This window comes from Eptatretus burgeri, chromosome 1, assembly GCF_056783735.1.
Source record: "Eptatretus burgeri isolate ZD-2024b chromosome 1, Ebu_testis_v1, whole genome shotgun sequence".
Taxonomy (NCBI): domain Eukaryota; kingdom Metazoa; phylum Chordata; class Myxini; order Myxiniformes; family Myxinidae; genus Eptatretus; species Eptatretus burgeri.
In genome coordinates, this window is record NC_140961.1 from 34,865,412 (window position 1) to 34,937,500 (window position 72,089).

A 72,089-nucleotide genomic window follows, 5' to 3' on the forward strand; every position below is an offset into this window, starting at 1 on the left:
TATATAGTTCAGGTTCAGGTTCATGCTGCTTCAGTTAAACTGTTTAACACTCAGACCGCCAGCCTTGCTCACATACATCGAACTGCCGCAGCAGTCAATTTGACCGCTGATGAAAGAAGCTGGTCATGATATGAAGTAAAGCAAGAAATCAATTGTCAAACAAACATCAAACAAGTAATCAATTGTATTGCTTGCAATGATGAGATTACTTGAAACACAAACTCTTTGCACATCACACAACTGTCCACCATTTTGTTCTTACAGCTGGCAGCAAGCTGTGTACTTCTTAACCAACTGTCCAGTGCACTTGCCTCATGAGCTTCTTAGACATTGCACAGATGTCCACCGTTTTGGTCTTGCATTTGGTGACTTGTCATTGTTGCGCTTTTCTGGAGGCCCATCCTCCAAACTACTCAACTGCTGCCGTTCTCGTGGTGGTGACTCCGATGAGTTCCCCTGTCAGAGCTCGTCAATAAGTTGCACAATGAAGTCTCATCGGATGGTGTGTTTCCCAGTCACCGACTTTAACAGTACCCACGCATTTATGGCAGCCAGGTCCAGAATGTCATACAACACATGAACTCGCTATCTGCCAGATCCTACTTTGACAGCATACTTCCTGGCCATCTGCTCAACAATGTCCACTCTGTACTTTGTTGAATTATAGAAAGCAACAGTCTCAGGAAGCTCCTTGGGGTTATCTTACACTTTTATCGTTCGGTGAAGGGTGCTGAGCAACAAAACATTCTTGTTTATCTTACCCTGGTAAACAGTTAGGGTAGTGTCACCATGCTTCAGTACAGTAGTCGTGTTGAGCTGTGCCATAGAGTTCTTCACCGAGGAGGGAACTTCTCTCCATACACGATTCATTTTGCCCACTATGCTTGGGGTCTTTGATTTCAACTTCTCTGCCAACTTTAGAGAGGTGAAAAAGTTGCCTGTGGAAACAAGTCTTCCCTTATTTTAAGAATCCAAAAGATGTAGCACCTCATTTTCAGACACTGTCTGGCCTGCAGGAGGGTGCTTATCTTTGCCCAGGTATGGAAACCCATTCAGCAGATACTTCGAATATACATCAACTGCTAACCAAAAGTTTATTTCGAATTTGTGTGGCTTCTTGGCCATGTATTGGGTGAATCGACACCTTGTCTTGGGTAACAGTTGCTCATCCATGGTGATGTTTTCCCCAGGCTCACACAGCAGAGGATGCAACAATCCATAAAATGATTCCAGACTTCGAACACCAGCACAAATTTGTCTCCCTGCAAATGCTCAGACCTTGTTGACCTTTGGTTAAATCACAAGAATCTCATTATATCACAAAATCTGTTTCTTGACATGGTGTTACAAAAGAATGGTGGGCCCCAGGTGACAAACCATAGAGGTAACAGGCCATAGACTATCCACTTCAAGTCCTTTTGCACAGTACATCCCGCAGGCATACAGCACAGCAACAAATGCATCCAGTTCAGCCAGAAACATCGACCATTCATCATCATCGAGTTTCCTCCTGGCCTCAGTCTGTGCATTTCTGTGTGTGTCGTAGTATAGGTTCATCAATGATGACATAATGAACGACAGTATTGTACTTGTACTTCGAATCATAAGAATAACATACATGATAAGTGAATGGACAAATCACACTGTGTAGGGATTTGAATCTGGGAGAACAGCCTCATAAGGTTCATAACAGAACACCAACCATTAACCAAGCACATCATCTCATTTGTTTATTTGTTACAATCTCCATTACTCAGAGAACATCCGATCAGATCTGATGTTCAGCCTCCATGGCCTTGAAAAGTAGATTTAGACGAGGTGAGTACTATAGATGGCAGGTGGTAAACGTTCCTCATCACAACACAGGTTTATAAAGGTTTTTGTACTTTAAGAGGGAATGAAATTATGAAGGACACAGTAAGAGGGTGAAATAAAATCAAGGGGATTTTTACGAACAAACGAAAATCTCATGGAGTACAAACTTGGCAAATGGAATAATCCACAAGTTTGTGTGATTGGCAAGCACCAGGAGAGATTTAAAAAGAGAATGAAGAGGTAATGATTGGAGGTAAATTGGATTAAAGATTCCATTTAAGATAACTGTGCCCATCAGGAAGGTATACTCTTACATCGATGTGACATTTTCTGTGAATATTAGTTTTTGTATCATTTCACAAAGTTTACACGTTTGTGTTATTGCATCAAATACCTTGAAATAATTATAAACATTACCTGTGATTATGCTGAAAATGAAAGATCCATTTCCTCCTGTTTCTTCCTCTGTGTTTCCAATAAATAAAACCTGAATGTCGAGTTTTCCAAGAATATTATGTTTTGCTGTGAGTGGAGGTTTATAATAATAATAATAATAATCTTACGACAGCACAGCTATGACGTATGTACTGTATGGACGTATGTATGTACTGTACAGACGTATGTATGTAGGTATGTATGTATGTATGTACTGTCGGACATATGTATCTATGTATGTTTTGACTTTATGTATCTACGTATGAATCCAAGCCTGTACCATACTCGCACATGGATGTATGTGTATGTATGTATTGTTGCGAATCTGGAAACCATTATCGCACTCATCATTCAGGTCCTTCAGCTCAGTTATCTCAATAAGTACATGTTCTATAGATAGATCGCCTTCCATTGTTTAATGGGTAGAAATCGATTAAATGCGCTGTGATTCATTTTAATAGTTAGCGTTCGATCACAACACAAAGGGAAACAATCCTCCCCACTCCTCTGCAAAGAGGAAGAAGAACCCTCCCGTCTTGTGATTCAAGGATGTGAACAACTCCCTCCCACCCGCGCTTGTGCAGGGGGGGGGGGCAGCGCACGAGGGCACGAGTCACCTGGGGAGCGGGGGAGGGGGCTGAGAGGAATAAGGAGACTGATTTTAGTTCGTCTCTCTCGGCTGGAGTTGGTTCAAAGGGTTGTGCTGATGCTGGTGCTGGTTCGGAGGGTGTGAGGGGATCCGCCAGAGCTCAGAAAGGATCGCGGCTCGTGCTGGTTCTGAGTTGTTCTGGTTCGGCCTTCGTTCTGCTTCGTGGTCTGGTTCAGCTGGCTCTCCTCAGGGAAGTGACGCATCAGGTCGGGAAGGATCGGCGTCTCGTCTCGCCAGCACGTGGTCCGGAACGCGAGGGGATCCGCCATAGCTCGGAAAAGATCGCGGCTCACGGTGATTGGATCCAGCTCGCCATCGCTGTGGTGTATATACTTGCTTTCATGATATTGCATGCATGTATGGATGATGGATGTGCGTGCGTGCGTGCGTGCGTGTATGTATGCATTGTATGTACTGTATGTGTGTGTATGTATGTCACCATTTATCTTTCCCACTCCCCACATGCTGCTCTGCCTGGTAACAGCTTGTCATTGGCTGACCCACAAAGCTTTTGGGAAAGGGGAGGTCTGATGTGCCTCTCACTTTGAGATGATTGTTCACTTCCTGCCACTTAAGCGAGCTCGCACATAGAGGTCTGTGGCCAAATCCGTGTTTGGGATGTGAGAAAAGGCTCAAGTCCAGAATATAAAGATGAAAGGACAAGTACTTAAGTCATAATGCATACCTATGAACATAAATATCCATCAACACAAATACAGCCCATCCTTAAGAGCAAAACAGAATACTATGAGACACTAGACGATCCGTGAACCTGTTGGGTTCCCGTTGTGACAGCGATTGAAAAAAAAAAAATCATCTCAAGAAAAATAAAAAAAAATAAAAATCAAGATAGCTACAGCGAACTATTCCGCTGAGGTTGTTTGCATTGATCAAATAATCCTGAAGAGTACTTAACTGAATCGGGAATTGATTTTTGAAATAATTTTTTTCGTTGCCCGATTTTAACGAAACTTGATACTGCACACCGCAGGAGAATGGTGAGCAAGGTGGGCCAAAATTTTTTGCGCTATCGTGTACCGTTTTGGCTGTATTTCAGGAACATACATAAAATATGAGAGTTTTCGACATATATACGAGCAAATGCTACCTGTCGCTTTGCCGATGGGAATACGAACAGGGGAGGGGGCAAAAAAGAGGAGGTGGGGGAGAAAAGTGGTTGAGAGAGAGTAAGATGGTGGAGGGGAAAAGAGAGAGGAGAGAGGGGGAGCGAGAGTGAGAAGGGGTGAAGAAAGGGAAGGCAGCGTGAGGTGAGAGGAAGGAAAGGCAGACGTGCGGTGCAGGGTTAATTACGATTCAATCTGTCTCATCAAAATTATTCTGCATAGAATAACAGTGAAGATGTAAACAAAATAATGTCTGTAATCCATTTTCTACCGGTCATACTATAGATACCGCCCAGAGACAAACACCGCCCGGACATGTCCGAAGACATAACCCGCTGGACGCATTTGGAGCCAAGCCGTCTGGAGACAAACTCACGTCCAGACATAAACATCGCCCGGACATGTCTGGAGATAAATACCGCCTGGACACGTCCAGAGCCAAACACACACAGCCTGGACAGGCCCGGAGACAAATACCATGCAGACATAATCACCAACCGGACACATCTGGAGACAGAGAGATAGATATATAGTGTAGGAGGGCGCTGCACTGTATTAGGAGGGGCGGAGCAAGGATGGGACAGATAGAGAGAGGTCGGGAGAAGGGAGTTAGCAGAGAGAAAATGTTATGCTTTACGAACGAATGCACGCGCACACACACTTATTATTATAGATGCAGTAGATTCCAGTGAAGAATGGAAATGAAAGAGTGAGCTATATCCTGTGTCAAATCGGACAGGAGCAGGGACCCATGGATATTCCACATTATGTAAAATGCAACTTCAGGACCTCAACTCTCCCCCCTCTAACTCTCCCCTCCCCTTCTCTCCTGTTTCCCCCTCCCCTCCTTTCTTTCCCCCTGCACCTCCACTCTCCCCCCACTACCCCTTCCACCCTTGCCTCCACCCCCTTCTCCCCTCACTTTATTCCCAAGCCTGGTGTTGGTTGTGGATGGCTTAAGATCTTAGAGTCTTGAGTTTGAGCACCTTTTGTGCCATATAAATAACACCAGGTGGGTTGACTCAGCCTGTCATCCTTCCAAGGTCGGCAAAATGAGTACCAGCTTACTTGTCACAGGGGAACTGCATCAGCAACACAGACACATTTCCAGAAAATGATGCAACCAGTCGGCAGAGGCTGCATACGAAACAGCTGTCCCCTCCCTCCCCTCGTGCTGTTCCCCACTTCCTCTGTCCCTCACCCACCTCTCCTCCCTCCCAGCAACTGCTATTAAAATGAGTTTTCCCTTTCTAAATATCAATATCCACATGATTTTCTTCACATTTTTTGCAACTGAGTCTTAAGTCATCTTAGCCACGATGATAAATTTCATTACAAAATATATATATATATCTTCTTCTTCTTCTTTCGGCTGCTCCCGTTCGGGGTCGCCACAGCGGATCATCCATATGATCCGCATAGTGATTTGGCACATGTTTTACGCCGGATGCCCTTCCTGACGCAACCCTGGTCGCCTCTTACGACACAGGGATATGGTACACCTATTTTAACCGGGGTATACACCGGCCCAGTATACTGGTACTCATTTCGCCGACCTCGGAAGGATGACAGGCTGAGTCAACCCCCTGGTGTATTAATTCAGTGGCCCAACGGGGCTTGAACTCAGGACCTTTAGGTCCCAAGCCGCTGCCCTAACCACTGCGCCAACACCAGGCTCACAAAATATATATATATATATATATATATATATATATATATATATATATATATATATATATATATATATATATATATATATATATATATATATATATATATATATCGAATTTGAGTTAAGACAAAGCCGTGAGAGTCAGAAAGCATGATGCCTTACAAAAGAGGCCGATTAAATCTCAGACTGAAACAGAGTATTGAAATATGGCGTTCGAGCAAATAATATAGCCATGAAGAAAATTTGAAAATTTACCTCAGGAGTCATCGTTCAATGAAGCACACGTTTAACGACAACGTTCTTGGTTGATCTCCCATCCTTCAGGAATACTTTGACATTTCCCTTCACCTTTCCTCGGCGAGGACCCACATACAGTTGTCCACGCTGAAATAACGGTTAAAAAAAACGGAGAAAAGAAAGTCGAAGAAATTATTATGCGTAATCTTCCAAACACAATTTTATTTATTCACGAACACGGAAGTATAAGATCAAGATGGCGATGTTTATTTTATGCTTAAAAATACATCGTTCTTTGTCTTTACTAAATGTTTGAGATTAAAAAATAAATCATTTCAAGAGAGAAAAAAAGATAGCTCCAGCGAACTATACCGCTGAGGTTGTTTGCATTGATCAAATTCTCCCGAAGAGTACTTGACTGAATCGGGAATTGATTTTTTAAATAATTTTTTTCGTTGCCTGATTTGAACGAAACTTGATACAGTACACCGCAGGAGAATGGTCAGTAAGGTGGGCCGAAAAATTTTGCGCTATCGTGTACCGTTTTGGCTCTATTTCGGGAACATACACGATGAGAGTTTGTAATATACAGATAGATAGAGAGATATAGATAGATAGATAACGAGGTTAAACCTATGTGTTGGTGCTTCATTCTCCAAGGGGATTCGCAACTGTCACAATACATCCAAACACACATACAAAGTCACACACACATACATACCATAAAAATACATACAAACACACACAAATACATACACACCATAAAAATACATACAAACACACACACACATACATACAAACACACACACACACACACACACACACATACATACATACCATATTACATACAAACACGCACTCAGACCACACAAATACATACACACACACACATACATACATACATACCATAAAAATACATACAAACACACACACACACACATACATACATACAAACACAAACACACAAACACACACACACACATACCATAAAATACATACAAACACACACACACACACACACACACATACCATAAAATACATACAAACACACACACACACACACACATACATACACACACATACATACATACCATAAAAATACATACAAACACACACACACACACATACATACCATAAAAATACATACAAACACACACACACATACATACCATAAAAATACATACAAACACACACTCAAACCACACAAATACATACACACACATACATACCATAAAAATACATACAAACACACAAATAAACAATCATATATGCACACATACATGCATATCTAATAAACAAACATTTTATCTGTACAAACAAAATTTTAAAATGCATTTCAATAAAATAGACATTATCAAAGCCTTTCAACTTGCATTCCTCAGGATAAAAGTGCAAGCAGATGATGAAGAAGCACCAAACTCTCATTTATAAAGTTGCAATGTCATGTCCTCAACGTTGATTGGTTGAGAGAAAGAAAGGACGGGATTACCTGATTGGTGGAACCACAGAGCATCATGAATAAGGAGTGGCAGAAATGAACAATCATGAATAATGAACAGGCGGAAATGATTCACCAAAGTACCGGCGAAAACATAATGCTAATAAGCTGAGGGCGAGTTGAAGGGGTGGTGGTTTTCATGATGACTCAACGTTGACTGTGGTACAGTTATCACATAGTCAAGCCATCATATTGTTACGGTTCTAGGAACCGTATGCATACAAACATATAGTTGTCCCGAAGTCAGTTATTCCATGAAGTATGTGTGCAGATAGAACCCCTCCTTGTGTGGAGTGGGATAGCAAAAGGGGTGCGTTGCGATGTTTTATTAGTTAGATTAATAAACCTTTATATCCCATCCACAACGACCCTCTGCCTGCTCGCACCTTCATCTCGCTTGCAACTCTCGCATGGGCTGAACAACCGCGTGTTCACCGACTCACCTAACCGGCGACTTGCCTTCCGAGGCAGAATCTTTGCAGTAGTTCTTTTTGGCAAGTCCACATGTGTGGAGTGGGTGGGCTTCCTGGTATGGCCGAAACCCCGCCCAAAAAGGGCGGACCCATGGAAGCCCCGTCCAACAAGGCGGAAAGTGACGTCAGCTTCACCAAGGCCCCTCCCCGCTGAGGGAGATCTATAAATTACGAAGTGCGCTGAGAGAGTTTGTTTTTGAGGGAGCGTTGGAGTGGAGGGAGCATTGGAGTAAAGAGCGTTGGAGTAAAGAACGTTGGAGTGAGGAGCGTTGGAGTGAGGAGCGTTGGAGTGAGACGCGTTGGAGTGAGACAGTTCGTCAGCTGGTCGCGAAAGAAAGGAGGAAGCCCTGATCCCCCCCTCGGACTCCGCTCTACTCGACCCGGGCTCCTTCGCCGACACGGTCTCCACGTGGGCGGCTGTGGACTGAGCCGCACAACCATTGACAGGTGCCGCAGCACAGAGCATTCCTTTCCCCGAAACTCAGGTACCGAGAACTGCGACCTCAACTCCCTCCCTCCCTGGCTGAAAAAGTCCTTTGCCATTCAACTGGGTTTATTTTGTCCGAGTGTGTGTCTGAGTGTGTGGCGCCAGTCCATTAAGTAGAAACTGTATAAGTTATTCGAACCTTGTAAATCTTGCCTGTGTTATTCTCGTAACAAGTCTGCTCTGTGTCTGCTTTATAAGTTTCTGTAAAATTGTCGTACTACATCTCTCTCATCTTCCCCTGCATAACATCCCAATAAACCTGTTACCTGCACCAAAATAACTTTCCTCGCTTTATTGTAAATAAATTATTGTAGAAATGTTCCCAGTTCGTTTTTATCTTTTCCTCCATTGGTCCAGCATGGTTCGGATCTAAGTTTAGCTGGGTCTTATCCCCGATAATCTGTTCATTCTAGCTGGTACGTCCTTGGTAGTTATGCTCGACTGCATCCGATCCGGAGTTGGTAGTTGGTACTCTACCGTAGTTGGTAGAGTGATCCGGTTTGGGCAAGGCGTACCGAGGGCATGGTTCCCCGGTAGACGACACCGCGTGGTTAATTAGGTAAATTGGTTCGAGACAAAAAGACCCTACTCTACGTGGTGGAGGTATTGGCGTCCACAGTCGGCTAAGCGACCCGCCGCATCACGTTATATCCGGATCGATGGCCTACAATTCCGGGGAGTTTTGTCGGCCATCGATGTCTGTATGGCCTACAATCGATGTAACTTTCTCCACCTAGTGGTCGTTCTCGCCACCGGACCTCCGGCCCACAACAATATTCAAAATAGATATGCAGTTCGGACAAATTATTTCTGCCTGCAAATAATGGGATTGGATGACCCGTTGAATGTGGCCTCCATTGCATGAAACTGAGCTAAACTGTGTCCTCCACTCAGGGTTTTAAACCAGCCAATACGACATTGTACTGCACACTGAGGATTCTTCAGTAAATGGGAACCAATTGCAGAGGCACAGGGAATAGTTGTCGTACTATGTACATTCTTATAAGCCCGAGTTAGTTGTCTCTGTACGGTTGACTGACTCCGTCTGATCCCCAAAGGGGCTTGTAGTTCAATACGATCCTCCAATCTCACAGATGTGTGGTCCACATACCCAGCATCACACTGGCACTGAAATTCGTAAGTAATCTTACTTTTATGAGAGGCGGGCAGAACATCTTTTTGGACTGACAGAAGCAACCGGCGGGTGGTGAAAATCACTCGTGGTTGAACAGCATAGTAAGAATGGGACACTGTCTGTTTGATCTGGTTTTCAAACCGTTGAGACACTTTGCCTTTCCAAGATAGACGTAGGTATACAGGTCATTAACCACGTCCGATTACCGGATTCTTTGGTGGGTTCAGGAATTTGTATGTATCTATATGTATATATGTATATATATATATATATATATATATATATATATATATATATATATATATATATATATGTATGTATATGAAGCCTGGTGTGTTGGCGCAGTGTTTCGGGCAGCGGCTTGGGATCCAAAAGGTCCTGAGTTCAAGCCCTGTTGGGCCACTGAATTAATACACCAGGGGGTTGACTCAGCCTGTCATCCTTCCGAGGTCGGCAAAATGAGTACCAGTGTACTGGGCCGGTGTATACCCCGGTTAAAATAGGTGTACCATATCCCTGTGTCGTAAGAGGCCACCAGGGTTGTGTCAGGAAGGGCATCCGGCGTAAAACATATGCCAAATCACTATGCGGATCATACGGATGATCCGCTGTGGAGCCCCCTAATGGGAGCAGCCGAAAGAAGAAAAAGAGATGTATGTATATATATATATATATATATATATATATATATATATATATATATATATATATATATATATATATATATATTGTTGTGAGCTGGGGGGTCAGGTGAGAAGACCACTGGGGGGGGGGGGAAGCTATGTCGATTCCCACCAGACTCCCCAGAATTGTAGGCCGTCGCACACGGATAATTCCACGACGCGGCGGGTCGCTTAACCGACTGTGGACGCTAATAACTCAACCGCATGACCTAGGGTCCTCCCGTCTATGGGTTAATCAGGTTACCTCATTAATCACGTGATTTAATTACCGGGGAAGCACACCCACAAGAATATGCCTTGTCCAAACTGGATCACTCTACCGGATCGGATGCAGTCGAGCGATACTGCCAAGGACGTACCGGCTAAAAGGAACGGATCGTTGGGAACAAAGTCCTGGCTAAACTTGGATTCGGACCATGCTGGATCAATGGAAGAAAAGACAAAAACGTGCAGGGAACATTCCTTATGATAATTATTTATTTACAAGCAGGCGAGGAAAGATATGTGGCACAGTGAAGATTTATTGGGGTGTGTTGTGCAGAGATTGAAAGAAGCATGTTGTTCGTCTTTTGGCTGCTGCCGTTAGGGGTCGCCACAGCAGATCATCCGTTATGATCCGCATCTGATTTGGCACAGGTTTTACGCCGGATGCCCTTCCTCACGCAACCCTGGTCGCCTCTTACGACACAGGGATAAGGGTTGGGTTTCACCATGATTCCAGGCTACCATACACCCTCTCATAGCACGGCCCAGCGCAGAGCTCCCGTCCTCAAGCGATCCTCCAACCCAAGCCTCCGAGTAGCCGGATTACAGGCGCACGCCATGACGCCCGAGATTGAAAGAAGCATGTAGTGCGACAATAAACAGGCAACTTACAAAAGGGGACACAGAGCAGACTTAACACGGAAATAATAACAATAACAATGATAACAATCTTCTACAGTCTTACTTCAAGAGCAGGTTGCGGGTCACCAAACATGTTCTGAAAATTTCTTAATATGATTATATGTGCATTAAATAGTTCGATGCAAACTATTGTGGTGCCTCACTGTTGGGAAAATTAATGAAATTTAACTCCGAAGTTGTTAGTTCTCGAGGCTGTTGAAAAAAACAGCCGTGTGCCCATATATGGATGGTGACGTCACGTTCTCCAAAACAAAGCGGAAGCTCACTCACTCATTGAAGAAGTGCCAGTTCAGCGGGCTGTTCTTTCGCTTTTTTTTGAGCTTGCAACATTCTATATTATCCTTTTTTATTTTGAATTCTTGTAGAACAAACTTATTTGGATATTTGTACATCATGCCTCGTACGTGTGTCGTCATGTTTTGCGAAAATGGCTGGAAAACGGGTAATCGCTCCCACCGATTCCCGAAGGAATCAAACATTTGCCGGCAGTGGATAAGATTTGTCCAAACAAAACGGGCGAATTTTCCCCCAAAGAAAACGGGTAAAGAGGACCCTTTGGATAGACTTATCGTTTGTGGTGACCATTTCACAGCCGAGGATTACGAAGGCAACGCAATGAGTGAGCTCGGTTTCAAAACAACTGCTCAAGTGAGACTGAAGCGTGACGCTGTGCCCACCATTCAGCCTTCTCCTCCTCAGCTGGCTCCTGCTTCATCTTCTCACACTGTGTCACCTCTCAAGCGAGGAAACTCTCCTCAGCATACTGACAAGGTGGTTGGGAAGAAGTGACGACGTGCTGTGGAAGCTCACATGTGCCAGGGTGAGTGCTGACCAATGGACAGTCTGATATGTTCCAAATTATATTTCAATTCAATTCCGATGGCACTGATATTTGATGTGTAAAGGTTTGCACATGTTTCTTGAGCAGTTGGTGAGAGATGAATGTAGACCAGTGAGTGGTGTGGGTAAAGAGAGCCTCGTTGAGGATACAGAAGAGAATGCTCCTCACACACCCGACACTGGGCACTGTGCTGTGAGCACTCGGTGCTCCATCATCACTCTAAAACTTTTTTTTTATATCAAGTCACAGACGAATCAAACTTTACATTATTTTATGCATCGAACAAGGAAATGAAAATCTACAAACCAATCTGTCTGGTGGAGTCTGTCAGTGTGAACTGCCGGACAGTCAGTCCTGCCACTTGTACACCAAATAGGCCGTTTTCTGGAACTTGTAAGTAGCTCAAATTTATATGGCTCAGGGCCAGAAACTCCATAGTATAAATTCCCATCATCCTCCGACTCGTCCTCAGCGATATCGGAATGAAAACACTCAATTTCATCGCCGCTGAAATCACTCTCTGATTCGCATCTCGCCATTGTTCACACGCTGTTTCCGAATGTTCGCGAAGTTTTCGGAGAACGTGACGTCATAGCATCTTCGGTAACTTCCGGACTGTTTTTCGATCGCTGACAAAAGTTTTGACTTAAAAGTTAATTGTAGCATATTTTGAGTTTCAAATGTAAGAAAATAATTGCCCAACGATTATTAATGGGATTACAACGTTCGAATCATGTGAAGTCATCAGCAACCCAGCAACCAGCCCGGCATCGCTAGAAGACTCAAAGAGCCCCCCGGGCAGCGCCACGTAGCCCATGCTATGTAGTGTATAATGAAGGTGAAATGAGAATATAATTGAAGGTTAAATCAATATATAGTGAACTTCCCATTATTCTCAACCAGTGTTACGAGTGTCAGGGATCTGCAGAACCTTCTCATGTAATCTATATATAATGGAATGAGTGTATGTGATTATGAATGTATGTACGTGTATGTATGTATCCTGAGTTCAAATCCCCCTCGGCTGTTGAATTAATACCAGGTGGGGTTGACTGCCTGTCATCCTTCCGAGGTCGGCAAAATTAGTGCCAGCTTGGTGGTATCCTGTGTCGGAGTGGCGACCCATCCAGGATTGTGCCCAATCGTCAAGGAGACTGCTTACGCAGCACCAATGCACAACATAGAGTATGGTCCCATATATGTATGTATGTATGTATGTATGTATGTATGTATGTAGATCTGCTCTTCACCCATTGGTTGGACAGCTGACCTGTCATCACCCACAATTGTAACCTGAAATAGTTAATGTAAAGTGCCCAGAGGACCCCAAAGACGCTGAAGACCTAAAAGACCCTGATAACCCAAAAGATGCCGAAGATCCAAAATACCCCAAAGACTGAAAAGATCCAAAATACTTAAAATAAGACTCAAAATACCCCAACGACCGAAAAGACCCTGAAGACCCAAAAGACCCTGAAGACCTGAAAAACCCCGAAGACCGTTAAATACCCAAAATATCCCGAAGACCAAAAAATACCCCAAAGACCCAGAAGACTCAAAAGACTGAAAATACCACGAATACCCAAAAGACCTAAAATACCCTAAAGACCCACAAGACCCTGATGATCCAAAAGACCTCGAGGAACCAAAACACTCAAAAGACCCTGAGTATCGAAAAGACCCCAAGGGCCCTGAAGACATAAAATACCCAAAGGACCCAGAGGACTCAAAAGACCCCAAGGATCCAAAAGATTCAGAGGACATAAAAGACCAAGGGCATCCAAAAGATCCAGAGGGCCCAAAATACCTCGAGAACCCAAAATACCTCGAGGGCCCAAAAGACAGACACAACGGAACTATCACGGACTTATGGAAATTCTGCATAATGTAAAATGTGACTTCAGGTCCCTAACCCACCCCACATCCACACATAAATCCCATGTCCTTAACCGCCTTCACAACTCTGACCTCTCTCTGCCACCTTACCACCACACCCAACCTCTGTGCTCCCCTCCCCCTTTCTTTAAATCATCAAACCCCCTCCCAACACAATGTCCTCAACTCGCCCCCCCCCTCCACATCGCTCATCCCCCAACCTCCTCAAAAGCCTCAAACCCCTCAATCCCAACTCTGTACCCTCTCTGCCCTCCCTCCCCCAAGCCAACTCTGTGATCCCCTCCCCATTTCTTCTTGAAGTCCTCAATTGCCCTGAACCCCAAGTACTCAACCCCCCCCCCCTTCCAACCCCAATTCCTTAATTCCCCCACCCCTTCCCAATGTCTCACTCTCCCTCTTCCAACTCCATACACCCTTCCCCTCAATTCTCTGTCCTCCCCTCCCCATTTATTCCCATTCTTCACAATGCTACACAAAGATACACAAGGAAATGTTGTGCATGAGAAGGCCATTTGGCCTATCATGCCTGCTTTGTTCCTGTCCCCGTTTGGTTTGTTAAGAACAATGTTAAAAGTAAATAAAGACGGAACGTTAAATTCACAATCACATCCACCTTTCTTCCCTTATTCTTACTTTAATTCACGGCGGTGTTTGTCGCGCTACTCCTCCTACAGTTGTGGGCCGATTACATCCAGACTTGCTACATATGATCAGCATGATCCCAATTGGTGTCAGGGTGTTTTTGTCTTTTTTTGCCCATACATAGTTGCCTATACACCGCTCAAATAAAGGTATGCGTCAGAAGAACGTGTTGCATGCTTGGAACAAGATCGCACGAAGGGGGGTACGATGCAAGCTCGTGATTAATGGTAAATGGAGTGAACTTCATGGACATAAAATGGCGAAAAGGGTCTTGTCCCGTCTCAGTACTTGAAGACATCACTGATGGATAAAAGCAAATGGAGAAGAGAAAACGTACGAAGGAAAGCAAAGACGTTGGGCTTTTCTGTCCCCCCCCCCCCGCAAAATGAACATTTAGCTCAATAACCCTGATGGATCCCAAGGTTCAAATCCCATCTGCAACATTGTGTTGATTTGTCCTTTATCAACCAATGTTTATGTTATACATTCATGTAAAAATAACTGATGACTCCCTCATGTCCTTGTCAAAAATTAAATATTTGTTTAAACACTTCATGAGTTGTCAAATGTTTAAAACAATGGAGACGTACATACTATGCACATTCAGATGTGTTATTTTTTGTGTGTTTTCATTGTTAGTACGTTCTTAGTTCACAGTACATGTCCTGCTGTACCTGCTGATGTTGGGATAATCATGCCGTGCAGGTGTAATGGACTGTAGACCCTTTCATCGTGTTTGGATTTCTCCACGTGTGACCTTCATGAAGACCTTCCTTGGTGCCAGAGCGTGTGATCACAAGTTCCTTTATCCTGACATTACCATTTATTTCCCTGTTTTGGCCAAAAGCGGTCCAACAAGTCATACAAGGAACCAAGCTTAGCACGAACATTCGTAATAGAGTCAGACTGGCTGAGAAGATGACGTGTCGGGATAACAATGTGATTGTAACTTCTCTCTCTCTCCCCCTCATTCTCAGCACCCAAGTTGTGGTTGAAATGGGAGGAAAGAGCTTTGTGTGGATTTCTGAACCACCGTGCACATGATTGGGTAACACACCTGTTTATTTCCATCTTCATTGTAAAATGGCTCCCTCTTCACCACACCCTGTCTCGTTCATCTGGTTACAGTGACACCTCCTCCTTGTTTACTCTTTCACTTCCCTATCAAAGTCCTCGGGGTGAAAACACCAGCTGGTGCTTCAGTGCCTGAATTTCTGCCCCCATCTGGTGATCAGAGCTTATTACAAACTATAGTCCTTCACGCCAGGTCTTGCTGCAAATGTGAACCAAAAACATTGGATGGAAGAAAATCCACGGAGAGAGTTGCTTCTGCTCACAGCACATCGAGGTCGGACTGAAATAACCCGAAGAGTGATTTCACAAACAACCATGTGAGCACGACCCTGACCTCTCTTTAAGGATGAGTGACTTGCTGTCATCAATTTGTATTGGTCAGTTTTTATTTTTTTTTTAACAATAACTTATTACAACTGTTAAAAAGGGGATTTGTGTTCTTGGGGTGATGCTGGGGCTGACAGGATGGCCTAGAGGTATGCACACTTGCCTCTTAGCTCTCCAGCCTGGGTTCAATTTATAATTAGAGAAAGGTGATGCTTGTATCAGGGGAGATGTGGAATTACAAAGCTCGTTTGTGAATGAATTACATCTCTGTGCCAAGTCATGTGATCTTTTCATTGAAATTGGGATTTGAAATAACAATCACATACAATCCTTTAAAAATGGATGTCTGGTTTTCCCCTCACAAAGCACCACGTTCTGTTATAAAGGATCAAATTCTTCATCTTCAGGATGTGCTTTCACATCCAGGCTTCATCTCTTTCTGTGATTCGTTTACTTAAACTTTACATTTGTTGAAAATACCTTTGCGTCCGACTAATCCATCAAATCTGTCCCATTGTTTCTGCTCTGTTAATGTGATCATACCTGCCAAGGTCAAATCACCTGGTCAAGGCCAAAGTAGAATCGAAAGAATAACTTTTCTAAGTTTTATTTTTGTACAAAAAACCCTCCATTGAAAGATCTCACCCAAATCTACCACATTCCAAACACCATCAGGTTAATTATGGTTTTTATGATCCCAAATCAAAACCCACACCTCATGCCAAGCCATAAACAGAGTAACGTGATCATCGTGACCAGCAGGTGAGCTCAATAAGTATTGTGATCGTACCAGAGTGATTCCTCATTTACTCTTTAACAAAGTAAATATCTACAATGATGTTTCACATCAGAACACTGGACATGTTTCAAACTTAAAACGTTGTGAGGATGAAAATTCAAGGATTTCAAGTGACGGCAGTCGTGGGGTCAAAACTGTCTCACTTACTAAATCATGATGTTCAGTTTCACATAAAGAGTTGTATATACAATAAGTTTACCAATTTAGTGAAGTTTCTTCAGTAGAGTTTCTTTACTTTGTAAAAGCTCATGTTTTAAATATTCTCCTTTTGTATCTCAAGATGAAATCTTTGTTTTCACAAACCATCTGTGACAATGAGAAGAAACAAAACCTTCAGATACATTCTTGCTGTTGACGAAGTTAAGAGAACTGTTGTTGGTTTCTCATACAGCTGATGAAACTGTTATGAAGGATGAAATGGTAACAGAGAACATGGAAACAAGGAATAAAACACCATGGGAGGGAAAATGGTAAGTGGAGATACCTGTAAAAGGAATGACAAATATCTGATATAGGACACTAGTACAGCAAAGAAAGGAAGGGGAAATTACAGGAGGCGACACTAACAGAACAAATAGAAACCCGAAGAGTGAACGAGCCAATGAGGACCCAGCTAGACTAGGTGTGCAGTGATATGTAGGAGGCTTGGAAACCCGTCCCCCGAAGGCTAAAGTCGGAATGGAAATACACAAGAAGGACGGAGCCGGTTGAGGTCACAGGTTGTGGAGCCGTCCAACCACAGAACTTGCCCAGCTGGGGAGGAGAAGATAAGAGGTGGGTGAGAGGGCAGAGGTGGGGAGAAAGAAAAAATATAAACAAAATAAAGAGGATTATTAAACTTATTAAACATTACCAACTTAGTAAACAGGTATTTTTCTTCAACTTTTACACAAGAACAGTCATGAGAATTGCCAACAGCTGAGAGTGTCTGTCGAGGAGGTGAGGGAGGGCTTTTACAGAAGATCCAAGTTGGAGTGGAGGAAGTAAAGGAACAGCTAGGTAATCTAAGAGAAGATAAGGCTCCGGGTCCAGATAATATGCAACTGAGAGAGTATTGATGGAGGTGGCTGAGCAGGTAAGCAAGATGTTAACGGATATTTTCAATCGCTCATTGGAGTCAAGACAGGTACCGGAGGATTGGAGAGGAGCGAATGTAACACCATTATTGAAGAAAGGATCTAGAGAAGAATTGGGAAACTATAGACCTGTTAGTTTGACTTCAGTTGTGAGGAAGGTGTTGGAGACATTAATTAAGGACCAGATGAGGAACCATTTAAACAAATACAAACTAATTAAAGGTAGTCATCATGGGTTTACCAAATGTAGTTCCTGTTTAACAAATATTTTAGAGTTCTATGAGGCAGTGTCTGATTGGGTGGATGAGGGAAAGGCAGTGGACAGAGTATATCTAGACTTTAAGAAGGCATTTGATAAGGTGCCACATCGAAGGTTGTTAGCCAAAGTGAGGGCTTGTGGAGTGGCTGGTCAGGTCGCTAATTGGATTGCAAACTGGCTTAGTGATAGGAAGCAAAGAGTGGCTGTGAGTGGGAGGATGTCTTGCTGGGAGGATGTAAGTAGCGGGGTACCTCAGGGATCAGTACTCAGACCATTACTATTCATTTTTTACATCAATGATTTGGATAATGGAGTAAAGAGTAAGCCTTCCAAATTTGCTGATGACACAAAACTTGTAGGTAAGGTGGATACCAGAGGGGGTGGTGATCAGATTCAGGAAAGTATTGATACTTGTACAGATTGGGCAAAAGATTGGCAGATGGCATTTAACCTGAGCAAGTGGAAGGTGTTGGGGATGGGAAAGAACAATGAAAATAGAGATTACAGGATGCAAGAGATAATTTGGGAGCATGTCACACAGGAGAAGGATCTGGGGATGGTAATAGATATGGGAGGTAAGCAGGCAGCACAGTGCCAGGCAGCTATAGTTCAAGCAAATATGGTTTTAGGTTGTATTCGGAGGGGAATCATTTATAAATCAAAATAGGTGTTGACATTGTATAGGAATTTAGTGAGGGCCACATCGAGAATATTGTGTGCAGTTCTGGTCACCACAATTCCGGAAGGACATAAATGTCATAGAGAGGGTTCAGCACAGGGCTACGAGATTGATTCCGGGCCGAGCTAGACTCAGCTATGAGGAGCGGTTGAAGGAGAGACGGGGCTTTATTCACTGGAAAGGAGGCGGTTGGTTACGAGGAGATATGACAGATGTTTAAGATAATGAAAGGTAGAAATAAAATAAGTGCAGATGAATTATTCAACAGAGTAGACAGTGACAGAACCAGGGGTCATAGCCTCAGAGTAAAGAAGAGGGGAGTTAAGACGGTAGTAAGGTAGGGGACTCACTCAGAGAGTAGTGAACTCATGGACTGCTCTCCCTGGAAAGGTACTGGCAGCAGAAAATGTAGATAAGTCTAAATTAGAATTAGATCAGTACCTGGAAATTATGGAGATGGAGGGGTATGGGGATGTTGATCGGACTTTTAGGTCGTTTGAGCATTAATGCGTGATTATGTGCATGCGTACGGAGTGCTGTTGGTGGGGGTCTTGTTAAGGGGGGGTCGTGTGGTTGATGTTGTGTGTTTTTTTAACAAAGCCCATGCCCTCTCCCCTGAGGAGGGGGGAAAAAATACAAAAACTTCAAAAACCACAAAAAAACTTCACAAACTACAAAAAAAAAAAAATACAAAAACTACAAAAAAAATCAACAAAAAAAAACAAAAAAAACAACAAAAAAAATTCATTAATTAAAAACATTTATTTGCATTTTCTTCCTTGGATCTTGTGGAGATGGGTTAGTGTGGTGTTCACACAGGCATGATGGCCTGAATGGCCTCCACCTGCATTGGATTTCCTTGTTTCCTTGATACTGTGAAGTTTTAGGTGGAAATCTAAAAAATAATGATTATCTTATGACATGATGGAAGAGATGTAAAACACAGGATGAGAACCTGGAATCAGTCAGCATAATGAATGGATAAAACATGCAGAACACCGTTCACGTCATCCATATGTGTTATGTCATCATTAGGAAGTTAATGATTCGTACTGCAGGATATGGTGAAGAGGTAGCACACTTGCTTTTGAGTTATCTTGCCTTGGTTTAATTCTGGGCCCAACTATAAACTGCTGCATTCATGATTTTCAGGGAGGGAATTGCATTACAAGGTGCACCATCCTTCAGAGGGGCATTCAACTGGGTGTTCCATCTGCTAGAATTAGTTGGTGGACATTAAAGATTGTATTTGGAGGAAGAGTGAGCGAATTGTCACTGCCAACTTGGTTTTCACAATCCCCCCTGCAACCCTCCCTCATATGGCTATCAAAGATCACATGGTATCCTTTGTTAATGTAGGCCTCTGTGTTGATATCAAAACCTAATAATTTGTTTTGTGGATTGTGGATCAAATACCAGAATGGTTAACCACCTCATGAGACTTCTTTTGGATTTAACTGCTGCAAAACCTTTTGAAGCTTCACTTGGTGAATCTAAAACAGATTAGGTGAAAGTAGGTCAGGTATGGGAGCATGCGCTGGAGCAGTGTGCTGCTGCATCCACTTTCCGCCGGTACTCCAAGGGCCTCCATCTGGCCATCCCCCGGGCAGATGCCTGGCCCATCCCCATCTCCTTGAGATGCTGATCGACCTGCTGCAACCATGAGGTTGCCCGTTGGCCTCCTCCACTCATGAGACTCCCTTGCTGAGAGAATCTGGTGAGCAGGATCAGCATCAGGAAAATGAGCCACATGACCAAACAGCCACAGCTGACGCTCACGGACTATAAGGTAATAAACCTCATCTGAGTCTCTCTCAGAAACTGCTCGTTGTACACAAAGTCTGACCAGTGACAGCCAAGGATTGTCCAAAGAGACCTGATACCGAAGAAGTTAAGTCCCTCTCTCTCAGATCCCTGGTCAGAGTCCAAGTCTCACATCTGTCGAGCAAGACTAGAAGCGCCAAGGATCTGAAGACTCTGACTTTCACCCTCCTGCATAGGGGCCGAAAACGCCACACCCCATGATCCAGTGAATCCATGACTCCTCAGGCCCGACCCAGATATCTATTGACCTCTGGCTTACAAGATGCAGAAACATGAATATCACTGCCAAGGTAAGTGAATCTCTCCATGACCTCAACATCCTCACCTCAAACAGCTACAGACAAGATATCAGCATCCAAGATGTCATCAAAAACCTGGATCTTGGTTTTGACCCAGGAAACCCATAATCCCAGCGGCTCCGACTCTTCATTCAGCACCACGAGGACCCCCAAAAAGACATGCAGCATCTCCCAAAGATGACTGAATCATCTGCAAAATCAAGGTCAGAGAGCTTGACATTCCCAAACGATGCACCGCAACTTGATCTCTCCTACATCATTCCCAGAATCCAGTCCATACAAGCACTGACCAGTGTGTCAATCTCCTTTGCCACATCACCAGCTTTGGAATACCAAATGCACCGATGAGTCTGTGGGTGCTGAAACCATGAACCAGCCACCCAAAGTCAATGAACTTAGTGTGATGCTGGTTCCCATTTCTAGACCCATTGGGAACAACACATGTCCCATAATCATCCCTATCAGTGCCAGTCAATGCATTGAAATCCCCCAAGACGAGAAGAGTATCTTGCCTGGGGCACCGATGAACCACAGACTGAAGCCACAGCATAGAATGCTTCCTTCATAGTGAGGTCACTGGCCTCAGTCGGAGCATATACAGAGATCAGGGAAATGACACCCTTGGAGTGATGGATCCTCAGTCTCATAATACGCTCGTTGACTGGTGTTACCTCAATTATCATCGAGGTCAGCTTATTGGACACAGCTACAGCAATCCTTGGGTATCGTAACCGTCAGAGCGACCAGATCAGTAGTATATTTAACCACCTGTCATGATCTCGCCGCAATCTGGTCTCCGGACCTCAGAGAGTGCTGCCATACTGATGTCCAAACGCTTGAGCTCAGATGATAACAGAGACAGGTGATCACCCTCTCTTAGAGATGGGGCATTCCTAGCACCCACCCGAAGGGTCCGCCTCAGGTTAACCCGAGGAGACCGCCGACTGGTAGACGACACCTCAGAACCAACCTAACACACACCACCCGCAACCCAGGTAGGTTACCCTGTGATTTTCCTCCTATCATCAAAGAATGTGGGTCCCGAAAGCTTTTCCCGAATCCCATCATCTGGCGAGCTACCCTGCGAAGGGCCGCTGCACAGGTGGTACTCCCACGGAGTGGGTTTTCAGTTTTCCTTGCCTTTTTTGTGTGTTTTAAGGAATGACATGTTTTACTGTGACCGGACAGCAAATCCTGCCACCAACTTCCATGTCTGAGGTACCCAACTGCAGGAAGACGTCCACAGACACAGTTGGGCACCAGATATGGATAGCCATTAACTAACAAGGAGCTCCTCCACCTTCTGACAGGTTTTGTTTTTAATCCTGTTGGGTGTCCATATCCATACACCATCCTCACAAGGAAGCTTGGTGGGGGGAGACGGTTTGGTCACCAGCAACCCGACCATGAAATGAGTTAGTACAGGTTTACATGATACCTGCAGCAAGTCACAGATCTGATTTGGCCTGACCTGACAACAATATAAAAGGCGAATAAGACAATATATATATATATATATATATATATATATATATATATATATATATATTGTTACGTTTGAGGGGGGGTATGCATTCAAAGGGTAATTAGGATGTTTAATTAGGTATGCCATGCTGTTCGAGTTTACCAGGATCTCGATGTAATAAGTAGCAATTCAGTGGTGATAAGTTGTCTAGTAAATGTTCATTTCTTCAAGGGGGAAATGATAATTGTCACGTAATTAGATAGGGACACGGGATAGGGTAAGTGTGTCTGCGTAAACCCCATTTGGTATTCTCTGGAGGCTGGCTGTGACGTCACAGGACAGTGCTGCGGATGGCTCCGCCCCGTGATCACGATTGGCGGAAGGCGACGGCGGTGGGCTCGATTGGAAGTGACGAGGACCAAGGATAAAAAGGTTCTGTTCGGGGTCGAAAAGGAAGAGGAAGAAGATCGGGACAAAAAGATCGTGTTTTTTTGGTGGGGAGGCTGTTGCGTGGAGAGCGTACTTGTTGTTGTGCTGATTTGATCGTGTTCTTCATCGTGTCTTGGAGCCTTGCTGAGCCTCGTGCCTCACCTTGGTTGGCTCTGGGGTTCTGCTGACTCGGAGTACGGGGTCGAACGGCGGGCGGACCTGCCTCCCTCTCCTGCTCGCAATTTGGCGACAGAACTGGTTCCCTGGCGGCTGTGAGCGGACTTGGGCCAGGACCAGGAGGTCGACAGCACCACGGTTTCTCCTGCCCCCCCCCCCCCTGACGAGAGCAAGGCCAGCTCGTCCGACGCCGATCCAGGGACAGTTGCGTCCACATCACGGTCCAGCCTGACCACCAGAAATAGCTACGTTTTGTGTGTGTATGTGTGTGTGTGTGAACTTGGCACCTTAGAGGGTTTGAGATCTGTATATTCATTGGCATTGTCTGCGTTTTCCCCACGCCCGATCCCACACCATCCCGTCGAATCGCCCCGGATCCCTCTTCTTGCCGAGTCTTGTTATTTCTGGTTAATAATAAAACAAATAAACATCATCAACTCATTGAAAAGCGACTCGTGCCACCTTCCTCGTCCCGTTTGCGGTAGAGCGATTAGAACCGCCATGTTTGGGTTATAAATAAATAAACCGCCTCCATCGTTTCGGCTCATTCTACGTTGGTGGGACTGTTCAAGTCCCGTGGACGTCACAATATATATATATATATATATATATATATATATATATATATATATATATATATATATATATATATATATATATATATATATATATATATATATATATATATATATAGTGTCCTTTGCATATTTGAGTGAGTAGTGTAAATACAGTAATTGGAGCAGGTTTTCATGCACTGTATGTAATGTGTAGCGAGGTTTGTATACCTGCAAACTCTCGGTCGAGGTGCCGTCATAAACAGCCACATAGTCGTAAGGACAAGATGCAGTTCTGAATTCCACATTCATGGAGCTTAAGGATGGGAAACAGAAAGTGAAATTATATGATGTCTTTGATAATTAACTGTTTGAATGATGAATTTTCCATTATGCAACATGAAAATATGGTATTTTTTTCAGGAAAACTGAATAAAACGTCTGTATTGTTTATAAGGCTACCATAGGGGGCAACCACAGGAATGAACACTTAGGTTGAACAAGGAATAGAATAGGAACAAACAATACAGATTGTTAAACAATGACGTAGGCCACAATCGTGGCCAACAGTACTCAAACAGTTGATAAATCGATTTGATATCACATAGTTGATGTTACTAAAATAAAATAGATTGATGGTGAGGTTGTAATAGAGTGAAAGGGATGGGAAACGAGAGGTGGTGTTGAGAAGGAAAGAATATCCCCTGCATGGAGGAGTAGGAATATCCCTTACAGTCATTTATAAGTTGAAATCATAATGTTAAGGTATAAAATTGTGCAATGAACAAGAAAATTCACAAACTAAAAAACGGGACATTTCAGCCATATATAGGACATCCTCAGGTCAAACTGAGGGCAGGTGTAGTGTAACTTGGGACTCAGCACAGCATAACATTCCCTGATGTAGTGCAGGGTTTGATGGTGGTTGCTTGATTGTTTTTTTTTTTTTTAAAGAAAAAACTTATCTGGAAAATGAATTATGAATATTTTTTTCACAACATGCTGAACAAGGTTCTGCACATTCCAAGCTGCTGGGCCTTTCATATTACCATGGTACATTGGCTGAACATCAGTGTCGTGATAAAAGCAGTTTAATGAAATTATATTGGTCTGAACTCTTTTCAAAATGATGAACTGAAAGGGGGAAGAAATCGTCTTTATTTTGCAATCAGATATGATATTGTTGCGGATTTCGCGCCCGCCGGCGTGCGGACGGCCACGTAACTCGAATCGCGGCACGTCGCCCACCGGACGGACAATCCAGTCGTGACCCTCTCGGACTAACGCCGGGAACCAGTCACGGGTGGACCTTTCGGTCTCACCGCGATCGAGCCAATCAGCCCCCGCGTGGGATAGGGTTGCTCGCCAAATTCGACCTACCTAAGTACCCACGCGGAGGGTAGACCAGGCGATCGCACCTCGCCGCAGGTCGACTTCGGACACGGGCCACTTAAGCGACCCGTTCCGTACTATCAGAATAACCGAGCGGTGTTATCGTCGACCTCGACGGTTCGATTAATTATCGGGCGTATTCAGCCCACTACCAACCCTTTACGTGAAGCAAGATGAGGATTCAATGGGAGAAATGACGAAGCGAAGCGGGAAACAGTTCAACACAGAGCACATTTATTCGCGGCACACGGGAAACACACATATTCAATTCCACCAAAAGCACACAAAAAAAGAAAAACACAATTCCATTTACACAAAAAGCAAATGTAAAAGCGAAGACAATGCAGAGCTAATACCGACTACCGAGCACACGGCAACACTTATACAATTCTACTTCACAGACGGCGCCGACAACACATACCCAAAACCAAGGAAAGAATACCCTCAAGGATGAGGCGGGCCTGAGGCCGAGACCGGGTCGCGCTTACCCGTCTGGTGATGAGACGCGGAGCGGCGATGGCGCCTCAACTCCTCGGGCCTCGCGGACAGTGTCTGGCAGGGGGTGGGAAAGGGGCCCCCTTGGTCGCACTATCTCAGCGCGGGGGGAAACAGGAGGGGGTTGCTGATGCTCGGGGTATAGAGGATCTTTATTATCCTTGGTGTGCGTCTCCACCTCGGCCAGGTCGCGCTGTCGGCCTCCCTCGGGTGCAGCTCCCTGCACGACGCGAGCACCCCCTCATCTGGTGTCGCCGCCTTTCCACAGCTCGACCCCTCCGTTCCGACTCCAACGCACACGACGAGCAGCTCCACCGCCCGCGAAGTCTTGACCCTCTGCTTCCGACTCTCCTACTCTCCGCCTCTGGACTCTCCGACTCTCGACACGGTCCTTTTATCCCCCCGTAGCTTCGCCTTTGACCCCCTCCCTTTGACCTTTCACCTCGCTCCCCATTGGCCCGAGAAAAAGTGGGCGTGAAGGCTTTTTGATCCATAAATTTGCATATATCGATCGTCCTGGAGGCGGGGCCAAATCGCCCCTCGCTCACCGATTGGACGGCAAAAAGTGGGCGTGTGTCGTTTTTGATCCGTTTTTGAAGCACAAAATCCGTGATTTTGTACACGCTGTTCGACGCGCGCCCTGCACGAGTCCAACACCGGTACCCACAGCGGGGCAAGAACGGTGGCGATGCTACGGTTGCGAGGTGTGACGGGAAGGTCGTGGCGGTTGTGGTGAAGCGGCGTTGTGGTTGGTGGTTGATGTTGTGGTTGTGGTGGTAATCATGGCGGTTGGTCCAAAATAAAGATAGTAAAAGAAAAACGGCTATCCTGAAGAGTCGCAGCACGCATAAATGACATGTATTCCCACTAGACAACGGGTTTGGGCCTAACTACACATATACTTGCCGAGATACCTCACCTAAGGGACCTGAATGGTGGTTTGCGAATTTGGTAACCACAACAATATTTTCTCAGCACAATGACGAAGTGCAGGTATGACTAGAGAGTTCATTGAACCCATACAGTCTGGAGAAATAAGGAAATGGGTCTACAAGCAGCAAATTTGATTGCTCATGATGATGTAAAATGCTGCAATATTTTGTCCAAGAACAAAAGGGTTTTAAAAGTGCTAAGAAGGCGATTTGTGTTCTCCAGTGTTTCAATGTATGGTTTAATCGAAATTAAATAAAGATTTTAAAGGTTGTAGAAAATAAATAAATTCTAGAAGTTTACCGCCAATGATGTCCCCTACAACACTTTATTAGTCTCCTACTGGTTTCACCGGAGGGGACTCTAGGTTTGCTCTCCATCTGTCCATCCATCCATCCATCCATCCCACCTGTGGTTTTTCAGACTTTTTTCCCCCCATACCTACCCTTTAACATATGCAAGTGAAACTTGGTACATGGCTTTGTTATGATAAGTTACCAAACAAGTTCGAGTTTTAGGGAGTTTCATCAGTTTTTCACAGAGTTATGCCCTTTTTGGACTTAGAAAATATCACACTGAGAAGGGACAGGGATTGTAATGCAATTATCGTTCTTGTTTAACATGTCCAAGTACTGCTAAACTGGAGGGTTTTTAAAGTGCAAAAAAGGCAATTTGTGTTACACATTGTTTGATTGTATAATTCAATTGAAATAAAATAAAAACTTTAAAGGTTGTAGAAAAAAAAAAAACATACTGGAAGTTTACAGCCGTTGATGCAATGTCTTTTTCACCACCTTATTATTTAACATGTTACATTGGTTATTTGTACCTGATGTAAATGACATCCTTACAAACAGTAAGTTTCCTGTTTGGCATTATTACCCTCGCCGAAGGATTCAGAGAGGGTATTGCATTTGGGTCCGTTTGTTACTTGGCAAAATATTTTCTATTTTTTTTGACATGTTGATTGCCTGTTTGTGTGTGTGTGTGTGTGTGTGTTTGTGTGCGTGTGTGTTTGTTTGTTTGTCTGTCCACTCACCTCCAGCCCAAATCGCTCAACTGATCGTTCTGAAATTTTCAGAGATTAATGTCACCGACCCTGCAACAGTCCCGCATTGAAGTTTTGTAAAATTTGGTCAACCAAAAAGGTCTACATTGGCCAATTTGAGCCAGCTTTTCTAAATTCCTCAAATCCATCCGATTGACTTGAAATTCGAACAGGATTTGCATGTCAGGTCAGTGAATTCAACCACCTATTACTTTAGAGGTTATCTTAGGTCAAAAGGTCAACATAGGCCATAAGGTCAATCCAAAATAGGCCAAATTTTTTAATTGTTTCTAAAATTGTCAATTTTCATCCGATGGACTTGAAATTTGAAGACCATTTGCACATCACGTTGCTGAATTCAACCACCTATTAATTTTTAGATCAACACAGGCCAAAAGGCCAAATTGGGCCAAATTTTCTAAAATCCTCAATTTTCATTTGATTGACTTGAAATTTGAAGAAAATTTGCATATGAGGTCGCTGAACTCAACCACCTATTAATTTTGATGTCAACGTATACCAAAATGTCAGCATAGGCCAAATTTCTAAAATCCTCAATTTTAATCCAATTCACTTGAAATTTGAAGAGCATTTGCATATCAAGTCACCAAATTCAACCACCGATTAATTTTGAGGTAAACATAGGCCAGATTTCTAAAATCCTCAATTTTATTCCCATTAACTTGAAATTTGAAGAGCATTTTCATGTCAGGTCACTGAATTAAACTACCAATTAATTTTTGAGGTCAAAAGGTCAACACATGCCTGATTTCTAAAGTTGATTGATAGGACCAAAAACTAAATATATCACTATATCTCAAAAAGTTGTGGACAAGTTATGACAAAACAAGGTGTGTAAGTTGAGTAGGTGACAAGAACAAGAGGATTGGATTTTGGTTCAGATCCAGCCCATCAGTGGGATACAAAACGTAAACTGTTCCACCTGACAGAGGTTTGCACTTTACCGAGTGCCATTCTACTTTGTGGTTTGCCAAGTTGTCACTCTACGAGTGATTTTTCATTTGTTTGTCTGTGTTTATTTGGCCACACAAAACTTGTGTTTTTCTCCACAACCGCTTGTCGAATTGAGACAAAATTTTCACCGTTGGTGCGACTACTCATGTAGAATTGTTTCAATGATAATTATGACGTCATAGGTCACGTGGTGTGGCAGCCATATTGGAAAAATTAATAAACTTTGGACCTCTGTATCTCTGAAACCGCACCACGGAAAAATTTGAAACTTGGCATGCAGCAAGTACTCCTCGTGTGGAATAAGTAATTTTTTAATGTCAAAGGTGCCCTTGTTATGACATCATAATTACACATATAGAACACCACATCCAATCAGTATGAAAGTTTTTGAGGGTCATTGAGGGATAAAATGGTACATAGAAAAAAAATTCATGACATCATTGGTCACGTGATTTGGCAGCCATATTGTTAAAAAAACCTTCAAAAATCTTCTTCTCTGAAATGGGTTAAAGGCGAAACTTTACAGATATGACCGCCTATCCATGAGGAACAAAATAATCACACATATGACATCAAAGGTGACCTGGTTTGGCAGGCATATTGGATTTATCTGAAAACCTATAAAAAAAAATACAACACTCAAAAGAAGTCATCGTGAGGATCTACAATCTCTGATTGCTCTTTTTCTTGTTTTCTATTTTGTTTAAATGCCAGACAAGCAGATGGTTTAAAACAATTATCACACTTCTCTCTGTGCATGCACAATCGAGATGAATTCAGAGCCAAAGTACTGCTAAAGTGCAGTTCATTTTCCGATTCATGCTCCTATTCGTGTTCAAAATATAGCATTCAATTTAAATTAAGTTGTACCTGTGATGAATCGGGAGTGAGTGAGGTGAAATGATAACTACTGAAAAGAGCACATGCACAAATGACCATGAGCAGATACATTTGATTGCCAGAGGAGGTATGTTGAACAGAGCACCGGAAGGGAAGAGTACAATCAGCAATGAGTAAAATAAACTTAACTGTTGCAAAGAATTACATGAGTTATTCGCATACTAGCAAATACCATCCGTTGCTTCACTGACGAGAATATTAATCATGGGTGGGGGGGGGATGGAGAGAGAGATAGGAGGGAGAGTGAAGAGGTGGAGGGGAAAAAAGAGGAGGGAGGGAGGGGGGTGAGGAGGAGTGGTGGAAGGGACGCAGTGTGAGTTGAGAGGAAGGGAAGGCAGATGTGTTGTGGAACGTTAATTACGATTAATTCTGTTTCATCAAAATGATTCTGCATCGAATAACAGTGAAGAGGGAAACAAAATAATGTCTGAAATCCATTTTCCCAGACAGGTCTTCCCAAACAACACCCAGACAGGTCTCGAGACAAACACTGTCTGGAGATAAACAATGCCCGGGCACAAATTCTGTCTGGAGATAAACACCACCCGGACACGTCCGAAGACAGCGAGACATATGTGACAGAGAGACAGAGAGACAGAGAGACAGAGAGACAGAGAGACAGAGAGACAGAGAGACAGAGAGACAGAGAGACAGAGAGACAGAGAGACAGAGAGACAGAGAGACAGAGAGACAGAGAGACAGAGAGACAGAGAGACAGAGAGACAGAGAGACAGAGAGACAGAGAGACAGAGAGACAGAGAGACAGAGAGACAGAGAGACAGAGAGACAGAGAGACAGAGAGACAGAGAGACAGAGAGACAGAGAGACAGACAGACAGACAGACAGACAGACAGACAGACAGACAGACAGACAGACAGACAGACAGACAGACAGACAGACAGACAGACAGACAGACAGACAGACGTGAACCAATTGCTTAACCCTCGCTTTTTGCTTCCTGTACATGGGTAATTATAACATTTGTTTGGCCATAACTTCAGTGGTGAGCACAATATTCTTAAGCAGCAAATAATTAAGCTTATAGAGATCATTATTCTTGTTATTAAGCGATGTTAATGAGATTCTCCATATAGACCTGGATCGACATGATCTCCTAGCCTGTGGTGTTGGAGAGGCACATACTAGAATGTGAGGGAGATGCGAGTCCCAGGCTTGGTGCTGATATGGCTGTAGCAGTCCTGTCTGTTTGGGTATTTACCAGGGTAGCCGGGACTGAGTACTTCACCCTCATTACCATCCAGGCTCACATTGCACACTGATTCTGTGGAAGAGGGCAGAGGTAATGAGAGGAAATTACATCAAGTTTGGGACTCTTTATGTGCATGAACGAGATTGATGAAAAGGAAAGGAGGAGAGTTACGGTAAATGAAAGATGCATAGATCAGATGGATATGCAAAGGCATGAGATGGAATCAAAATATCTAATTTTCTTGTTTTAAAACTCCCAGAGCGAAAACATAACTTGTGCAGTTGGACCCCAACATTCGCGGGGGACACATTCCTGAAAAATGCCGCAAATGTCTAATCCGTGAATGTCAGAGCATTGTTTCAATGGGAAAAAGGGGAATAGGTTCCCAGCGGTTCGTGATTCATCACGGAAAAATCAAATAAACCCATGAAAAACAAGGAATACGTCCACGAAGAACCGTGAATATGTGATGCACAGGGCCACACATGCAGAAGCAGGTCACATTTTATGAACCGAGAATACACGGGTTCCACGCATAGCGGAACCGAGAATGTCGGGGTCTGACTGTATTTAAATGTCTTCAGGAAAAAATATCAATAAAAAGTAAGACACTTGCTGGAAACAACATAGATAATATATAATAGTTGTGCTTAGTTTCCTCCGGTACAGGATCATCATTCCTTCATGGTGGGAGAAAAGCTTTTCAACACCTCCCAAAGAATGTGTGTGCTCGGTGGGTGGTGAATGTGTGCATTATGATTAAAAGGTGACTAGTGCGAGGAAAATAGGTGTTCAGCAAGAAAGGTCGTTGTGGGAGTGGGGTAGGAGGGTAACTGTGCTATCTACCTTTAATCACAGTGGGAAGCACCATTCGCTTGGCCTGTTGTGTTTCACCAACCCTGCAGTACAGGTTGTTAATCTTCACAATATCACCTTCACTCACACCTTCCTCATTTCCCATGGTATCCTGTCCACAGGAACATGTGTACACATAATCACCATTTTATGAGATGTGATTTTCTTTGAAACAAAGCTTGATTGTGTAAGACTGACAGTTAAAGTGATGAGGACACACATGAGGAGGAGAGTGTACAGGTTAGGAAAGTGGACCAAATGTGTAGGATGAGTTAGTAGGGAGCTTGAACTGTATTTGCAAATGACTGAAATTTTTTTTCTCAATGAAGGGTCCAATTGGGGTTTATAAACGAGGATGACGTGTGAATTAGAGAGGTCTTAACAGGTCATTACCACAATCTTCCATCATCAAGTTTGGTACTCTTTAAGTGCATGTTCCAAAATGTTCCAATGTTTATGTGCATGTTCGGTACATCCAAAACACAGTTCAATGATGGGATACAAGGTAAATAATGAACGTGGGACCAGAGGATGATTTGCGTTCGTAATTATTTACAGACAAGCAAATACCACCTGTCACTTCGCTGACGGGAATACTAGGGGGGGGACAGAAAGTTGGGGAAGGTGGGAGAAGATGGGGAGAGAGAGGGGAAGGGAGAGAGAAGAGGGGGTTTGGGTGGGGAGAGGGAAAGAGGAGGAAGGGGGAAAGAGAGAGGAGGAAAGTGGAGCGAGGCAGGGAGGAGGGGCGGGTCGGGGTAGGGGAGCGAGGAGGGGTAGAGCGAGGAGGGGGGTGGGGAAGAGGGAAATGAGGAAGGGAGGGAGAGTGACGCCTTGCCACACATCGCTGGACACTCCAGGAAGGGGGTGGGAGAGAGGAGGGAGGGGAAGCAAGGATGGATGGGGGAGCAAAGAGGGGTGGGGGGGTGAGGAGAAGGGGCAAGGAGAAGGGGCGAGGATGGTTGGGAGAAGGGAAGGCAGCATTAGGGGAAGGGAAGGAAGTGTGAGGAGAGGGGAAGGCAGAGTGAGGGGAGGGGAAGGGAAGACAGCATGAAGGGAGGGATGGGAAGGCAGTGTGAGGGGAATGGAAGGCAGTGTTCCAAAGGTGAAAGTCCTTTCAATCCTCGATTGCTTCAGTGAATTTGTTGCTCTTGCAGACTTTGGTTTCTTTGACTCTGCATTCTCAACGGTCACTATTAGGTACTCTCTCTGGTGTTTGGTTTTCAAATATTTTAGCCTATTGGACATACCAGCAGAGCACCCGCCCAACAGGCGATCTTGTTCCAAGTATGCAATACGTTCTTCTGATGCATACCTTTATTTGGGCGGTTATAGGCAACTGACAGCTCTGCATACGCAAAAAACAATAACCCAGGTTACATGCATGGAGCAAAAACATATCTCCTGCATATCATTCAAAACACCTCACTGCACTAGAAAACATGGGGACAGGAATACTGCACTGTAAATGTTGGAGTCTTGTAATACCCTCCTCCACCTAGAGGCAGCGCTACTTGATACACATTTACATGGAAAATTTGCGTCCCCCCCCCCCCCACACCCCAACCCCACCCAAGACCACTGGCAAAAATAAAAGCACCCCTATACATTAATTGGGGTCATTCTCGGTAGCAAGTCTGGATGTAATTGGCCCAGAACTGTAGGAGTAGCACAACAAACAAACCCACAAACAAACACAAAAACACAAAGAATGGTCCATGAATTATAGTAAGGATGAGTGATGAGCAATGTCTATTTAATGTCATCTTGAACCTTCCTGAAATAGTTCCAAACTGCACTTCTAGACCTTTTGAATGAAATGTCAAAACTATATCAGTCGATGCATTGCATATCCGTCCATCAGCAAAGCAATCAGCACACTTTACTGGTCAACTCCAAATGCCTTGCTCTTCATTTAAAAGGAACACGCCCTCCGGGTGTGTTTAATTTCCAGGTGACTTGCTTTTGCTGCAATATGGTAAATGGGATGGCCCAGGGACATGTTTCTTTTCAATTAATACATTACCAGGTCACAGAACATGCCCAACAGGGATGAAAAAAATTCCCCGAAAAAACCCGCTTATTTCTCAGAAGTAGCAATTACTCGGAATCAACGTCGATTCCGATTCACTACTGATTCCTTTCGATTGCATGGTTGGAATTGAGTACTTTGGAATCGATCTGCCCACCACGATTAAGCACCCAAGCAAGCACTCCAATGAAACGGTTGATAAGGAATGGCTGGCTTGGCAAGTGATTAGCGAACAGTTATAACAAACACCACCTGGAGACGCCTGGAATGTCAAACAATGTCGGAATTGGACAAATTAACGCTTTTTTTTGAACAGTCGAAACTGCTGCTAAAGTCAATTCCGCAGTGTGAAATTTGAAATTCGGCTCAGGTTGAGAGAGTCTAGAGTTTATCGCATGTGAGGAAATGAAATAAAGGCATGAACACTGCCGTCTCCGAGCTTTTATAAGTACAGTATTGTGATGTATCCAGCGATTTGTAGGTACCAGTGGGCCAGTTGGTCCGATGGACCAAACTTTCATTGGTCTTCACAGCTTTTTTGCATACCCACCTGCTGTACTGCTTCAGCATGAGCTTGCCTTTCACTAAGCCCAGACGTGCTTGGGGCCAGTGCGGGAATTATATATTCATTATTATTACCATATGATACAACTATTCTAATTATTGCTGTAAATATTATTAGTGTTAATTAATATATGCTTTGTTGTAATGTATTCATTGTTTTTGTTCTATATTTTGTAATTTGAATGCCATGCTGTGGTAGGTTAATAACATATTAAGCTGCTTTATCTACTGTAACATGGCATGCATTTAAAACATGGGAATTCTAACGGATTTTTTGTAGTATTTTCGAGTCTCAAAGGTTCTACGGGATCAACAGTCTTCGGGGACTTTTAAGCCCTCAGGGACTTTTGGGACTTTTGGGTACTCATGAACTTTTGGGATTTTTGGGTCTTTGGGAATGTTTGGGACTTTTCAGTCTTCAGGGACTTTTGGAAGTTTTGGGTCCTCAGGGACTTTGGGATGTCAGGGGCTTTTGGGTCCTCAGGGACTTTTGGTTCCTCAGGGACTTTTGGAATGTCAGGGGCTTTTGGGTCCTCGGGGACTTTTTGGTCGTCAATAACGTTTAGGAATTTTGGGGACTTTTTGGGTCCTCGGGGACTTTTGGGTCCTCAAGGACTTTTGGGTCCTAAGGGACTTTTAAGACTTTTAGTCATCAGGGTCTTTTGGGTGTTTTGGGTCCTTGGGGACTTTTGGGTTCTCGGAGACTTTTGGGACTTTTGGGTCCTCGGGAACTTTGGGATTTTTGTGTCCTCTGGGATTTTTGGGAGTTTGTGTCCTCGGGAACTTTTGGTATTTTTGGGTACTCGGGGACTTTTTGTGACTTTTGGCTCCTCGGGGTCTTTAGGGGTCTTAACGGTCTTAAAGGGTCTTCAAAGTTCGAAGGGGTCTCAGCAGTCAAAATGGTCAAAAGGTACATTGCAATAGTGCGTAATTAATGAATAGACAAAAAGTATGACACACACACACACACACACACACACACACACACACACACACACACACACACACACACACACACACACACACACACACACACACACACACACACACACACACACACACACACACCTCGGCCATTTATTGTGGATGAAGATCAGACATTTGATGGTACGAGTGAAGAAAGTGAAAAAAAAACTTTGAGCCCTTTATCGTTCAGAAAATGTTGCAGCCTGTTCCAAGTCAAGGCATTGTTGAGCAGGCCCCGGCAAAAATGAGGAATTAAGACCCCAGCAAGGGAGAGTGGGCAGACAAAGGGGCTGACCAAGGATGAATTATTGATAAGGATAATTAAATAAGGCTGTTAATTATCTTCAAAGGGTGTTAAAATTTACCCAAACATCCAGTTTTCATTCCTGCACTCCCTTGAAGTTTCCTTCGTCTGCATACAAAGTTTCAGGCCGCTAGGTTTCATTGTTTTGGAGTTATAGGGGAGAAACACACACACACACACACACACACACACACACACACACACACACACACGGAGAGGGGGAGGGGAGGCAGAGAAGATAGAGGGAAGGGAGGGGCGGGAAGACGAGGGAGGGGAAGTGAAGTGTGGGTGAAGAAGGGGGAAGCTAGGAAGGGGAGAAGAGTGAGGAAGAGGGGTGGAGGTGGGGAGAATAACGCCTCACAAAAAGTTGCTATACACTGCGAGAGGGAGGGGTGAGTGAGACACAGAGAGAGAGAGAGAGAGAGAGAGAGAGAGAGAGAGAGAGAGAGAGAGAGAGAGAGAGAGAGAGAGAGAGAGAGAGAGAGAGAGAGAGAGAGAATGAATAAGTGAAATAAGGAGGAGAAAGAGGACGAGGAAGAGTAAGGAAGGCGAATATCTCAGACAAAATTGGAGCGACTTTGGTTGACCATGTGGTTTGACCCTGAGGGAGGCGGTGCAGAGAGTTCAGCCGAATGAGAATATGTATGCCTGGTGTTGGAGCAGTGGTAAGGGCAGTGGCTTGGGACCCAAGAGGTCCTGAGTTCAAGCCCCGTTGGGACACTGAATTAATATATGTATGTATATGTATATATATATATATATATATATATATATATATATATATATATATATATATAATGTGTGTATATATATATATATATATAAATATATATATAAATATATATATATATATATATATATATATATATATATATATATATATATATATATATATAAATATATATAAACCAAGTCGAAAACACCAGGGGGTTGACTCAGCCTGCCATCCTTCCGAGGTCGGCGAAATGAGCACCAGTTGTACTGGGCCCGGTGTATGCCCCGGTTAGAATAGGTGTACCATATCCCTGTGTGTCGTAAGAGGCGACCAGGGTTGCGTCAGGAAGGGCATCCGGCGTAAAACATGTGCCAAATCACTATGCGGATCATAATGGATGATCCGCTGTGGCGACCCCGAACGAGAGCAGCCGAAAGAAGAAGAAGAAGACTTTGAGCCCAACCTCATTCCAAATTATGAAACCTGCATATGTAGATACCAATCAACGACACACAAATGAAGGTGGATACTTTGAGATCTGGGAGGGCTCCTTTCCACTTTCTGGAATCCACATATGGAGATAACAACGAAAACACACACACACACACACACACACACACACACACACACACACACACACACACACACACACACACACACACACACACACACACACACACACACACGCTAATTGAGGTTTCAGTTCCCAACAACTTTCACCGAAACAACATAGAAATCAAGAAAATGACCGATTACCAAAATCTCAAAAATGAAGTGAAAAGATGGTGGAAGTAGAAGAGATCCAAAATTGTACGAGTGATCATTGGAGCAAAGGGAACGATGAAGAAGATCCTTACAGTGATATTAAAAATCATCCCTGGGAATATTACTACAAACGAACTACAGTTGGAAGCCATTCAGGGATCAGTGACCATCCTCAAAAGAGCCCTCGGAACAAAAATTTACACCTTGATCCATGATTCTTGACTGCCCTTATTGAAACGGAGGTGGATTCTTCGAGACCTGGGATGGTTCCATTCCACATTCTGAAACCCACATATGGAGAAAACAACCAACAACACACATACACACACACACACACACACACACACACACACACACACACACACACACACACACACACACACACACACACACACACACACACACACACACACACACACACACACACACACACACACCCACACACACACAAAGATACTTTGAGACTTTGGAGGGCTCTGTTCCACATTAGGAAACCAGCATATGGAGATAACAACCAACAACACACACACCGGTACCAAGTGCCGTTGCGGTAGTACAGTTTACATACATACACACACGTGCAAATATACGCACACATAAAGTACATAAAAACGACAAACAAAGTTTTACCTTTAAACAGATTTCTTTGAAAGAGGAATTCATGTGGGAAATTAGCGAAATTCAATTTTAAAATATATCAAGGCCCAGAACACAAAATGTCTGTCTACGCCTTCACAGCTAGATCAAACATGAAGAACACGAGGTCGGATGGACCTTATTATTTTTATAAATGTATCGATGTCAATGCGAGGGGTGGATTATGATAGCAAATCGCTAAAATGTTAAACAAAGCAATGTCCTGTAAAAATACAATTGCACATTTTCAACGGATGAGACATCTCCCGAAACACCCACCACACGGCACTGCAGGGCCCAACAAAGGTGGAAACATATATCCAATCGATGCGTTACATTGAAAGCTGGGGTACTTTTATCGAAATGATCAACCAAGCAGTTTGGAGAGAGTGTTCGCCAAGTGGCTTTAGCACTCAAGAAAGCACTCCAACAAAATGGTTGATAAGGAACGGCTGGCTTGGCAAGCGATAACATCACATATCCCTCATTAAACACACACTTAACGGAGATGCCAAAATGTCAAATATGCCCGAATTGGACAAATGAACACTTTTTTTGGCAGTCGGATCTACTACTTAGTTCAATTATGGAGCTTAAATTTTGTAATTTGCTAAGTTTAAAGGATTCTCGAGGATATGGCATGCACGGAAATGAAATAAAGCCACAAATGCTGGCCTCTTCAGGTGTTTATAAGCATTGCAATGTATCCAGCGATTCGTAGGGACTATATCTCTAATATGAATGAGGAGAGTGAAAAAATTTTTTTATTGTTAAGATATCGTTTCGGCCTGTTACAAGTCAAGGCATGGTTGAGCAGGCCAAAACACATGGCGGCTTCAGACCACAGCGAGATAACCCAGGATACGCCTTTAGACCCAATCAAGAGTGAGGTGGCCAAGGAGCGCCTGATAAAGGATATAGTTAAATAAGGCCGTTAATTATCTTCAAAATGGGTGTTTTAATTAACCCAAACACCCAATTTTCACTCATGCACTTCCTTGGAGTTCCCTTTGTATAAATGCAAAGTTTCACGCAGATAGGTTTCATGGTTTGGAGTTATCGAGGAGACGCACACACTGATACACACACTGACATTTATTAGTATAGATGATCAGAATCTTTAGGAGACTTGTAGGAATTTCTCACCACGTTAGGTGATGTTGCTACAATGGTGGGATTCCCATTTGTGGAGAACATCGTCGCTGGGTAATGCATCACGGAGTAGTAGTCATAAGGTCCCACCAGATTATTGGAATCTTTCTTCTCAAAGTTGTATTTTTTACCTGTACACACACAACAATAAGTTTTGGGTTTACCTGTTGGTTTCCATCTGAGCACATACTTTGTGATGTTGGAACTCCAGGTTAAAATCCCGTTTCCTGTGTTGATTTGCACATATGATGTCCTTGTCATGCAATCTCTCTTCCTGACCTTGCTATTAATGTAATATTTTTACTACCTTTTCTATAAATCTTCGATAACTATTAAAAAGCGACTTAAAGGTTCATCATCAATTCCATCATATTGAGAAAACTCTAAGCACAACTCAAGGTTCTACAGAAATCCAAACCCAAGATATGTAGACATCTGCACCATCCCCCACTCCACATTTTGATTCATTTCTGGTCTGCAACTCCAGTGCTATCTCCCACTCACATCACAAATCCAACTTTAGTCTCTCACCATCCACGATGTTATCCCACATGATTACGACATAGTTGTCTCGATCATATCGCACGTGCTCGTGGTAGAAACCCACGGCATGGAGAAGTTCGTGTTGCACAATGCTCTTGATCACACAGCCTCGTCGGCTAAGAGAGACCACGGTCTCCCCATGGGCGACGCGTCCAATGCTGCTGAAACAACTGTAACATCACCAAGTAGGACAACAACATTATTATAAACTCCAAAACAACCTTTACCAAGTATTGGAGTTGATACTGGCTGATCATGACTGTGTTTGTGAATAAGCAATTGTACTGTGTATGGGTGTGTTTGTGTCATGTTCGTGATGATGTGCTCTTTGCTAACCCGGACTTGTCCATGACATGGAGGTAGTTACTCTCATCGTTGCGCTCATAGAAGCGGAGGCAAGTCTTTTCATGCAGCTCGGAAAGAGCTTCATCCCAAACTTCCTTATCTTTTGTATCTGCATGCATGTCACCGTAACTATAAAGCATCGCAAAATGCAAAGCATGTCCACTTTGTACTCGAACTAAACTTGACGAAAATGACAGTTAAAAACAATTGTACATTACTAACTTATGTTCTCCACAATCTCATAATAAAGGTTTGTTGAAGATTTGATGACAAAAGTTCAATTGGTAAAAATGTTATGGCCTGGACATACTGTACACACTGAATCGCAATGGTAAACAGATTTTGATTAAAATATTTATGGCTGGTCTCCCAATTCACTGATGACATCATCCTTACAATCATATATTCTCCATTGTGAGTCGAATGAGATATGCCAAGTTTCAAATTTTTCCGATCAGCTGTTTCAGAGATATAATCAGTTTTAACCTTTGCATTTAATCCAAAATGGCTGCCACACTACATGACATATCACATCACAATTCTATTGAAAATATTCTACATGGGGGGTCGCTCTGACCCTGAAAATTTTATATCAATCCGACAAGTGATTGCTGAAAAAAGAATGTTAAAAAAAGAGCAAAAAATAGCCAAAAAAAAGGCACAAAGAAGAACAAAAATATGACCACTGCACCTGAAGCTTGGGCCCAGGCTACGACATAATGATCACATCCAGCGTGAACATCAAAAACAAAGCATTGTGACCAGATATCATACTTCGGTACAAAGAAAGAGAGAAGGAGGCATTGATAAGTGAAGTGTTAATACCAGTTGTAACCCAAATTTGGTAGCATTCTGACTGGTGAGTCTGGAGAGGAAGATTTTTGAAGGAATTTGCATGATTTTCCAAAAAATTGACAAAGTCCGCCATTTTGACAAACTTCCGGTCATATGATCGGCATGCCCTCCGCAACTTAACATCATGACCCTGTCTTAATGTTGCAACCCAAATTTCGTAGCATTCTGACTAGTGGGTCAGGAGAAAAAGATTTTAAAAGGAATTAATGTGATTTTCCCAAAAGTCTACGAAGTCGGCCATTTTCACACACTTCCAGTAACGTGATCTGCATGACTTATGCAATGTAATTAACATCCATATGCTAGCCTAATATTACAACCCAAATTTGGTGGCATCGATTGGTGGGTCTCAAGAAGAAGAATTTGGAAGGAATTTGCGTGACTGCCATTTTGACACACTTTCGGTCATGTGATCAGCATGGCCTCTGGAATATAGCATTGGAACCATGACCGAATGTTGTAACCAAAATTTGGTAGAATTCTGACTGATGGATCAAGAGAAGATTTTGGAAGGAATTTGCACGATTTTCCCAAAAATTGGTTGTCGACCATTTTGACACACTTCCGGTCACATAATTAGAATGACTTTGGCAACTTAACATCCCTACTCTGGCCTAATGCTCTAATCCAAATTTGGTAGCATTCTGACTGGTGGATCAGGAGAAGATTTTGGAAGGAATTTGTGGCACCACCATTTTGGCACACTTCTGGTCATGTGATCGGCATGGCCTCCAAAATTTAACATCAGGATCCTGTCCTAATGTTGTACCCCAAATTTGGTAGCATTCTGACTGGTGGCTCTGGAGAAGATTTTTGAAGGAATTTATCGATCACTTCACTCCTCCCTCACTGGGGTCTTAATTTGCCATTGTTTTTGACCTGTTCTACAATGCCTTGACTTGGAACAGGCTTCAACGGTTTCTTAATGATAAAGAGCTCCAATCTTTTTTCGCTTTCCTCACTCGTATCATCAAATGCCTCATCTACAAACCCATGAATCAATGTATACATTACTTCTGTAAGTGCTGTCATTTTCATATTCGGAGGTTGAAGTGATTTCATGCATTTTATGATGCGATTTTCCACGATCTACTTTCACGGAGTAATTGAAGTATATAATGGAACATATAATTTGAGTTTGGAGGATCAGATCACGTGGATTAAATAACTGTCGAAATCTGGAGTGAAATCTGAAAACATTAAGAAATTGGCAATGTTTTGGTTTTTGCGGGTATATGCAATTACCCATCAGCTTGCTATCGCTTGCCAAGCCAGCCATTCCTTATCTACCATTTCATTGGAGTGCTTCCTTGAGTGATTAATCCACTTGCCGAGCACCCAACAGTCGATAACAGTGCAGTTCATGTCTTGATCGGGAGGTGGTACAAATGGGTAGATTTGGATTTGTAAAAGACTTTCTGTGGGGGGTGTGTGCATGCCTTCTTTCTTGATTATGTGTGTGCGGTGTGTGGGATTCGTGGACTGAACTCACACAGACCCAGGCTTCATGGCCTTGTTGTGTGTGGCACCGTGGCAGAGGTGATGCAGCTGTCTTCTGAAACATGTGCTCCGGCACGTGAGGGGGAGGGGGGTGGGTGAGCAGACTTATGCCGTGATGCCGAAAGCACGTGGGACATGCTGTGCAGTGTGGGTAAAGTTGTGGGTGTGGTAAAAGTGTGGGTAAAGAAAAGCCCCGTTCCAGTGAGAATCTGCGAGTGAAAGGATGAATATATCGCCAGTGCACGGTTGCATTTTGGACCGCAAGGAAGTTGTAGAACGCATATGGGTGGGCTGTTTAGGACTGATTCCCCAAAGTGTATCATGCAAATCTGATTCAGAATGAGCCGACCTGAGGAGGGTCAAAAGTCGCTGCATGTGCAAGCACAAATAGTTACATAGACAGCACACATGGTTGTGGTATAAATAAATTAAATAGGTAGATTTGGATTTGTAAAGGGGCTTTTCGTGTGTGTGTGTGTGTGTGTGTGTGTGTGTGTGTGTGTGTGTGTGTGTGTGTGTGTGTGTGTGTGTGTGTGTGTGTGTGTGTGTGTGTGTGTGTGTGTGTGTGTGCGCGCGCATGCCTGTATGCTTGGTTACGTGTGTGCGGAATGCGGGATTCATGGGTGCATGGATCGAACTTGCACCCAGAGCCCATGGTGCATGGCCCCATGGTGGAGGTGTTAACTTTCAACCTCATTAGTATACGAGCGATCGCAGTTTCCTTTGTCCGAGCAACTGTTTCTAAAGCAATGGGTTATTTTATATGAATCAGGTGTGCCTTAGAAAGGTTATGTACTTTCTCCTTGTGAGTTTCAAAGCAAAATACATTTGATAACACCCGATTTCCGAGCTGTTTGCCATATTAACATGTTTTCTAAATTACCAAGCCAAATGTTTTACACCCGTCTCACAGCGGTGGGCAGCTATTTATAGAGAATAATGTTTATGCATATTTCCTTGAAATGTCTATAATGCAACATTGTTTTTTAAATTTGTTTATTGAAAGTTGTATACAGTTTGTACTGTATTCCATAATCACAATGACTCCAATCTGCCGATGACTGAAAAATTGCCGATATTGGCTGAATATTAATAAATATTGTGTGTGTGTGTGTGTGTGTGTGTGTGTGTGTGTGTGTGTGTGTGTGTGTGTGTGTGTGTGTGTGTGTTCTGTTCATAAAGCATAACATATCCTCTCTGCTGTCTCGCCTCCACCACCCCTCTGTCCCATCCTCGCTCTGCACCCTCCTAATACAGTGCAGCACCCTGTTCCCACACCTCTCTCTCTCTCCCACACCCCACCCACCTCTCAGACGATGGTTATGTGTTGGATGGTGTTTGTCTCCACACGATGTTTGTCTCCGTGCATGTACAAGTGGTGTTTATGGTACGACCGGAAGAAAATGTATAATTTTCAGACATTATTTTGTTTTCATCTTCACTGTCACTCTATGCAGAATCATTTTGACGAGCCAAACCCACGCTCCGCACGAAGTTTCTAATGTGAGGGTTCATTCGGACGTTAATATTGTTGCAGATTCGCGCCCGCCGGCGTGCTGACGGCCACGTAACTCGAATCGCGGCACGTCGCCCACCGGACGGACAATCCAGTCGTGACCCTCTCGGACTAACGCCGGGAACCAGTCACGGGTGGACCTTTCGGTCTCACTGCGATCGAGCCAATCAGCCCCCGCGTGGGATAGGGTTGCTCGCCAAATTCGACCTACCTAAGTACCCACGCGGAGGGTAGACCGGGCGATAGCACCTCGCCGCAGGTCGACTTCGGACAAGGGCCACTTAAGCGACCCGTTCCGTACTATCGGGATAACCGAGCGGTGTTATCGTCGACCTCGACGGTTCGATTAATTATCGGGCGTATTCAGCCCACTACCAACCCTTTACGTGAAGCAAGATGAGGATTCAATGAAAGAAATGACGAAGCGAAGCGGGAAACAGTTCAACACAAAAGCACATTTATTCGCGATGAACGGAAAGCACACATATTCAATTCCACCAAAAGCACATAGAAAAGAAGAGACACAATGCAATTTACACAAAAAGCAAATGCGACAATGGAGATCTAATACCGATTACACGAGCACACGGCAACACTTATACAATTTTACTTCACAGACGGCGCCGACAACACATACCCAAAACCAAGGAAAAGAATACCCTCAAGGATGAGGCGGGCCTGAGGCCGAGACCGGGTCGGGCCTACCCGTCTGGTGATGAGACGCGGAGCGGCGATGGTGCCTCAACTCCGCGGGCCTCGCGGACAGTGTCTGGTAGGGGGTGGGAAAGGGGCCCCCTTGGTCGCACTATCTCAGCGCGGGGGGAAACAGGAGGGGGTTGCTGATACTCAGGGTATAGAGGATTTTTATTGTCCCGCGACGAGCGTCTCCACCTCGGCCAGGTCGCGCTGTCGGCCTCCCTGGGGTGCAGCTCCCTGCACGACGCGAGCACCCCTCGTCTGCCCTCGCCGCCTCTCCACAGCTCCGTCCCCTCCGCTCCGACTCCAACGCACACGACGACCAGCTCCTTCTTGCCAACTCCACCGCCCGCGAAGTCTTAACTCTCTGTTCTCTTCTCTTTCTCTACTGACTGGACTGACGAACACGGTCGCCTACATAAGCCCCGTGGCTTCGCCCTCTCATCTTTGACCCCCTCCCTTCGACCTTTCACCTCACTCCCCATTGGCCCGAGAAAAAGTGGGCGTGAATGCTTTTTGATCCATAAATTTGCATATATCGATCGCCCTCCAACGCCCTGGGGGCGGGGCCAATTCGCCCCTCGCTCACCGATTGGACGGCAAAAAGTGGGCGTGTGTCGTTTTTGATCCGTTTTTGAAGCACAAAATCCGTGATTTTGTACACGCTGTTCGGCGCGCGCCCTGCACGAGTCCAACACCGGTACCCACAAGCGGCGCAAGAACGGTGGCGATGCGACGGTTGCGAGGTGTGACGTGAAGGTCGTGGCGGTTGTGGTGAAGCGGCGTTGTGGTTGGTGGTTGATGTTGTGGTTGTGGTGGTAATCATGGCGGTTGGTCCAAAATAAAGATAGCAAAAGAAAAACGGCTATCCTGAAGAGTCGCAGCACGCATAAATGACATGTATTCCCACTAGACAACGGGTTTGGGCCTAACTACACATGTACTTACCGAGATACCTCACCTAAGGGACCTGAATGGTGGTTTGCGAATTTGGTAACCACAACAATATATACAGTGTTCACAATGTGATTTATCGAATTTCTTTATATACAATGTTTCTTGTTGCATTTTTTGTACCAAATGCACCTTCTGAGGTAGTCAGCATGTGCAGAAGAGGGTTTTACATTGCAGACGCTGTTTTCTCGGAGTGGCATTACGCCTCTCAGTGGTGACGGTCTGCTGACGACAGACGTAATGACGTCAGCGAATGAGCGATGATGTCATGACGACATTACACCTCTCAGCGGTGACATCACACGTCACCATGCAAACAAATATAAAAATTAGAAAATCGCCAAAAATTCCCAAACCTGTCCGTCTGGCGCAATCTCACATAGCCCATGCTGTACAGTAGACCACAGAATACCCATATACAAAAGTGGCGACAATCTGTCTAGCAGTTTCCGAGGAGAAACGTCCACAAAATATGGCTTAGCATATTAATATAATAACTAGTACGGGCCCGTAGGGGCGGGCCCGTAGGTGCAGGCCCGTAGGTGAGTGCCAGTATGTGCAGCCCTCTATCTCGCCCCTCTCGCCCCCCTCTCTCGCCCGCCCCCCTCTCTCGCCCGCCCCCCTCTCTCGCCCGCCCCCCTCTCTCGCCCCCACTCTCATCCCCTCTCTCCAGCAGATATTGGTCGACAGATAAATGGCCGTAACTTGGGAACTGCTCGTCCAATTAATATCAAACCTCGAAAAGGCACATCCGCGGGTCCCCAGCAATATTCCTGGCAAGTTTCAATCATATCGGACCGTCAATCGTGCAAATAAATAAATAAATAAATAAACAAACAAACATTAATTGTGACGTCATTCGTGATGTCATAGCACCGTGTCTTGTCATTGGTCGACAGATAAATGGCCGTAACTTGGGAACCGCTTGTCCGATTAATATCAAACCTTGAAAAGGCACATCAAAAGGCACATCAGCGGGTCCCCGGCAATAATCCTGGCAAGTTTCAATCCGATCGGACCGGTGATCGTCCGGTTATTAATAATTTGGGAAAAAATTGGCATGATAAGGTGAGAAGGTGGAACGACACCTTCAGCTGCCATATATACACCTCTCCAACACTGAAAAAAGCAGTAAAATGGTCGTAACTTGGGAATCGCTCATCCGATTGACATCAAACCACGAAAAGGCACATCTGCGGGGTCCCTGCAATATTCCTGGCAAGTTTCAATCAGATCGGACCGGCGGTCGTCGAGAAACGGCGGTCGCAGACAGACAGACAGACAGACACACACACAGAGATTGCTGGAATTATAGATAGATGAGACAGTATGAACCGTAATTAATGCTCCACTGCACATCTGCTTTCCCTTCCCCTCCCCTCTCCTTCCCCTACCTTCCCATCATGCTGCCTTCCCTCCCCATCCCCTCACGCTTACCTCCTCCAAAAACCCCTTGCCCTCCCCACTTCCCCCCTGCTCTCTCCCCCATTCAACTGCCCCCTCCCCTCGCTGAGTGTATAACGACATTTGGTGAGGCATCGCTCTTCCCCCTTCCTAGCTCCCCCTTCCTCATCCCTACCTCCCCCACCCCTCCTCACTTTTCACTCCATCCTCTCTCCCTCCCCTCTCCTTTCCTCTCCCCCTCCTATCTCCTTCCCCTCCTTCCTCTCTCTCTCCCCTCCTCTCCCCCTTTCTAGCTCTACCCTCCCTCCTCGTTCCACCCCTTCCCTCTCCCTCCCCTCTCCCTCCCCCTTCCCTCTCTCTCCCCTTTCTCCCTCCTTCTCCCCCCACATTAATACCCCCACCAGCAAAGCGATGGGTTGTATTTGCTAGTAATAATAATAATAATAATAATAATAATAATAATAATAACAACTAGTCTGGAGACGGTGATGGTTCACGAAGGGACGCCACGGGCAAACTGGCGGGAATCGGGAAAAACGTAAATGATGAAAGTTGTAGTACTCGAAGAGCACTACTTGCATACAAACTTTCATTCGAAACAGTTGAAAACCCTTGGAGCAAGATGCCAAATTTATTAATTTTTTTGACATTTTCTAAGTTCGTGACCTTGTGACCTTGACCTTGGGACGAAAATGAAAAAAATCGAGCTCCGTGGGGCTATGTAGGTGCCATTGGGCTAACCAAATACCAAAACCTATGCCAGATTCGACAAACCCCCTCGGAGAAGATGTAACTTGAAACTGGCTACCCCCTAAAAACACGTTTTTTGGGCGTGGCTCCGCCCACAATGGGTGCAGCATGCCCATTCTCAGGAAAACACAACGAGATCATGATACAAACCTCGTACCATAATTTTATCAAGATCGGATCAAAACCCACGGAGCTATGCTCGGGACAGACAGACAGACAGACAGACAGACAGACACCCACCCACCCATAACGAATATAATGGTCACTTGCTCGTGAACAAATTGTTTAAACAAAATTATTAATTTGTCTTCTCCATATTCTCAAAATAAAGCTTTGTTGAAAATTTGATGACAAAAGCTCAAATGGTAAAAAAAAAAAAAAAAACGAAAAAGTTATGGCCTCGATAGACACACGGAAGTGATTGCAAAACCCTGTCTTCCGCTGCGAGGTGGACAAGCTAATGATGATAATACATATTTCATGTATTTTATATTATATAAATGTACAATAATTCAATGCATTGCTTGCCCAGCCGTAAAAAAAAAAGTTATGGCCCAGACAGACACACAGAAGTGTGTCTGTCTTCCCTGTCTTCTGTCTTCCCTGTCTGTCAAAACCCTGTCTTCTGCTGCGAGGTGGACAAGCTAATGATGATAATACATATTTCATGCATTTTATATAAATGTACAAGAATTTGATGTATTGCTTGCCCGGCCATAAAAAAAAAGTTATGGCCTGGACAGACACACAGAAGTACGTCTGTCTTCCCTGTCTGTCAAAACCCTGTCTTCCAGCACTTTGATTTTAACATATCCACCGACGTAGTCCAATATGTATATAATAGTGTTTAATATAAAACATATATCCTTGGGTTTAATCGATTTGATGGGTTTATGTAATCTTGTGGAGAGGTTAGAGTTCAAATTGTAAATTCACCCTTCCACTATGAACTCAAAGAGAACCCTGGTAATGATATAATCTGATACGATGTGTGTGATGAAATCACAAACGATACAAACCTCCAGCATCTTTGTTTCACTCTTCCCAACTGTAAGAGATTTTAACCCTTTTGGTTCTGGAACAATGGAAGTACTTAAATAAGGATGATGCAATGCTGTGGATGGACCTGTACTAAAGAAACTTATAAAGCAAAGATGATGCAACATTCTTGACATTTTTGCCCCAGAAGATGAGAGAGATGACTTAACTTGGTGTGTTATTACAGCTGTGGGATATTGATATCTGCTGACTGTAAAATGCTTCATAGTGATTCCTACAACCACTCTTAAACATCCTTCATTGTTCCCACCTTCTTTTGTGGTCAGCTCATGATAGTGTTTCACAAACTGGTTATTCAGGCCTGACTTTTGCTGAAGGTGGCATGAAGTTGGAATTTGTTTAGGATGCCAGCGATAACTTGCTGACTCTTTGCGAAAGACACCGTGTGATATTTAACGTCCACCAACTAATGCTATAAAACAGGATACCCGGCTTATCATCGGTCCAAGGGAAAGTGAGATTGGTAATGCAACTTGCTGCTTGCAAAGCACCAATCCGACGATTTATAATCGGTTCAGGAACTGAATCCACATTCAGCAGCTCATGGTTCAATGCACCACCTATGACCAATCCGTCGTCAGACTTTGTTTCATAATTATAAACTTTAGGAAAACTTCGACCACATAAATTATATTTACACAGAAAAACATACTACAAGGATGATATCGATTCACAATGTTAGTAATAACTTTCAGAACCGTTGAACCCAGGATGGACAAACACACCTGTACCACAATGGGACAAACACACACCTGCACCACAATGGGACAAACACACACCTGCACCACAATGGGACAAACACACACCTGCACCACAATAGGATAAAAACACACCAACACCACAATGGGACAAACACACACCTACTACATGCATGAATAAATAATTAAATAAAAAATAGACAAACCATATACAGAGTCGAGTATGTAAGGAATGTAGGTTTTCCCATCATCTCCTCGAGGCCAAATCAACTCCTGCTCTTTCACCACACTACGGGAAGTGTCACCCTGAAAAGGAAGATGGGACAGGAAAGCGAAACAGATCATAAACGAGTGGAGGTACATTCAAAGAACATCGCCCCATGCTCAATAAATAAATATCATATTCTCCAGCACGCGACATTGCCAGGGCACCTTCGGCACCCGGTGATGCCACCATGCAGCACATTGAGATGGAATTGGGAGGGAGCGGTGCACAATAAATGATTGATTAATTGCATTAATAAACGAAAAAATAATAATCATAAAATAATTAATTTCTTAATCAATTAGGATAACAACATACCAAAACCACCACTGTTTCATCTGAATCTGTAACTTTTTGAAAATTAAGTAATTCATCAAAAAATGAATAATTAATTGATTAATTGATTCATCAATAAATCAAAAAATTCCCTTTACGGCAAAATCACTTGGTCTTTGTTGTGTCCAAATATCAATTTTCTAGCTAAAAAGGTGCCTGAGATATTGCCCAGATGAGAAAGAAAATAAATCAGCAAATTAATAAATCAATAATAATTAAGTAATTAAGTAATTAGTTGATTAATCGAAGAAAAAAGAATACTGCTTTTTCCAAAGCACATCTTCACTTTTGTACCAAAATTTCAGCTTCCTAGCCCAAAGGATGACCGAGATAGCACTCAGAAAATACAAACAAAAAACGGAGTAAAAACCGAGTACTCCCTTCCTTCGGTGCCCAGCGATGATGTCATGCATCGCCTGGATATAGAATTGAGAAGGAGCGGTGTACAACATAGAACCTGATCTCTGACTGGATAACAAAACATAAGTTAATCATGTGGAGTTAACAATAAGATATGGTTTAAAAAAATTTGTAAATAATGGAGATTTAAATACTTCCATTATAATGAGGTGGCTTGCGAACAGATTAATGCAGTTACTGTAGTCATTGGAATTTGTATGAATATATTGGTTGAAAAGAAAGTGTAATTTGTATCTGTCTCTTTGTTGACATTTGAAAATGTGTTTGTCAACCTTTACATACATCTCGATGGAGGCCATTTGCAATTTGCAAACAAGATGGTGGCCATTTGCAAACTGCCGGCAACCTTTTTGCCAACAGTGGTGAGCACTGCAAACTTGTTGTTGAAAGGTATGTGAGTTTTGAGACAATATAAAAGTATGTATTGGTACCAAGATTGTTTTGTTTTGAATCATAGAATGGAATCTCATGCATTTGCAGCTTTCCTTGAACACCAGTTCCTGACTTTCCATACTGATGTTTCTTCTCCAGCATTATATAATTTTTCATCATATTTTGTTAAAAAAAATTTGTGTGGGCTAAATGATTGAAAAAAAAAAGAGTAGAAGTGAGAGTGAGTGAGAGTAGGGGAGAATGACACATGGGGGTGAACAAGCTGTACACAAGGTGAATGAAACACAGCAAAAAGAAGAAGGGGAAAGTGGCGATGAACCAGAAAAGGAACAAACCAACCACAACTAACAAACAAAATGGGATGAGTGAGAGGGGGATGGGTGGAGGGGAGGGGTGGGGGGAGGGAAATCACAATAACCTGGAAAAGGGAGTGCTTGTGAAAGGGGCCATTTGGGTGGTAGTATGAGCTCAGAAAACTGTATTGAGCACATTATTTTCTACTGCCATCTCATTTAACATGACTTGCTCTCATTTAACATGATTTGCTTCTTTGTCTCTTGGATTTTATAGATAAGTTTATCAGGTGGTTTTTTTCAGGAAATGAAATATAATTCAGATATGCCTTTATAAACAGAATATGTGAATCATATGTTGAAATATAACATTTCTAATTTTATACTGCAGAGAGACAAGGACTGAGGAATCTTTGAAAAGTTTGTCTAGGACATACAAAATCTTACATTGGGAAGAATATCTCCTTGAATAAGCTCATCTTCCAAATCTGGGGTGAAGAGAGAGGGAGAGAGAAAAGGAAGGATAGAGAAGAGAGAGACATAGTGAATGGATATGAGAAAGAGGAATGGCAGGAGAGTGAGGGGAAGGGAGAGAAAGAGAGGTTGGAGAAAGATGTGAAAATGGTGGGTATCAAGGAAGAAAAAAAAAGAGGTAGAATGAGAGAAAGAAAAAGAAAGAGTCAGGTGCAAAAAAACAACAGCATCTATATCAGTCGTTTAGTGATATCATTGAGGTGTTTATGATTTAATTCGATAATTCTGATTCATTCAGTCAATAATGTATATACTTACCTGGGAGTTTTACAAAGTTCATATCTCCTTATAATGAGAGGTCGGTATAACAATGAAGTACAATTCCCAGATTTTTAGGAAAGTAATTTTCTTAGGAATAAAAACGTTTTCATAATAATAGGAAAATTTCAACAAAACTGTTCTTCTAATGGTCTAGAAATGCTCTATAAGCAATAATAACTTCATGCTTGTGTCAAATAAATAAAAATATGATTAATCAATCTTCTTTCAAGTGCAGCACATGACTGTGGGTAGCACCATTTACTGGGGACTCAGCGGCACCGCTGATGCAGTGCCCCCAGCAGGTTTGAGCAGGAATTTGTAATTTGTTCATGGTGTCCACGATAGCTCATCGACTTTTCAAAAAGGACACCGTGAGATCTTTAACATCCACCAACTAATGCCGGTAGATGGGATGCCCAGTTTTACATCCATCTGAGAGACGGCACACACATTGATGAATCATCCTGCCTGTGAAACACCAGGATGACAGTTTATAGCTGGGTCGGGATTCAAACTTAAGCCACACAACTTAGAGGCAAGTTTGTGTATCTTTAGGCTATGTTGCCAGCCCAGTAAATCAATGAATAAATTGAAATTATTGACACCAAATTAAGTGACTTTGTAGATGATATCACAGGCAATCCTAAACCAGAGATGGCCAGTCAGAGGGAAACTCAAGGTTAAGAAGTTGGAAATGGTGTTTAATGGTAAAGTGGACCACACTTTTTGCCGTTAATTTGTTTTATATGATTGGTATATAAAGTTTTTAAAAAAAAGTTATATTATATAATGCCCAGTTCTCACAATTTTGAGGTGCATCTGTTAAGGAACCAACAATGGGAGGATCTCCCATATCATCCCCACATTTTACCTGCGTTGATTTTCATTATGACCTCAGAGGCTGTGGGGTTCGAGGAGCCAGGATTTCTGATTGAATCTGAGAACACAACACAGCGAATGATTTTACAATATCCCTGATACACTAACACACATCATTCCCTTATAGTAATACAAAAGAACATCCATCATTCCACAGAACAATGTGTTGCCTACAATCCAAATTGGTTGAATAGCAATGTGTTATACAAGGTCCCATTCAAAATTATTCAATTCAAGAAATGTTGGACTGATAGAGATTAACGTTTAAGGAAATACACAATAATTTAATCCTGTAATTGCAACTTTGATTAATTTTTAAATCTTCACTTCATCATCAATGTCTACAAAATTTAATCTTGCAGTCAAAACACAACAATAATCTTTGGCAATCCTCAACTGCACAATACTCTTATGAGTTGCCTGTGAGAATCCAACTCAACAACTATTGCTTTCCCCAAAGCGCTGCTTACCTAAGTTGATGTTACAGCTTCAGATAATTATTTTTATAATCTAGAAATCAAAACTCAAATGGATTAAGGTCGTTAAAATATTTTGAGAACCCCCAAAATTAATCTGGTTCAGTCTGCTTTGAGCATACCTTGAAGTATAAGAGAATGGACATTCAATTGATAATTAATACATTGATCAAGTGGATTCGGGTTTAAGGGACCCAATCAAGACCGTGTCCCTCACAATATTTATCTCTTGAGCATTAAACAAATCTATTCAAAGCTCGATATTCAATTGGAAACCTCAAAATCTTTAATCAGTCTTTCATAGTCATTGCCTTCTTCTTGGCAAACTTTTATGTTTCAGAATTCATCTGAGGTGTATAAATATGGTGCGATTATTGACCCCCTCTCGTCCTGAACCTTACCTTGCATGCACCAGTCCGAATGCTGCCCCCACCTCATGCATAAGTAATAAATAGATGGCTACTTAATCTGACACCAAAAACAGGCAAATTTCCATATATTAAATCTACAGAACCAATTTGTACAATAACAAATAAATTTTAATATTCCTTGAAAAAAAACATAAATTGCGGAGATCCGAAATTTTCATAAGCCACAACCAATTCCAACCACCAGCCACTAACACTTTGAAGATTAATTGCTTGTCCGAAAAAAAACATCCGATAATTCTTTGACGAAGCTTCTTGGCAGAAAGTCATGACTGACAGCGCAGCATGTCAAAGAGCACAGGAAGGTATGCTTTGCCACTGGAATATTGACCCTTAGGTACCAATGATTTGGCCTGGGTTAGCTTTAAAGAAAGTTAATATCCAGTTTTTGACTATGGAAATGGAATGGAGGTACTGGTGTTCCTCTTTGAGTATTTACCACCAATGTTGGCTCAACCCCAAAACCACCTGTTTAAAAAGCAGATCTACAACCTCACGCATGCATTTGTTGTTTCAGAGTGAGTTAGACATACAAGTTATTTTTAAATGTTACAATACTAAGCTATCAAATGAAGCAACAACTGATTTTCTATGTTACAATACTGAGCATCACATAATAAAATATAAAATGTGATTACAGCATCCAAGTTTCCGATGACATACCTCCATTATTGGAAGAGATGCTTCCAGGGGATGGACGGCCATACAGTTTCTGTGGAGCCACCTACATGGAACAGACATCTTTAGGATTATCTCAGCAAGTGAAGGCGAGATAATAACCAAGCAAGCAAAGCTCACACTCATGGATTACCTGGTGTCAGACCTGGCCAAAAACTTGACTTGCAATCATAAGAAACCATTTCATCATCAGTAACTCAAGTCTGTGATCGTAGGTAACTTACCTGAATCCACACTGGAGCAACACCTGGATTGACCCTTTGGTCCAAGTTTCCCACCATCACACTGATGTACATCAGGGAGATTACTCCAGCACCAAATAGAAGTAACCATACAATTCCCACCAACACAAGTGGCCACCCTCCCATTGGCCACAAAGCATATTTCATAGAGCCTGAAGACCCAGGATACTTGCTGGGGGATGGAGGTTCTCCATCCCGAGAATCTGTGACATATTTGTTGACATCCCCTGTTAGGCCAAGCTTATACACGATTCCTCCAGACTCAAGGACTTCTGGCAGAGTCTGTCTTGCCTGATCAATACTGCGTCTGCGGGTTACTGACGACATGGTATCTCCAGGGTAAATAATGATCGGGTATGCAATAAAAAGGAAAAGCAGCAAGCACAATGGAAAACCCAAATTGTATAAAGCGTTGTATGAAATACACCAAGAAAGAGTGACATATGTGACACAGAAGAGGGGTTGAGGAAGGGAAACCCCTCGGAATGAGTCAAGAGGTTCACGTGTATGGATCGAATGTTGGAAATAGCTTCAGAAAATATTAAGTGACAGCAAGACTCTTTCCAAGAACAACTTTTCTGAGCATAGAGGGAGACTTCAGTTCCACAGGTATACAAGAACCCAAGCCCAGTTGTGTCAGGCAGTGGACATATATATGGTGACAGAGGGTGGGGTTTCGTGAAATTGTGCTGGTGGGGAGGGGAGTTTTTATAATTAACATAAGGAGGAGAGTAAGTTGTGTAAAGATTGTGAAAATGTTGAAATACTGTCTCGAAGTGTTTTGTACTGGATTACACCCCTTATTTTATTTACTTTAAAATACCAGACTGCAATCTGAAAACAAGAATGAAGGATGAGGTAAAAGGGTCTCAATTTCCCGCATTATAATGCTATGAATAAGTAACTATCATCTAAATGACAAATTTCTATTTTTAAAGCACTTGACCACCTATATACTTCATACTATCCAAATGATGGAAGCGGTTCATAAAGACATAACTCCCCATGAAAGATTTTCAACTTTTGCTTTATTTCTGATAATGTGCAGTGCATCCACAATGTCTTGTCACCCTGTTTAACTTCGGTTTTATCTCCAGTACGATTACGTTTTTGTTGCATATACGTGTATTACATGATATTACATAATGACATAACTAGAAACACCCGCTCCCTTTGGGAGCAGCCTAGTGGGAGAGGGTGTGGTGCATAGTGGGGGAGGTAGGGAAAATACATTTTTTGCCGTGGATAATAATCCCCCTGTCTGCAGCAGGGGTCAGTAAACCACTTGCACTCTGATGTGTGCAGACGAGCAAGTCGTCTCTTCTCCCCCCACACACCCATATATAGGGGGAAATATTTTATGTGACCATGGCCGAACCCTGGTTACCAACACGTTTACAAAATTTGGTGGAAATAGGCCAAGTCCTGTTTTTTCTACGAGTACGTGCCCGTAAAAAAAAAATATATAATAATAATAATAATAATAATAATAATAATAATAATAAATAAATAAATAAACCACACAGGCCGTTTCTTCGCTCTCGCGTGCCCGTACGTGCGTGACCCGGAAGTTCGATATTATTCGCAGTTACGATTATTCGCAATTTATTTTTAATACTCAATTATTCAATTAGCGCCAACGTATTTTACCTTTTCGCAATGTCGTGGCAAGGAAAAACAAAAAGAGAAAACAAGAGAGAGAAAAAATTTACTTCCTGGTTCGGAGCATACCAGCACTCTGATGTTCCCGAAATTTATACACCGTCTAATATGAAAACGATCATAACTTGGGCCATTGTGTTTATCTATAAATGCGCATAAGAAATCGAGAAATTATTAGAATACCCGAAGTCATCACTCTCCGGAAGCCCGTACGTTGTAACCCGTAATGGGGAACGTGGCTGTGCTTCCCTTCCCCATCGGCCACGCCCACGCAACGTGTCTTGCCATTGGTTTGATAAATAAATGGCCATAACTTGGGAAGCACTTGTCCGATTAATATCAAACCTTGAAAAGGCGCGTCCTCGGGTCCCCAGCAATATACCTGGCAAGTTTCAATTATATCGGACCAGTGGTTGTCGAGAAACAGCGGTCACTCTCACACACACACACACACACACACACACACACACACACACACACACACACACACACACACACACACACACACACACACACACACACACACACACACACACACACACACACACACACACACGATTGCTGGAATTATAAATAGATGATTTTCGGACAAACACACATACATATTCTTCTTCTTGAACAAAAATACTCTTGAACAGAACATTGGAACTGCCAAAGCAGTTTTTCCTTGGCTATTTGGCACAATCTTGGACGGGTCACCACTCCGACCATTTCTTGGAGCACAGCTGTGCACTGATGCTGTGCCCCTCTACCAGTACTCTGGTACTCATTTCGCTGACCTCAGGAGAATGACAGCCTGGTGTTGACTTTGCGGTTAGGGTGGTCGAGGAGGAGGAGATTGGGACCATACTCTGTGTAGAGCGTTGGTGCTGCTTAAGCAGTCTCCTTGGCCATTGGGCACAATCCTGGATGGGTTGCCACTCCGACACAGAGGATCCTGATTTTGAGCATGTGGCCACTGAATTAACACCAGGGGGTTGGCTCAGCCTGTCATCCTTTTGAGGTCAGTGAAATGAGCACCAGTGCACTGGTAATACGGGCACTGCATCAGCGGCATAGCTACATCCCTTAGCAAAAAAACAGGAGCCAAAAAAGCTGTACAAGAAGGGAGAGAGGAGGATGACAGACAAAGTCAACCCCACCTGATGTTAATTCAGCAGCCAACAGTGCTCGAACTTAGGATCCTAGGATCCCAAGGTGGCCACCATAACCACTAAGCCAACACCAGGCTGAAACATACATATACATACAAGTAATTGCCTTGTTTAATAGTCGGATTACATGAACCTTGAATCGATATTACGACAAAGCTCATGGATCTGTTTGTGTGCCGTCATTCTCATGACGGGGATGATTACGCATCAGGTTCTGTGCGACATTTTCTGGAGCATTTGAGTGATTACAAGATGAAATGCATCCCTGACAGCGTCTTTAAGCTGACCATTGATGTTATATCATGTATTGGCTGCTGTCACACATTTTCAATGTGTCTGAAAAAAATCCCAGAAATGGGTTAGTTTTTACTGAGGTGACAAAACATTGTAAACACCCTGTGTACTTGAGGGAAAATGTCTGAGTATGGTACCATGAAGGTACACTGACATTTGATTTCTGCATTGTCCACAGGCCCTTTGATACCCTACATAAATTTTCATCTGGGTATAAAAAAATTTTAAACTCTCAAAAGGCACAAATGAAGATTTATCCAATCCTCCATGAACCTTAGACAGAAAAGTTATGATATATATTTTTTAACATCATCGTGGTTTGTGTATTATATTTCACATTGTCAGCTGGCCAGCACACTCTACCTATCCAACCTGAAATGAGGGGTAAGCATAAAGCAATAGTGATGCACCAGAAGTGCATAAGCAGGTAAATGATCGCCCAACTGAGCATGTACATTTATATATTATCAGATCATGCTAGTTGTGATTTAAATAAGAGTAGAAGCCCAGTGATGACTGATGATGACATATTGCTTTATCCTTTCACTTAAAAATTCCATGCTTTGGCATGTGGCATAAATTAGCTGAGATTTGAATGAAAAAAAAAAAGACATCGTGTGTCAGATCTGGAGTATTGGCTCGAGGAAATTTGTGGATCACAAACAAATCGACAACTGAGGCTAAGCCTGTGTGTGTTTGAAAATCGATACAGTAAGGATTCAGACGAATTGTGGATTTACTCTGCCTTCTATTTTGAATCTATAGGTAGTGGACAAAAAAATGGAAACGCCAATGTAAAGTCACTTAATAGGGCATTGGGCCACTGCGTGTGCAGCCAGTACGGCCTGTATGCGCCTTGGCATAGAGTCCACCAGCATCTGGAATTCTGCAGGAGGGATGCGACACCATTCTTCCATGATAAAGTCATCAACACACACCTGTTTGATGGAGATGGAAAACATTGTCTCAGGTGTTGTTACAGAATATCCAATAAATGCTCGATTGGGTTCAGATCTTGTGAATGAGAAGGCCATGAGGTATGGATAACATCAGTGTCATGCTCATAAAACCAATGGGTGACAACATGTGCTCTGTGGATTTGGGCATTAGTGGGTTTAATGGCCTCAGCTTTTTTATGAGAAAGAAAATGTTTTTTTAAATCTCCATGATAAACTAAATAACAAATAGTCAAATCAAGGAATTGAACGAGCAATCAAACAAGAATCAAAGAACAAGAAATCAAGAAATGAAAGAACACCAAGTAAAACAAGAATCAAAGAACACGAAGTGAAACAAGAAATCAAAGAACACAAAGTGAAACAAGAAGTGAAAGAACAAGAAGTGAAACAAGAAATGAAAGAACACCAAGTCCTCTCACCGTCACGACCCTCTCATTGTCAGAGCCTCGACCGCCCATTCAGCTGGAGACCCAACTGAGTGAGTAGTCCACCTCACCCAAACCTTGACAAGCTGTTCAGCAAACTGAAAGGACACATCAAAACACGGGCTGAGGACATGAGGCAATAGAAATCCTCAGCCTTGAACCCCAGCACGTCGAAAAAAATGTCCAACGAAATATCTCACTCGTCAGCACGGCTCCTTCCTTGGCAAATGTGAACCTGGCACAGTTATGGAGCCTGGCCACCATTCTGTGGTCGTGGGGAGGGCAGGGACAACATTAGGAGAGGGGGGAGGGAGGGAGGGATGTGGTGGTGGCAAGCCTACCTTCCTGCCTGGTGGGTGAGGCCTGTCAGACAGGAGGAAGGCCAGGGCAAAGTAGGAAGGGAAAGACAAATGAAAACACAGGACTAACAAGAAAAAAAAAAGTACAAGGTAAACAAATTGATGAGAAAGGGGGAAAAGAAAACACACAGTACAAACACAATAAGTTGCTAAAAAAGGCAAAATCTCATCACTGAGGTTTTCTCATCTTGCAGCTGTGCTCATCATAATTACAGGCAACCAGGCCTGTGCAGCGTTTTTATACATGACCCTAAGCATGCTGGGATGTTATTTGCTTTATTAAAACATGGGCCACACACCTAAGTGGAAGCCGTTGCTTTGTGTCCCTCATTTACCCAGGTGTTTCCATTTTTTTGTCCACCACCTGTATATATCAATGGATGATTATTTGCATGTGAACTGTTACATTTGATGTATGATTGTCTGTTATAATAAAATGATTCCATTTGATACTTCATTTTTTTCATTGGTTTTGTCTTTTTAATGCTAATCAGAGCGACCATACTCGGTTACATCTTTTCTTGTACCAAGGGTGGGGTTAAATTGGAATTTTTCATTTTGCTGGGGAAGAAAAAGCTTGATTGGAAGCTCGGAAGAAATTTGCATAGTGAAGATGGTGGTGGATCCAGAGATGACTGAGGCACGTGTTGAGGGCTTGGAAGAGTGTTTTCATCAACTACAAGCATGGAAGGATGCTTTACCAGTCCCACAAATGCTAACCCCAGTAGCAAATGTCAAATTGCCTCCCACGAGGAAGACCAGGAACATTTCTGGTGCTGAAGAAGACCATGTCGGTGACTGGCTGGATAATGCTCGAAGCACAATTGGTGGGATAGATAGGCAATAAGCTGCTTTGTCACTGCTGAGTCACCTGGATGGCCCAGCTCGTGAGGAGGTCAAGTTTCAACCCAGGGAGGTGTGAGAAAAATGCCAATAAAATCTTCAACGTTCTTGAGAACATTTTTGGGGAAAGGTGTACCCACAAACAGCTGAGGCGTCACCTGTAAGAATGCCAACCTTGTAGCCTGAAAGACAGAATACTGAGGGAACTCTATCACTGAATCTCTGTTTAAAAAAATGTAAATGATAAGCATCTTTGCAGGGAGTTAAATAAATTCATCAGATTGAATGATAGCATTCAGTTTCCAGCCCTCCAGGAGGAAGGCATTTTGTGGTCTGAAGAGGATGAAGATCCTAAGCTCAAAAGCGGGAGCCAAAGATAAACCACCATCAAGGAAATGGAAACAAGTGAACACCAAGGAGGGGGTTATCATACGCCTGGTTTTCCCTGGACATGCCCTCCTTTTCGGTCCTTAAATCTCTGTCCAGCTAGATTTTAAAAATATCGAAAAATGGCTGAGATTTTGCCATTTTTTTTCTTTTGCATTTTCAAAGGGATACATTTTAAGATTTGGGATACTTTTTTTTACCTTATTTAAATTATGAAACAATTTTGGTACATTTCCTTACAGTGATAAGATCTGGTTATGTAACGTTTAGACCAGGACAGTTTGGTACAAGTCTGTACTACTCCGTCATAGCGTAATGGACGTGTTCGAACATGACACTCACGCGACCACTTCCGAGAGAGAGGGAGAGTCCAGTGGCATGGTCAGCCACGATTCACTGTCTGAGTCCCTAATGTACACACTTGTTTGCTTTACTTCAATAGTTGTTTGCGATTCCAAAACGAAAATGTAAGTTCACTACAGAAATGTGTTTTTGAAGTGGAGGAGAAGAGTGGAAAGCCGAGGGCTTGGTAAGTGGAGTTGGTACGTATGTATATCTGTGAAAAATAAAGGTGCCATTTGTCATGATAATGGTTTGTATATTGTGTTTGGATACTTTTGAATACATGTAACTCCACTGTACTGTCATGATAACTGAACAACAACAACAACAACAACCGGAAGAGAGGTTCTAAGATGGCTGATTAAAATGAGCATCGCGAGCCATCATGGTGATCCATAATCACGCGAGTTTCTGGGTTTCCTGGGCTCAACGACGTGACACTATTGATTTAGAATCTCTTGTGGATTCGGACGAGCACAATATTTCCAGTAATAATTCAGTATTTTGACTGGAATAATGGTGGTTTGCAGTCAAAAGCATTCGAGGTCTGGGAACACACCTAAATGAGACTGCCAGATATGATTGCTCAACACATGAAGGAAACTCCTTTCAAGGGGGTCGTTTTGCAGTGTCTCTCTCTCTCTCTCTGGAGTGTCCTCTTTTTCAGTGTCTCTCTCCAGTGTCCTCTTTTTTTTGAAAGTTTAAATTTGGCAACCACAGCCAAGTATAAATGTCATCATAGCAGAATCCTCTCCTTTGAATGTCAAGACAGATGACCGACTAAACAAGCTCTCACTACAAGTTGAGGATTTGGTGAAATTCAAAGATGAACTTTTGGACTTGTTAAAGCCAAAAGGGAATGTTTCCCAGAAAAAAAAGGAAACAAAGGGAACAGTAGGTCCTTCCAGAAAGGGAACACGACTAATGTAAGGTTCAACCTTATATCAGGAAGTCGGTGGACTTCCTTTGCAGGATTGCGCGGACATTCCGTAGGTTTAATATAACACAAATCCTTGAAAATATCTACCAAGATACAAACCTATAAAGTACCTTCGAGTCATCTGCGGAGGATTCCCAATTCAACAACACCCATGAAGCTGATAAACATCATCAGTGAACTATAAAACTAACAGACCCCAAATAGCCCGACTGTAATTCTTCTTTTCAGACAGCTTAACTCAAAATTTGTTTTAAGCTCAGTACTTGGTTTAAACTCAAATCTACTCTATTTTACAGCGTGAAGGTCCACGATGACTCAAAATTTTCAAAACTTGAAAGGATTCCAAAAAGTAAGCATACCCACATGTGGGGAAATGAAGGTCTCGGATGGGTGGGTGGGACAACACCTGTCATTCAGCTTGGTGGGGTGGGCCTGTGGCGACATAATTAGTCGAAGGCCAATCACATCCATATGGGTGCGGTTAATGGTGGAAAATTATTGCTGCTCATCATATAATGCATATGACCATTACTGTTATTTTATTAAATTAATTTAAGTCGAATTAAATTTTTATGCATATTTAATTAAATGGTATGACCATTTAATGCAGTGTTTTCACGCATGGTTGAAATGATTTTCCGTTACTAGTCCAATCAAATTAAAATTCTCCAGGATGTATAAACATTTAAAAGAAGTACAGAGACAAGTAATAAACAAGAAGGACATTCGGTGGAGCGCATACCTCCACTCCGTAATGCCTGATCCATGAGAACATATCGAGCCCAATACATTTTTGAAATATCATGCTATACAGAACTATATCGTTTTTCGCCCGATCTCTCAATGGTGAAGAATTACTTTTAAAATTAAATAAATCTCGAATCCACATCCGGATTTGCATCTTCACCAAAATCAAATTAATTTGTTCTTGTGACAAACCCAACCTGTCCAACCAAGTTTCGTCCGAATCCGTCCACAACTTTTTGAGATATCATGCTTGATATCATTTTTAGCCCTCTCTCTCGAAATGGTGAAGAATCAATTAAAAAAGAAATTATAGTAGTCGGATCCAGATCCGTGTTACCATGTGAATGGATAAGATTAAATTGAGCCATATCTGTCCCATGTTACCATGTGAATGAATAAGATTAGAGAGAACAGTGTCTGGTCAAGAGGAATTTCTGAGAATGCCCTCTTGGTCTTTTGCACTGTGAAGTGGCCTGCCTTGAACCCATTGTAGATCTCTGGGTGCTGTTGTGGAAGTTCTGCCATGTCACGCAGATGGACCGGTATCCACCGGGCATAGTTTATATGGTCCAGCGCGAAGAACCATGAAACTATCTCAGTGAGAGCATCCAGGTACATGATGAAATCTCCCTCTCTCAGAGATCACACATAGATTAGGATGGAGAGCTCCAGATCCAGGACTGTTGCCCGGTACAAAAACTGGGGAGGGCTGTTCTCTTTCTCATGGCACCAGTCTTCGAAGTCCTCGGGAGGCTGGTCATCTTCTGCACTGGCGCTGTGCTGATCGTATGCACGTCGTTGGAGTATGTACAAGGCAGCCGCTGTGAGCTGGTGTGCCCTTATTGTGCGTGTGACGTGAGAGGCCCGAAGAAAGGAGTCAGCGGTTCCTGCAGTAGCAATCTCTGCCTGTGCGAGTGCATGCGTCCACCCGCTTCCCTGCAACCAGTCACCTAGTGTCTTCAGTGCTGCCATCTCGACATGCAGGCCTCCCAACATCACCACCAGTTTGTCTTTCCCATGTGTTTCAGGCCACTTCCACTGTATCTGCTTCGCAAGAGCAAACAGTGGCTGGTCGAAAGCCAGAACAGGCGTTTGGCCCGGGTTGAGATGCTCAATGGCACTTCTGACCACATCCATGGAGTGTCTGATCATTGCGACTGTGTGTGCACTCTCATGGAACAGAGGAAGCAGTGAAGTTGGCGTGATGATCGCTTGACCAGGCTCCTGGTGGCTGGCATGGTATGCAGCCCATGATGTCTTCTGAAAGACTCCATCTGTGGTCACATCTTGTACTTCGAGCGCACTTCTCAGGTTCTCCAGACACTCATACTCTTTCTCCTTATGCTCTGCAAAGCTGGCCCGTTTCAGAGAAGTCATGGAGGTGGCCGGTACTGTTGAGCCCTTGACAGTGGAAGCAACGGGTGGTACCTCAGTGTAGTACTTAGGTAGATGGTCAACAGTCCTTGATACAGCAGGCCCACCAGTGATGACAATCCCACGTTCCACTCCTCCATCTGCACACAGTGGATGTTGCAGGAGAGAGATCCCTGTTCCATGGAACGAAGACTTTGCTGTTGTGGAACTAGGGTTGTGGTCGATGTTGTCCACAGCTGCGGTCGTGAACACACTACCACGCAGGGTTGGCGGGCAGACCACTTGTTCTATTTGGAACATCTGACACGCCCGGTTTCCCATCTCTGCAGAAAGGCGCAGGACACGGTCGTATGAGATGCTGAGACCACAAGTGAAGGGCTCGTCCACTAGTTCCCTCTTGCGAGTCTTAGCGTGCAGCATCAGGCCAATGTACATTGGCAGAGGCGGTTCTTGAGATGTGGCATGTCTGACAGCTGGATGTTCTTGTGTCTTTGTACCAACAGGAGAGGTGCTTCTTTTCTGCTTCTGGCGATGCTTGGCACCGTTGAATTTCAGCAGCTGTGCAATGGACAAAGCTGCCTGTCTTGAAGGAGCATCAAATTGATTCTTGATGGAGGGTCCATGCAGCACCATATTTACCAGTGAAAGTAGCACAGGTGGCAGAGCCTCCTGCTGGCAGCCTTCCTTGAATGAGCCAGTGAATGAGTTGGCTTCCTCAAACATGTATCGACGAACTATCTGTGAAGCTCGAGCGAGGTAAACTAATTCACTGTCACAGTCCAGCTCGCAGGCTTTGCCAAGTGCCTCGCCAATGTCCTCATCAAGTGCCAACAGGACATCTCGTCCTTTGCTCTGTGCCCATAGGCCTGGGAGCTGGGCTAGTAGGCGCTCTTTCAGCCTTGTCGTATTCACTCTCGTGTCCAAGGGAACTCCAAAATGCTCCATTCTGTTCACGTACAGGTTTGCTCGGTCGGCAAGTCTGAATACAGGAGATGTGCCCTCTTGTAGGTGAATATCTTCAATGTAAAGGGCAAGTTCTGCCAGCACAATTCCAGAGACAACACTTTCATGACCAGTCTTGTCTTCAGCATTGACAGAGGACTTTGCGCGATTGTAGAGAGACATTAAACACTTGGAATGATACTTGACATCAAGAGCTCGCATATCACCCATGCTGAGCCGTGCCAGCAGTTCGTGGTCTCCAATTTGTGTTGCACATTGCCGCACACGCTGATCAATCTTGAAGGTGGTGGCTTCATGTTCGGTGTCCACACCAGACTGTCTTCAGAAGAAGCATGAGGGTTGACTAGAGGTACTTATTTCTGCACTGAGTGACCTGGTGCGCTTTCCTGGCACGGCATTGCCTTCACCAGATGAGCTGCCTCCTGCTGGCCTCTTCTGTGTTCTTTGCAACTTTGTTGTATTAAAACGAAGCACGCATCGTTTATGATAGACAGCTTTGTGAGCAACCAGTGCGGCCTCGATGCCCTCTCCTTCATCAAGTCTATCAAGCTGCAGCGTTCTGGGTAGTAAGCCCAACTCTCCAAACTGCATCAGATTCCCGGCCAGTGTCTTGTACCCACTCCCTGTGTTTGGGCGTTTCGTATTTTCTGGGCAAACAAGGGACTCTGCTGTGTCCTCCTGGCATATGGCACACAGTTCCCAGTTTGTGTTGGATGGGCCAACAGATGCACGGTCCATGGAAGAATGCACTAGCTGGAACTTCTTTGACATGTCACTCCCGCTCGTGTTGACTCCGCTCCTGATGATTATAATCACTCCATATTCTGCAAAGACACAAAACACCTTGTTACCACACTAATACTACTACTACGATACTAATATTACCAATTACATCACCACTTCCACCACTACCACCACCACAACAAAATACTTCTGAACCTGTCACTGATGCTGTGTGCGAAAATGGATTTTCCCATAAAAATGACCATTTTTCCCCAATACAATGGTTGGAAATATAATAAATCAACACAAATGACATTTGTATTGTTTTCCTTTGTAAATGCACATCACATGGAGTATTTATCACCTCTGAGAAACCTACAAAGAGAATAACAATGACAGATATCCCATGTTGTTAAAGTAGAATGGTGGCCATTTTGGAAAATGGCCGCCAAGGCTGACCAGGGCAAAATCTCGAGTGGCTCCATATCCAGAATTGTTCAGAATACATTAGTCAACATATGTACCAATTTTGGTGCTTTTATGAAAAGTCGAACAATTGGTTTGCTATGCTGCAGTACGACAGGTGGGATACAGTTTAAAACGATTGGGGGGCAACCAGAGGGTCGTGTCCTGCAATTATCTCGAAGGGCAACGGAGAGACCAAGCTCTCGAAAATGAGATTTGCAATTTGGTTGGAAGGCTGAACTTGACAAGGCCAAGAAAGAAGCTGTTGCAGACTTGCTAACGCAGTATAGAGATGTGTCTGGAAGTGACCACCAGTTCAGGAAAACCAGCACTGTCAAGTAGAAGATTATTACAGAGGATGAGGTAGCTGTACAGCATGTCTACAGACGTATTCACCAAAACCACTTACAGGGAGGGATGGGGGTGGGAGTGGCGATAGAGGGGGGGGGGGTACAGGACCATAATCACCAAGCTCCTGCAATAGGAAATCATCAGGAAGAGTAACTATAGTTATTCAAGTCCAATAGTATTGGTAAGTAAGAAAAATGGACAGTTAAGACTTTGCATTGTTTACCGTATCTGAACGAGAAAGCTTGCAAAGATGCCTTCACCTTACTTCAGAGAGAAGAGACCTCAGACTCAATGAGCAGCATGACCCTTTAACAAATAATAGACATTCCATCGACTTATAATCAAATAGAGATGGACGAGCGAGATTGACATGACTGTCTTTATCATGCTCTATGAGTATAATCGCATGTCTTTTAGGCTTTTAACATCAGCAAAAACTTTTCAGAGGCTCATGCAGAAGATCTTGGTTTACCTGTACGATATCATCATTTTCTTTAAGTCATTTGTGAAGAACACCTAAAACGACTGAGTCTGGTTCTTAAGAAGTTCGCTGATCATGGACTTAAGACCGAGCCGAACAAGTGTCGCCGTTTTCATTCCAGCATGCTCTACATTGGACATACAATATCAGCTGATGGCATTTTCAAGTTTTCATTCCCAAGTAAAGTGTAGGATGTGCATCATTGGCCTATTCTAAGCAACGTTCATGAGCACCGGGCCATCTTGGGTCTCGCAAGTAACTATCGATGCAACATTTGTGGTTTCACTCAGACAGCTTACCCCTCCATAACCTTGTAGGAACAGTTGGATACACTTATCGACCTAATCGAAGGAACCTGAGAGCTCCACCAGGGATGAATCATCATGCATGAAATTGAATCCAGGAATGTCAGGATACGTTTGAAACACTGAATAAGTGTTTGGTTATTGATCCGATTCTGGTTTACCCCGCTTTCTCATTTCCATTTGTGTTGGAGACAGACGCAAGCCACCTGGATCTGGGGCCCATTTTGTCCCAAATGCAAGATGGATGCAACAGAGTGATAGCATATACAAGTAGGGATTTGCTTGGAGGCAGAGAGGAATAAGGATAATTATTTTAGCATGAAACTCGAGTTGCTTGCACGAAAGAGGGTTGTACGTGAGAAATTTCGAGGCTACCTCATTGGATCTGCATTCACGGTCTTCAATGACAACAATCGCTTGAGTTACATTCATTCATCATCAACATTCATCAACAAGACTCGGAGCAGTCGAACAATGGTGGGCGGCACAGTTGGCTGAGTTCCATTTCACCATCATGTATCGTGCAGGAAAACACAAGCGAAATGCTGACGTACGGCCACAACATTGTAGTGATGAGAAAGCATATCTGGATGAGCATGAAGTAGTCACTGTGTTGGGTGTCACAGTGATCCCCACCGAGGTTCACGTAGAATTCTTTTATGGCGACATTGGTGTAGTGAGATGAGTATTGTCCATGATGAGGTGACAGCGAGTTTCAAACATCCATGCGAGGAAGTGCTGCCAGCTTCGTCCAGGAATGAACTTTCAAGTAACAGACCCTGTGATGAGCAGTTTCTCCTACTTCTGCAAGATGGGGAGAAAACTAACAGCAAGGGAATGGAGGAAAGAGCCAAATGATCTGAAGGCTCTTTTACAACAATGGAAATGAGTCTGTGAGGATGATGGACTAATGTTCAGACGATCATCAACCCAATCCAGGGGACACAGACAGTAAGACAGTTGTTACTTCACGCGTAAACCGAAAACACCCAGTGCTGGAGGGAGTCCACGATAAGCTGGGACACCAGAGATGGGAGAGATTGAACAGATTCTTGGAACCCATTACTAATGGCATGACATGTAATGCGATGGAGAAGATTAGATCAAACAGGGTGAACGATGTATGTTGGCAAAGTCTCCGAACGTGAAGGTCCACACGCCAATGGGAAGTTTGCTGGATGATCGACCTCTGGAGAGCCTTGCATTGAATTTCATGCTACTGGAATGTGGCCATCAGGGCTATGAGAACATCCTTATGATGACAGATGTGCACACCATGTTCACAGTGGCAGTACCCACCAGAAACCAGCATGGCATCCACCACAGCCAAGGCAATTGCCAGAGAATGGTTTCCCCAGTGTGGAGCGCCACAATGTCTCCATTTTGATCAAGGGCCGAATATGGAGGTGGAGATCACTCAAGAACTGTCCAACGTGTATGGAGTGAATAAATCTCGCACGACACCCTTCCACTCCCAAGAAAATGGTCAGTGTGAATGGTTTAACAGAACACTGTATGATCTCCTGCAAACATTTCCACACCAGAAGAAAGTCTTGCTGGAATTGCTTGATACATATAATGCCACATCGCATTCAACAACGGGGTACTCTCCATTTTACCTTATGTTTGGACATGCACCATGCCCTCCCTGTAGGTCCTATTTGGCAAGTCTTTTTTCAAAAACCACTGCAGTGGTGAACATAAAACATTTACACAATTACTTATAAAAACAGATATCCCAAAAATTTGCCAACAGCAGTACAATTTATTTTGTGCTGATCTGAAGATTGCAAACTTCATTTGTCTCATGAGATGAAAGCCGTGGGTGTGGAGGTCGTGCCACGAGGATGGAGAAAATAATAGCCCTGAGCATGTGTCGGGGCAGCACAGATGGTCCTTTGGTTGAAAATAAGTCGACTGCCATCATTGTTGTTCATAAACACCCAGGAATGTCCAACGTCTCAATAATTCTCCAGATAGTTACTGCAGATGCCATTCCACCCAAAATGCAGTGGAGTGAAAACAAAAGGTCTATTTATGACAGTGACCATCATGAATAATGATATAGTATTGGTGATAGGTTTGACAGGATGGCCTAGAGGTATGTACACTCGCCTCGAAGCTGTCGAGCTGGGTTCGAATCCCGATCCAGCTATAAACTGTCATCCCGGTGTTTCACAGACAGGGTGATTCTTCAATGTGCATGCCGTCCCCTTGGATGAACGTTAAACGGAGTGTCCCAACTCCCAGCATTCATTGGTGGATGTTAGAGATCCCACAGTGTCCTTCGTGGGTCAATCTTCCCTGGGCCAACTCCACAAGAAAAGGTAGGTTAAAAATGGCCATTAAATGAAGAAGAGGGTAGCACAGGTAACAGAAGTACCTGTTTCATGAGCACATGAAAGGTCGATGTCTTTGTGTGATCTATCGGTTGATCAGACTTCTCAATGTTCTCTCCACTTTAGACTGAGTTTTGAAGCAAAACGTAGAGTCTACAGCTTTGATGGGCTGGAAGGATGGCTTAGACTCTTGGAGGGATGTGTACTTGTTTTGCAGTTGTCTAACCTAGGTTCGAATCCCGACCCGCCTATAAACTGTCACGCTGGTGTTTCACCTGCCAGGCGATGCATCAGTGTGTACCATCTGTCAGAAGGATGTTAAGCCAGAGGACCCATTTGTCAGCACTGGTCGATGGTGGACCTTAAAACATCCCACAAATGGATCTCACAATGAGTCGGTGAGTAATCATCAGCATTCTGGACAAAAATTTCAAAATATGTCTTGACTGCAAAGAAGGCAATGGCAAACCACCTAGCCAAATCCTTGCTTAGAGACTATTTCAACAGCACGTACACCCTTGTCATCAACATGGTAGTTAGTGTACGTTGATGATGATGATGACAGCCTCAACCTCCATAAAGATTTTATTTTTGCTTTTTTATACGATCCAACTCCAGAAATGAACGATTTTATATCCAAGTGAAATGTTACTTTATAATTACAATTTTCAAATTGGAAGTAGACTTTTCAATGACATTGCCACTTCATTTTTTTATTGCTATAAAAGCACGGATAATACAATACGTTACGGTAGTTGTACATTACACTTTGTCAGTAAATACAGACGTGAACATGAAATATTCCTTTGAAGGTCCGGTCCTAAGGGCAACCTGACTTCGGTTCTAACTTTAGATAAGGCAACCATGACCTTAAGGGCTGAGACGAGTGAAGCTTGTTAGTTTAAGGGTGTGAAGCACTGACAGTGTCAGAGGTCAGTGAGAGCTAAATCAGCAAATAATGGAAGATTAATGGAGGTGTAAACTTGTTTTTGTTGTGGGAGGAATTCGAACATCAATCCCACCCAGCATCTGAAGGACATTGCCACCTCTGAAGGAAAAGGACGTGGGAAGGGTCTTTCAAACTCTTGATTTGTGTTTCTGAGCACGATTTATAGATTACATTTGTTTGTAAACTTTGAACATCAGTTGTGATGGCAGCGATATGAAGCCGATGGGTGATATGGAACAGGCCAGAGCTGAACCCTCGATCAACTCCACCTTGAGAGTGCGCAGGTTGGGACGGCAGATACTATCTTGCCCAAGTACTGCTAAACTGAAGGTTTTTGGAAGTGACAAGATGATTTGTGTTCCATTGTTCAAGTGTATAATTCAATCGACGTAAAATAGACGTTTTAAAGGCTGCAGAAAAAAAAATATATTCCGAAGTTTCCGCCGTTGATATACTTTTACACAACTTTATTTAACACGTTACATTAGTTATTCGTGTCTGTAGTTTGTGTCCTTTATGACGTCCCCAAAAACAGTAAGTTTCCTGTTTGGAATGATTTTCAATCTTGTTTGACTGCCGGAAATCTGTGACTTGCTACAGGTACCATGTAAAGCCGTTTCATGGTTGGGTTGTCGGCCACTAAACCGTCTCCCCCACCACGTTTATTTGGTGAAGAGGGCGTACGATATGGATACTCAGCAGGATTAAAAACAAAACCTGTCAAAGAGCGGAGGAGATCCTTGTGAGCCAACGGCCATCCATATCTAGTGCCCAACTGTCTGCGGACATCCTCCTGCAGTTGGGTTACTCTTTTTTTTAAGGAGGTTGGTGGCAGGATTTGCACTCTGGCCACCGTAAAACCCTTCATTCCGCAACACGTACCACAAAGAAATCTGAAAATCCAGCCCATGTGAGAACCTACTATTCAATTGAAATGAAGTTGGTGAGATCATGATGGGTGGTTACACCTACTATTGGTCTGGTCGCTCTGATGATTACCATGCCCAAGGAGTTGCTGCGGCTGTGTCCAACAAGATGACCCCAATGATAATTGAGGTAACACCAGTCAACGAGCGTATTATGAGACTTAGGATTCGTCACTCCTTCAGTGATATTTTGCTGGTCTTTGTATATGCTCCGACTGAAGCGAGTGATCTCACCGTGAAGGACGCATTCCATGCCATGCTCAAGTCTGTGGTTGATCAGTGCCTGAGACGACAAACTCTTCTCGTCTTGGGGGATTTCAATGCATCAACTGGAACTGATAGGGATGGTTATGAGACATGTGTTGGTCCACATGGGTCTGGAACTGTGCACCTGAATAGCACTAAGTTCCTTGACTTTGCAAGAAGTCATGGACTTAAGGTGGCTGGTTCATAGTTTCAGCACCCACAGGCTCATCACTGGACGTGTGGCAAAGGAGATTGACCATATGCTTGTTGATGGTCGCTGGAGGATGCATGAGAACTGCAGGGTCTACTGGAGTGCTCAGTTCCTCAATACCGACCACAGGCTTGTTGTAGCAACTTTGAAGTTGCAGCTTAAATCCAGGAGAATGGTACCATCCCAGCCGAGGCTGGATCTTGACAAGCTCAAGGATGAGAGGGTAGCTGAGGAGTTTACGAATAGGCTGAGTGGAGATTTGGGGGGGGGGGGTCTGGGTGCTTTGGGAAACCCTGAAGAGTTGTGGAGTGCCTTCAAGACCACCGTCCTTGATGTTGACAGTGGATGTCTTGGAACTCACCGTAAGGCGAAGAAGAATTTTGTCTCTCAGGGACTCCAGATACCATTGACCAGTCACAGGGCCAGGCTGAATGGCAGAGTTGAGCTGTTCAAGGAGCTGAGGTGTAAAACTGTACGTGCACCTCGGGTGACAAGGAGGCCTATGTGCGAGAAATCTGTGAGGGGGGGGGAGAGCATCACCTATGGTCAAGTTATTCTCATCCTGCTTACAGGGGAGTTTGCACATTGCATTCCTCCAAATCCCTCCCTCGGTGTACTGCAGTTAGAGCGGAGAGTGGTTGGCTCTTGACAGAGGAGTCCGAAGTGAAGGCCTGCTGGGCCAGTTGCTTTGAGTGGCTGTACCAGGCTGATCCACCAGCTGTCGAGTT

At 43.5% G+C, this 72,089-nt stretch overlaps 1 protein-coding gene, 1 long non-coding RNA gene and 1 pseudogene across 2 annotated transcripts; all 3 read right to left on the reverse strand.

Annotated features, from left to right (window-relative positions):
• Positions 1-169: 169 nt before the first annotated feature.
• LOC147034214 (uncharacterized) lies at positions 170-6,213 on the reverse strand. Its single transcript, XR_015057560.1, has 2 exons — positions 5,951-6,213; positions 170-938 (listed from the first exon to the last, which is right to left on the reverse strand). It is a non-coding gene; the product is annotated as an uncharacterized LOC147034214 (long non-coding RNA).
• A 10,240-nt stretch (positions 6,214-16,453) lies between these two features.
• LOC147034215 (astacin-like metalloendopeptidase) lies at positions 16,454-54,243 on the reverse strand. Its single transcript, XM_085878751.1, has 12 exons — positions 53,899-54,243; positions 53,660-53,720; positions 52,085-52,150; positions 50,866-50,906; positions 48,918-49,017; positions 39,271-39,388; positions 38,923-39,104; positions 38,386-38,522; positions 31,252-31,372; positions 30,339-30,477; positions 23,687-23,771; positions 16,454-17,446 (listed from the first exon to the last, which is right to left on the reverse strand). The coding sequence occupies exons 1-12, from the start codon at positions 54,241-54,243 to the stop codon at positions 17,312-17,314; spliced, it is 1,530 nt and encodes a 509-aa protein (XP_085734877.1). The 3' UTR covers positions 16,454-17,311.
• A 7,425-nt stretch (positions 54,244-61,668) lies between these two features.
• LOC147034216 (uncharacterized) lies at positions 61,669-65,500 on the reverse strand (annotated as a pseudogene).
• Positions 65,501-72,089: the final 6,589 nt, after the last annotated feature.

Excerpts from the sequence above, each read along its gene's own strand:
- LOC147034215 (XM_085878751.1), bottom strand. The coding sequence starts at position 54,243 with ATGTCGTCAGTAACCCGCAGACGCAGTATTGATCAGGCAAGACAGACT. Across the intron at positions 52,151-53,659 it reads CATCTCTTCCAATAATGGAG|ATTCAATCAGAAATCCTGGC; the intron begins GTATGTCATCGG and ends TTGTGTTCTCAG. Across the intron at positions 50,907-52,084 it reads CATAATGAAAATCAACGCAG|ATTTGGAAGATGAGCTTATT; the intron begins GTAAAATGTGGG and ends TCTTCACCCCAG.